The sequence below is a fragment of the Uloborus diversus genome, chromosome 2 (assembly GCF_026930045.1).
Source record: "Uloborus diversus isolate 005 chromosome 2, Udiv.v.3.1, whole genome shotgun sequence".
Taxonomy (NCBI): Eukaryota; Metazoa; Arthropoda; class Arachnida; order Araneae; family Uloboridae; genus Uloborus; species Uloborus diversus.
Genome location: NC_072732.1, coordinates 196,218,166 through 196,279,113, shown reverse-complemented (window position 1 = coordinate 196,279,113; position 60,948 = coordinate 196,218,166). Strand labels below are relative to the sequence as shown.

Genomic DNA, 60,948 nt, shown 5'->3' with positions numbered 1-60,948 from the left:
TCAATGCCCATTTATGTTCATACGGATAAACTATATCTGGAAAAAAAATATTGTTGGTTTTCGTTTACATGAATTGCGCCTGGAGTGTTTTCAATTCTGCCCATGTTGCGTTCCATATGCTTCACAAAACACCTTTTTTAACCCTAAAATTTTTAAATTAACATTTAAAATGTCTAATATTGATATAAAAATATTATTTTTGTTCTATTACTTCAAATACATGGTGTAAAATTATAAAATTGAAAAGTAAAATTCAAAAGTCCCTTGTTCCCTTAACGAGAAAACGAAAACAATTTAAAGGGATCGGTGTATTCGGTACGTTTTGACTGCTTCCGTAACTGTTGTTAAGCAGAAGCACGCTTTGTTGTTTTGGTTGCCTTCGTATATTTGAATTGAGTGTAAAAAATACAATCATGAAATTTGCATATAAAGTAAGTCAAATTTTCATCCTGCTAATCTGATTTTAATCTACTATTTTATCATATTCTTTGTATTCTAGCTGAAGTATTGCTTATACTACATCTTCTTTACTAAAAGCTGAAAGTCTGTATGTCTGGATCTCTGTCTGTTACGCGCATAGCGTCTAGATCTTTCTGCCGATTTTCATGAAATTTGGCACAAAATGAGCTTATAGTACAGAGGTGTGCATCTCGACGCAGTTTTTCGAAAATTCGATTTGTTCTTTTTATCTTCCAATTTTAAGAACATTTTACCGATTTAGCAAATTATCATAGCGTGGACGAACAAAGTACCATAACGCGGACGAGAAAACTACCATATGCGACCATGGGAGAGTAAATTTGCAGGAAATTCATTATCCATTATTTGTAAATGTACAGACGAACCTAATGATTTTTTAATTTTCTACTATGGGCAAATACATGCGAGTACTGCTAATTTGAAAAACAAAGCAATAAGTTCTCCTTTTTTTCTGCACCCCATGATTGGCGGATTCTTCCTCAAGGAAATGGTTTTTGCCTCTTTAACTGATATAAAGTATATAAATGGGAACGACATCAGCTTTTTTAAAGCAAAGATCTTTAAGCTCGAGAAATTTCAAAATGTCCTGTAACTTTTCCCGTCGCAGCCCACAAACATTTCGGACTTGTCTTGACAAAATTCATAATGTAATCCATCCCGACGGTTTCCGATTGGTACTCGTATTACAGAGAGTTCATAACTGATGAAATGCTGTAGCATTAACAAAGTGGAAAATAGGTGGACCAAGATCCATAATAGAAATATATGAAACGTTATAGGGTCTGCTGCAGTAATACGAAGTAGAAAGGTGTAAGCAAGGTTGCTGTGTGCGATAGACAGAAACGCTGAGGATTTCCGCCTAGAAGTATGAAGCTGTAAATGCTAAGTACCCAAGAGTTGACAAAATTTATTTCCATTAAAAACTGCTTCAACATGTAGTAGGTATGTCTTGTTCTTTGCAGTGGCTCTGAGAGCACTGCGAGCAATGGTTTATTATACAAAATGTTGTAAGTAACCTTCAAAACATAAATATACCTTTAACTACTCAAGTAATTTTATTGACCTAGTAATTTGTGCCCACACTCAAACAATCAGATGATTTTGGCATGCTCTTAAGTGAAGATGAACTAAAATAGGAATTGGAAAAAAGAAGATATGTCTGACCATAGATTAAACGACTAAGCGGGCTGAAAAGTTGATGAAAATAATATGAAAATTTTACCCAGGGCCTGGGAGAGAGAGGGGGGTATTGTAATAAACAAATCTGGGCAAATTTCCTATTTTTCTCCAGAAATATAAATATTTATGTAAAATTACACCCTAATATGTTATTGTGTAGTCTTTTTTTTGTGGGCTATACGAAAATTTTAATCAAATTGGGACTCATGTGACAAAGTTATTTATAAAACGGATAAAGTTATCTTTAAAATAGACAAAGTTATCTAAAAAACGAACAAAGTTATCTTTAAAACAAATGATTTTTTTAATGTGGTCCCTATCGGCTGCACAAAAACAGGTTTGGGTAGGTAAAAAAATGTTTTTTTTTCTTAACTATATCTGAATGTAGCTTGAATGAATAATGGATGAATATAATTATGGAAAGTTTCTTTCCTGAAGGTCTGCAGCATGGAGTATTTTCAAGATTTTATACTAAATGAAAATTTTTCCATAGGTGAAGCTCATAGAAGTGAGTCCGATACTCTTGTTTTATGGTGAAAAATAAATGAAAAAATTGTTTTTGATGGTATTTTAAATATTTTAAGGGCAATACCCCATACTAGCTACGAATGTTTACTTTCAAACTGTTCACCTCTCTAGTCCCTTGGAAAAATGTTAGTGGTTAAAATGTGCCCTTCCCCTTCAAATAAAAATAACGGCTATAAAATTGGTAAACTGAAAAGTTTGGGGAGGTGTTGGGTCTAAAGACAAGGATGGTCATATTATTGGATTTGGGGAGTCATTTTACATGAGAATTGTCAAAAGCATTTTATGGGATATTTTTTTTTTTTGCATTGTAATAAAAAAAATTTCAAAACTACTTATTGCTATTTATGTTTATTATTCATTTGTAATTCATGTTTGTATTCTATTTTCTTAATCATTTTAAAGTTTAATTCCTTATTTAAATAAGTTTCTAAAATACATATTTTTCTCTTTTTAGTTCTCCAACCTGTTAGGTACAGTTTATCATAAAGGAAATTTGCTCTTCAGTCCGGATGGAAACATACTGATCAGCCCTGTTGGAAATAGAATTACTTTATATGATTTAAGAAAGTATGCAATATCTTAGTTATTCTGTGTTTTTCACTGTTTCATCATTTTTTATTTATAGTCTTTAAGAAAAAAGATAACTTTTCTGTTGTAACATAAATTCTATTTATGACCTCAAGTTTATTTGTGCCTCTGCCTGTTAGCCATTAATGTGCTTCTCTGAGATGCCAGGCGCTCTCTCCGGGCGCTGACCAACCCCCGGCGATTGCTTAGCAATATTATTAGATTCCTGGAAATTTAAATTGTGGATTCAAAAGAATCGGATCAAAAAACTTGTAATGAGTTCTATTTTGAACAAAATGAAATGGCCCTCTCCCTCCCTTAAAAAATATAATAATTTAAGTAAAGAGCTCGTAATTAGAACACAATCCTGTTCCCACCTGAAGATGGAAGGGACTTGTTAGAAATATATATATATATATATATATATATATATATATATATATATATATAACCGAGATATTTTTTTTAAAAAAATGCTTTTAAGAGCACCCCTTTCCCAGATTCTAAACTAATTTGTAACAACTTACACAGCTATATGTGCTAAAGGGGCTGCAAAACATTTTGTATGCTTGAAAAGTTGCATTCAAATACATGATATCTAGTAATGTATTGTGCTCTTTAGCTCTGGGCTTATATTGAGTGTAGCGTAGGACTTTCACTAAATTACGAACCTGTGTATCTGCTACTGTAATTAACTATTGAAAAAGGAAAAAGCTCGATCTGATGTAGAAAAAAAAATCTCTTTCGAACAACGTAAAATGTTAAGGGGTGCAGGAAATCTTTCAGCCCTTTAATTGACAATTTATGTAAAATTTTAGGTTAAAAGAAATTAATAAGGTACAAAGAAAAAACTAATTTGCAATTTAAAATTAAAAAAGGCCAGGTGCAAACCCCCAGAGTTTGAAATAATTTTGTACCAACTTTCAAGGCTGTAGGTGCTGTGGGGTCTCTTGACCGCTGGCACCAGCCACAAACATCCATTCGCAATTTCTTTGACGTTACTTATTTTTTAATATATAGAAATAATTTACCACTGTTAAATACATATTGATCTTTTTTTCCCTCCTTCTCTCTCTCTCTCTCTCTCTATATATATATATATATATATAGAGAGAGAGAGAGAGAGAGATTATAAATCTTTACTCATTGCTGTTAAAGTTTTCAAACAGTGTAAAAGATTTTTTTTTCTAATTATAGAATATATTTTATTTGTAAAGCATGAGCAATGAAACTAAGAAAGGAATTCAAACACAAATTAATTACTGTAATGTTTAGTTAATTTTAAGCTTGTCTCTCAGTTATGTTAATTTATAAGAAGTTGAGGTTCAGTAACATTAGCGCATTTTTGTTATAATTTGTTACTAACGATATATTTTTTTAAATATTGCAGCCACAAATCAGAGACGCTACCTATTGAAAGCCGTTATAATTTTACTACTCTAGCCCTTTCTCCTAATGGAATGCTTTTAATTGCTGTTAACGAGCGTAAGTATTTTTTAATAAATGTTTGCTTATGTCTAATCAAAGCATTTATGAGTAATACTCTTCACTTATGATTTTGGTTTTACATATCAAATTGTTCGTGAATAATGTAATCTACAGTGTTTTTTTTTTTTTTTTTTTTATTATTATTATTAATGTTAAATGATTCTACTGCTACCTAGGCTTTGCCTGAGTAATGATCAATACTGTTAAAATGAATATTTTTTGGTCATTCTTGCACGTTGTTTTCAAATTACTTTGTTTTCGGTTATTTTACAAAAAGAATTGCCTAATGCTGATTTTATTCCATGCCTCTCTCTCTCTCTCTTTTTTTTTTTTTTGGTAAAATTTGTTTTTTTTTTTTTTTTTGTTCACTTTGATTCTCCATTTTAAGTTATCATAAGGGCTAAATTTTACTTTAAACTATTGTGTATATTACTAGTAATATATTATTACTAGTAACTTACTTTAATACTTAACTAGTAATATATTATCTATAGTCAACTAAATTAGATTTTAGAGTATACTCAGGGGTCTGTCCAGGATTTTTCACGGGGTCCGTTTTTTGTGAAAAATCAAATAATCTTGTGAAAAATGAATTAATTTTGTGAAAAACCAAATAATTTCGCAAAAAAAAAAAAAAAAAAAAAAAAAAAAAAAAAAAAAATTTTGTTAAAACGAAATTTTAGAATTTAGAGATGGCACAAACTGCATCAATTAAACTTAAAGTTGAGTGTTTTCCTCTTCTATGTCAAGAATATCATTCTGGAGTGTTTTTCTGATATTTGGCGGGGGGGGGGGGGATCGCTCTCAACTATCAATATTTATCTGCCATTCTACATTATGTTAAATTATACTAGAAATATTTCTGTACAGTATTTAAAATAATTGTGACAAAAAAATAAATAAATAAAATTCAGAATAGGGGGTTCAGCATTTAACTTTTTGACCCAAGACACTCTTAAAAAGCACAGAATTTCGTTTAAAGCTTATAAATTCCGTGATTTTAACAAAAATAAAAAGATATTTTAATTGTTTACCTCTTAACAAAGAGGAATAAACATCAAAAATTTGAAAAATTGGATTCCCATAGCGGATGCAAAGAGATCGCAATTCTCAAAGTGAAGGCATCAAAAGTATAAAAAACGACTTGTAAAAGAAATATTTTTGATAAAATTATTTTAAAATTGCATTTTAGAGTTCTATGATAAACATTTCATTAATATCTGTGGACACAGTTAAAGCAAAAAAAATAAATAAATAAATAAAATAAAATAAACCATCTATTCAGCATTTTAATTTTTGACTCATAACAAAAAATGGAAATTTGCTTTAAAAACTTGAACTGAGAGTTCTAACAGAAATAAAGAGACTTTTCATTTATTTGCATCCTAATAAAGCGAAGTTAGCTTGAAACAAGAACAAAATATGATTCTCATATCGGATGTTAAAAGATTGCATTTTTCAAAATGTAGACATCTAAAGAAAAAAAAAAACGGTAATTAAAAGAATTTATTTAAAGTTAATCATCCTTGTTAGCAATCAAAACCCATATAATTTTCTCCCAAAATAACAATTAAACATCGCACAGCACCGCACCCCGCTTCATAAAAACGCAAATATTGACAAGCTAGTAAAATGATGAGAATATTTTCTAATCAAGTCATTATAAAGGTTCAACGCTAGACTCTAAGTGGTGATAATTTTAAAGTTGGTAACCCTACCTATCTGAAGCGATCATATTTTTTCCCCACCCTTACTATCCCTTTGCAGTTCTAAGTTCATTTCGCAGATATATATTATTATTGTTTATTAAATCATGAGCGGGGGGGGGGGAGAAAAGTGCTTACCAATGCCTTTTCAGAAAAGTTTACAACAACATCGCTGCTAATTAGCTGTGATAAAACAAACAACCATTATATTTATTTGTCAGTAGCAATTATTTATCGCTTGCAGGAGCATCACAAGAGTACCGATTTTTTTTTTTTTTTTTCAAAATTAGTGTATTTTGTATAAACTGATCCCTCTAATTTGACTTCAAAAAACATTCCAAAAATTATCGGTTTATACACAGAAATATGCGTTATTTTGTTTTCAGATTTGCTCTTTCAATAAACAATTTGTGACAGATCTGATCTTGTTTATCAGAATTTTGTGAAGGGTCCGTTTTGTTTGATCGGGATTTTGTGAAAGGTCCGTTTTGTTTGATCGGGATTTTGTGAAAGGTCCGTTTTGGTTGATCGGATTTTTGTGAAGGGTACGTTAACAGACCCAAATATCCTCTGGCCAGACCCCTGATACTATACTTTTAGTGTTTCAGTAAGTTTATATCATATTTACTTTAAATATTGACAAACGTTTCATGTGAGGAAAGTTAAGATTTTATCATCAATAACAAGATCCAGCATTAGAAATCAGTTTAAAAAATAACTGGTCATGCAGGCCACTAAGGAGGAAAATATACTGATCTGCTAACAGTATGACTGGTCCCCTTAACACAAAATGTAGATGTAAAGATGAAATATACTTTTACATAAATTTATTAGCATTTTACTTAAACCTGCTTTGTTTTTCATAAAATCTGCGTAATGTAGCTAATTGGTTTTAATTCAAAATTAATAACACTAAGCTGAAAACTGATAGTAAATACAATAAAAAATTACTGTGGATGTAAAAATTAAAGTGTTAAGAGATGATGATCCACCACTCCCCATGGACTACTGAATTCTATTTCATAGTGGTCTGAAACAGGGTCACTGCTCTGGAATCAATTGCCCACCAAGAATTTCGGACATTAATATCAGATTGCAGTATAACTTTGATTTAACAATTTCTGCAATTTAATGATGCATTTTGCTGGTTCGGATCTGACTACGTTGAATATCTATACTGCTTGATTTAACGATATCTTTGAATTAAAGATAGCTTTTTCTTGTCCCTCGACAATCCTTAAATCAGGTTTATACTGTATTATGCTGTTATTATTATTTTTTCGTTATGTATATGTGGAATAAGCTATATTCTCTTCTGCAGTTGAAGAATGAAAAAGTTTTGAGTTGATGTTTTTCAACTGTGAAACATTTAATCATGCGTAGTTTTCTAAATGAAGCAAACTTTGGTTTCAGGTGGACAAGCATTGTTATGTAGTTTACCTCATAGAACTGTTATACATCAGTTTCACTTTAAAAGGCCAGTTGAAGATGTCCGTTTTAGTCCCAATGGAAAGTATGAGCAGCATTTATTTTTTCTTTGCTTTTAAATCACTTACTCTACTTAATGAAAGTAAATTTTGCCTTTCAATATCTATTTATTTTATACTATGAAAATCCAACTCTTTCATTATAAGGATTTAGTTTTTTTTTCTTTTTTAATGCTAATCTTTTCTGCAGTGACATTTTATGTGATCAAGGTTAATATTATAAAAATTGCTAAGACCCTTGTTATTATATCCAAGTATACTAAATACATTGTTTTTTTGTTATAAAAACTTTGCTTATTGTTATCAGTTGGTGATAGTTAGATTCCTTAAATCAGCCACAAAATCGAGAAAGAAAACTCTCTCTTTAGTTTTAAAAGTATTTTCTGAAATCTGGTGAGAATTTTTTTTTCTCCTCATTTGATCAAGGAATTATCTGAACGATGAATGATGAATGCATATTAGAAAAAGGAAATGTGTTCAGATTCCTAGAAAGCATGAGGACTCAAATGACTTGCTGTGTAAAAATAGCTAAGAACATGTAACGACTTTTTCTCTGTAAGACAATAATTTACCCACTGTGTTATTTTGATGTGTTTTCTTTGTTACTGTATATTTTTCCTGTAATACATTCATTTCAACAATACATGAGTTCAAATAGTCAGCAGAAATCAATATTCAACTATTAGGATTTTTCATAGTTATAGTTATCAAATCTCTTTTGTCCTAATGTGATCACACTAAGCAGTGTCAGCTGTAGTTTTTTAATTCTTTCTTTTAAAAATCCTAAATGATGGTTATTTATGCTATTTTTGTGTAGCTAACTGTAATGCTCCAATATTCTTACCAAATTTCGTAGTCACAATGTCTTTCTTAAAAAAAAAATAGTAATAATAATTGGCCTGGATCTGGAAGACCATCATTCATTTAATCATTGTTCTTTGAGGTAAATAATTGTTTCTCTAGTAATCTATGCTTGTAGTTTTATGAAAAGGAAGGTTTTATATTATTATTGTTTAGTTTTAACTTTCAGGCAATATTATCTTATATTTTTCTTCATTTTAGATTTGTTGCTGTTACGAAAGAAAATAATCTCTTTATTTATCAAGCTCCTGGCTGCAATGTTAAGCAGTTTAATCCATTTGTACTTGAGAAAGTATTTAATTTTTCATACGACAAAACACTATGCATTGATTGGACCTCTGATTCTAGGTAAAACCTTTTTTTTTTTTTACCTGTAATTTTTCAACTATGTTTGTTAATTAAAGCTTTGTCATTGCAAAAGGAGTTAAATGATGAAAACCAAATGTATTCAGGGCAAGGAAAAAATGATTCAATCATAACTGCCAAAAACATACTAAACTGGCTTTAAGTCAGGGTTAAGGCAGTGCATAAACAACCCGAATATCACACCCATAAACTAGTTTTGTCCTTGTTATGCACTTGTTGAACACTTTCCCTGTTCATTTGTATTTCATTCTATGTGTTCCTTCACTAAAGAGCTTGTTTTGAGGCATATCACACTATTAAATCCTTGATTTACTTCATTTGACTAATAATCAATAAATTAGCTCAGGAGTTAATTTATATTATGTTTAGTAATTGATGAATTAGATTTAAAAATGCTCTTTGTATAATTCATGGTTTTTTTTCAAATTCCCTAAAAATGTTGCTTTAAAGAAATCTTTTAGGATTTATACATTTTCCTACAAAAGTTCAGCTTCATAAATATTCATAATTTTGGTGCAGATAATTTGTACAGAAAATTTTCGAATGCTAAGTATTAAAATGAATTTTATAAAATAAAATATTCTAGTTTTTGCTTGGACCTCAAAAATGGTCAAAAAGTTTAAATTTTTTTTTTTTTTTTGCCTATTTTGAGACTAAGAATTATTTTAAACACAGAAGAAAAGGTTCATTGCTTTAGTTCAAACATTAAAAAAATTATGAGTGCTTTTAAGTCATGCTTGCTCTGTTCGTATTCAAAAGGAAAACTTTAAATTGCTTTTTCTCAGTGATCTTTTTTTTTTTTTTTTTGTGTGTGTGTGTGTGTGTTTTCATGTTATTAGAATCCCTAAGGATTCTTTTTCTATTAAAGACACAGCTTTAAAGTAATAATTTTTGCAGTCAGGATAATATATTTAATAAAACTGCATTGGATAAGCATTTTATTAATTACTCAAATGTTCAAAGCATGATATACCTTTAAAAAATTTTTTTTAAATTATGATTTTTTACATAATTAATCACAGAAAATTTTCTTATTCATATATAAAGTTAATGAATGCACAAATTTTTAGAGATTATATGATTATTGTGATCACTTAGCAAAAAGCTTTTTTCAAATAAGTGCAAAAACAAAAAAGCCTTAGAAATTTTTAAAAAATGAAATTTTTCTAAATTTTTTTGTATTTTTGAAAAATGCGGCAATATTTTAAATTTTTGAAAATAAATTATTAATTGTGAAATAAGTGTGCATGTTATAGTTTCAAAGCAAAACAAATTTACTTAAGTTGAAAAAAAGGTTGTGAAGGTACTGTGACCCCTTAAATTTTGCTTGGTATAAATTAGTTTCATTTGTTTTAGGGTAATAGCTGTTGGCGGTGCTGACATGACCACCAAGATATATGCTATAAACAAATTCAAAAATTTGTCCGTTTATACTCTTGGTAGCCATACTGATGCTGTAACTGGTTGCTTCTTTGAAGAAAACTCTTTAAATGTATCCTTTCTTTGTGGAAGATTTTTGTTTTTATAACTTTTACCAGGAATTTTTGAAGCTTTAACATAAATTAATTTTCTGTACATTGTAATCTTGTAAATTTCTTGTATTTTTTATTCTTATACTTTATTGGCTCTCTTTCCCAATACAATTGCTTGGAATAACAACTTCTTGTGTATAGTATGCAATATCTGAAAGATAATTTTCTTTGCAATCTGCAAATTAACTACGGTGGTCAATTAAAGTCCTAACACTTGTTTAATTTTTCAAATTTTCTTGGTAATCTGTCCATTACCTAGTACCTACTAGGTTTTTGTTGTAGTGAAAGATATTTATTATAGCAACAGAAACACTTCTATACTCTTCAGTTAACGTATTGCTATATATGTACTTTTTATGGTGTAAAGAAATCAGCTTTTACAATCAATATACAAATTAGATGATAAAATGAATCATTTAAAAAAACTGTAATACAAAGAATCAAATGACTTAAAATATGATTATGATTAAATTAATTTTCGTCAGGCATAGGATAAAATAATGCTTTATTTAAGTGTGGTTGGTAACACTTTGAGCTGCCTTTAATGTGCATATTACTTAGGTTAAAATTCATAAACCTTTTGATTCTGCACACTAATAGAGCAATAAAAAATAAGGATTGTATTTATTATTATATCATCGTATGCAGTAGATTAAACTTATTTCCGTTAACTTTGAAAGATTTATACTGTGAGTAAAAATGGACAAGTTTGTGTATGGGAGTGTAGTTTAGAGTTAGATGAATTAATTCCTGAAAAAGCTGACGGTGAAGATGTTTCAGAAGAAAAAAATGATGAAGAAGATGAAGTTGAATGTTTAGAAAAAGGTTTGATTTTTTAATTGTAAACACCATTGAATTATTTTCCCAAGTGTTGTCTCTCAAGTTTAGTTTAAGGTGTGGTTTGCAGTTACAAGAAAATTATACTCATATTCAGTCATACATGTATATTGTAAGTGTTATAGTTAAAAAAATAAATAAGTATACATCATATTAATTAATTGATATTTGGGAAGTACACATCATTGGAGGCTAATACTGTGTGCTCTATTTAAAAAAGGAAAGAAATTAATGTAATCTAGCTGTAGGGAAAGAAAAAATCATAATGTATACTTGTTTGTAATACAGTTGGATCTTTGTACAAAAATATGAGTAAGCAAAGAAACTACATGTGTAACAATATAATTAAAGCAACAAAAAAAGTTAAATAACTCAGCAAATAGCTATTTCAAAGCTAACAGAATGAAACTCTTTATCACTTCATAAAAGGAGAGGTTTGTCATAACCCAAACACAGGCCAAGTGGACCAGGGCCGTATACAGGGGGAAAGTTTGGTCCCTCCCCCCCCCCCCCCCCAAAAAAAAGTTTGGTTTGGCATTTTAATGTTCGTTTATATTTAAAATTTTCCAAAAAGTATTGTTCTAAAACTCTGTCTTTCATATGTACATTACTTGCATAAAGCATTTTCATAATAGGTAACCCGAAGACTTGAACATTAGCACAAATAGCGCAAAGCTTGCATGAAACTTTTTAAACCCTTCCCGAATTAATTTTCTGGTTACGGCCCTGAAGTGAAAACGGAATGAAAGGAAGTACGAATAAGACCAGAAGCAGTCCGAAACTGGATACATTATGGTTGGATGACATACTGTAGCTAGTTTTCAGTTGCTTATGATCTTATCTATAATCTTTTGTTCTGTTTCTTATCTTCACTTAGTGTGCTTGGATTATTGGAAATATATATTTTTTTTGTGCACTATTGAAAAGACTTGTTCTGTTTGCCTCAAAACAGCTGTTCTCTGAGTTTTAAACTTTTTTTTTCAAGTTGTGTCAATTAAACTGATATGCATTATCTTTGGGCTGAAACTTGAGTGTTAAAAGAACAATGCTAACAAAAATACAAAAATTTCAAATTATTGCCCGACAGATTTCAGTGTTTCAAAAAGTGGATATACTTTCACTCATATGTTCATGTCTTATACATTAAAAAAAAAAGACTTCTTTCATCACAAAACCAGTGTACGCAATGCAATAATTTAGGTGCTTTATTGATTTTTTATCAGTTTTTAATACATTGTATGGCAAATTTCTTATCCAGCTGCATTCTGATTGAATATGAGTGAAATGTTCTATCAAGCTGTATTTGAGATATAACTGTTGTATTGTAGTTACGGCAAATAACTGAAATGTAAAATTTGGTTATTTGTGTTAACTTTAGTTGAAATGTATTAGTTGAGCTTCATTCACAATGTTGTTTTAGTAAAAGTATTGTAAAGCAGCTTACTCAGAATTCGTGCTTCTTGGTCGTGTAAGTTGAGCAAATGTTAATAAGGGTTTATTACAATGCAATAACTAAAACTTTCTGCATGATACATACTTGCCAATTCTACTGTTTTTAATGGGAGACTCCTGTTTTTTGCCTCCATCTGCTGATTTCCAGTTTTTTTACGACTTTCTCCCGTTTTTGCAATATTTTCAGTCAATCATCAAAAAGTTTCACTTTCTTCTCAATAGATGGCGCCCTTTTCTAGTCTACCCATTTCAGGGAATAAGAATTTTTCCAATTAATAACTCATTTAGTAAAAATTTTTTGAAAGCTTTCCACATTGCATGTTCAATGAAGCACGTGCTTTGCCGAAAATGGCTGCAAATTTCGATTCTTTTGCATCTTGGAAGTATTTCAATGATTTTGTTGAAGTTATTTTAACATGTGCTACTTATTTTGCATTTTATTTTCATTATATATTGATTTTTTTTATTTTTATTTTTTTCGGATTTTAGTTATTAAAGTTTTGTAGCTACTCTTTTGGTAGAGACTTGGGAATGTACAAAACTTTAAGCAAATTCACTCCTTATTATGTGGTTTTTCCTTTGCAGTATGTTTTTCTTGCTGTTCCCAATTAACTTACATCTGCAAAAAATCCCCATTTCACTTTAAATTTGGTATTATGTTATTTAAAAGCATAATTTAATAATTCTGTTGTGAAGATATATCGCTGGTGAATCACCTATATGCCTCTAGCGGAATCTCCTGTTTTCTTTTCCTTCGAAGGTTGGCAACTATGATAATAAATCAATAGAATTTAGAACATTATAATATTAAAATAAGAAATAATATGATGCAGCAGCGCCACTTGAATATTGCAACTTTTCTAAGATGTACATTAATGAGTTTTTCATTGACTTATTTTAAGTCTCATGGAAGTCTTTAGAACTCAAGTTACTTGAATAATGAATAAATACTAATATAAATATATTATAAGATGAAGCGTGTGGGCCATCAGTTTCAGACTACTAATCTAAAACCATGAATCTACCATACGTTCTTCTTACAAGCCCCCATTGGATAACAGTCCTACACCAGATCCACGATATTGTACACCCTCAACAAATCCAACACCGTTAAAGGATTGTCTATTAAATCTTGTTTCGAGAGCCCCAAGCACACAAGAATGTGTTCTGGTGAAGCCTGCTTAGAAGAACAGTTGGAACACATCTCTAAGTTCTTGGATCTCTTGGAAAATTTCATAGATTTAAGGTAACCGCTTTGATGGTGGGCTAGAATAGTTTGACCATAGTTATCAAATCATGATATAAATTATATATCTGATATTTACCTCTGTTTTTACAATATGTAATTTTACTTATTCACTTTTAGCATTTATTTTGAAAGTTTTAAAATAAACTAAAACTTTTTATAAAATTCTAGTTTTTAATTTCTAGTTTTCTATGACTGATATAGTAATTAAAACTTCCATAACATGTTTTAAAAAATTATTCATTTTAAGATATTTTATAAAATTGAAATTTAAAATGAAGTAGAGAATCTAAATACACATTATGCAATTTATTTTATTTTATTAGAACAATAACCATTTTTTTTAATGTTAACCACATAAAAAGTGATGTCCTCAAAATTAATCTTAAAATGATTTTTTTAGATAAATTAGTTGTTGAGAAGAAGGTGGATGATGATAAATTTTTCTACAAAAGAATTGGAAGGTAAACTCTTTTACATCATGATATTTTTTTTTCCTATTTTTGTTCACATTTATTGTTAGTTACAGTTTACCAAATGAACTTCATAGGTACAAAAAGTGTACAATTTCATTTTATGTATATTGTTGTCTGCTATTATTACATTAACAGTCAAATACTATTCATTGCTTACCTCTGCAGTGCTGCCACTGGCGACTTAAAGCAACTATTTTTTAGCAAAGGAGACTATGGTGACTATATTAGCCAAAATATGGCCAAAAGCAACTATACTGTTGTCATCTTTGAGAAACAGCTACCAATTTAATAAAAAAATGACTAAAATGCATAAAAACTATTGTTTTGCTGTTTGTTATTTTCTATGGACAAAAAAAAAGTTGTTAAAGAATTTAAAAAATTGCTGAGAACTTTACCTGTAGTTTTCCAACAAAATAATAATAATAATAATAATAATAAGAAGAAGAATGGGAATGTTTTGCTTTGTCTGTTTCTTTAAATAAGATTAAAAATTAGTAAGATTAATTGTAATAAACATATTCATGGTCAAAAATGTGTGATGTTTATTATTTTGAATAAGAATTCTTGTTTTTGTAAACTTGATTTTTGTAAAGGGTTTGTTATGATAACGATTTTGTAACTTGGTAGTTTTTGCAATTGCAAATTTTCAACAATTAACTATTGATATGCTGCTTTTTGTTACGTATTGCTTTTATTCTGAATGATTTTCAACGAAGTTTTGTTTTTTAATTACTTATAGACTTATCAGATCTTATTTTCAAAAAAAGATTTTAATATGTCAAATTTAACCTCTGTAGCTCTTTTTATGCAGTCAGTCTTTTATTGTTGTCTTTTGTTAATTGGCAGATAATGTGCAAATGTACCAGAATATGCCAGTATTTATTTGTTTAATATTCACTTTAAAGGGTTGGTCTAAAGTCAGAAAAATGCATTTTCAGTTTATTTGTGCTTTTCAAAAGTTTTTTTGAGAACTTTTTTCGAGTATAAGTTTAGCCCCCTGCTTTAAGTGGCCTCAGTAACATTCCATATAGCCAAACTATGTATATTTGTTCAGGGGTCTGGCCAGAGGATATTTGGGTCCATTAACGGACCCTTCACAAAAATCCGATCAACCAAAACAGACCTTTCACAAAATCCCGATCAAACAAAACGGACCTTTCACAAAATCCTGATCAAACAAAACGGACCCTTCACAAAATTCTGATAAACAAGATCGGATCTTTCACAAATTGTTTATTGAAAGAGCAAAAACAAAATAACGCATATTTCTGTGTATAAACCGATAATTTTTGGAGCCTTTTTTGAAGTCAAATTAGAGGGATCAGCTTATAGTAAATCGGCTAATTTTGAGGAAAAAAAAATCGGCACTCTTGCGATGTTCCTGCAAGTGATAAGTAATTGCTACTGCCAATAAATATAATGGTTGTTTGTTTTATCACAGCTAATTAGCAGCTGTGTTGTTGTAAACTTTTCTGAAAAGGCATTGGTAAGCACTTTTCTCCCCCCCCCCCCCCGCTCATGATTTAATAAACAATAATAATATATATCTGCGAAATGAACTTAGAACTGCAAAGGGATAGATAGTAAGGGTGGGGAAAAAAATGATCTCTTCAGATAGGGTTACCAACTTCAAAATTATCACCACTTAGCAGCGTCTGGTGTTAAACCTTTACAATGACTTGATTAGAAAATATTCTTATCATTTTACCAGCTTGTCAATATTTGCGTTTTTGCGGTGCGATGTTTAATTGTTATTTTGGAAGAAAATTATATGGGTTTTGATTTTTCGATGTTAACAAGGATGATTAACTTTAAATAAACTCTTTTAATTACCGTTTTTTTTTCTTTAGATGTCTGCATTTTGAAAAATGCAATCTTTTAACATCCGATATGAGAATCATATTTTGTTCTTTTTTCAAGCTAACTTCGCTTTATTAGGATGCAAATAAATGAAAAGTCTCTTTATTTTTGTTGGAACTCTCATTTCAAGTTTTTAAAGCAAAATTCCATTTTCTGTTATGAGTCAAAAATTAAAATGCTGAATAGTTGTTGTTTTTTTTTTGGCGTCAACTGTGTCCACAGATATTAATGAAATGTTTATCATAGGACCCTAAAATGCAATTTAAAAATAATTTTATCAAAAATATTTCTTTTACGAGCCGTTTTTATACTTTTGATGCCTTCACTTTGAGAATTGCGATCTCTTTGCATCCGCTATGGGAATCCGATTTTTCGCATTTTTAATGTTTATTACGCTTTGTTAAGAGGTAAACAATTAAAATATCTTTTTATTTTTGTTAAAATCACGGAATTTATAAGTTTTAAACGAAATTCTGTGCTTTTTAAGAGTGTCTTGGGTCAAAAAGTTAAATGCTGAACCCTATTCTGAATTTTATTTTATTTATTTTTTTGTTACAGTTATTTTAAATACTGCACAGAAATATTTCTAGTATAATTTAACATAATGTAGAATGGTAGATAAATATTGATACTTGAGAGAGCGATGCCCCCCCCCCCCCGGCCAAATATCAGATAAACACTCCAGAATGATTTTTTCGACATAGAAGAGTAAAACACTCAACTTTAAATTTAATTGATGCAGTTTATGCCATCTCTAAATTCTAAAATTTCGTTTTAACAATTTTTTTTTTTTTTTGCGAAATTATTTGATTTTTCACAAAATTAATTTATTTTTCTCAAAATTATTTGATTTTTCACAAAAAACGGACCCTGTAAAAAATCCTGGACAGACCCCTGTTGTTGAAGTTGCATTGTATTGCAATGGTACAATACATACTGTTTGAAAAAAAAGGGGGGAGACTAGTTTATAAAGAGACTAGGAGACTATTTTGTGCATGTGGTGCCTATTTTGGAGGCTATCATGTTACAAGATGCTAAAGTGTTATTTTTAGTTGTAGAACTCATTGGCAGCCCTGACTATTCCATTTCCCCCCTACTTACTTTCTAACATTAAATAATTTTTAGGGCATAGATTCAATTGTCATCAATTGATTTAAATTTGACTAATTGATTAAATTTTTAATTTGACCTTAAAGTTGCCTTTTGATTCTTGTTTCTTATCGTGCAGGCAGTCAAAATTTTGTCGGATAGTCACTTTTCAAACTTTTTAGTACGTCTTATGCAATTTTTTATTTTATTAACTCTTGCTTTTATTTTCAGTTTTCTTAATACCTACAAGTTCTTAAAAAAAAAAGAAGAAGAAGAAGAAGGAAAAGAAAAATTAAAAATTTAATTTGAATTTTATCATCTTGAATTCAAATTATGTTTTTCGCAATCACGAGTTGACAAGACCCTATTGGTTAGAGTTTTTGTTTCTAGAAATGGCTCCGCCTCCAAGCCATGTCCCTCCTCCTGGGTGGTTACGTGTGTATAGTTGTGTGTGCGTGTAGGCTTACGTGTGTGCACGTAGGCGTGTGTAGGTGTGTAATGGCGTGCGCGCGTAGGAGAGTGTGTATGAGCTTGCGTGTGTAGGACATGGACGCCACCGCCCAGCAAAAGTGGATTCCGGGGGACAGTGCTCAGGACCAGCCGCGCCGCCGCCGGTGGATGGTGGTGCTGCAGCCCTGGTCCAAGCTGAAAAAGGAACCGGAACATCAAGGACTGTCAAATGAGAACAATAAGCAATCGTGATTGCTCAACAAAGTTTAATTGCTTTCTCCCTGTTTCTTTCATGTTGCATGTTTAAGGATCTCACGTGGCATTGAATTGAAAATTATTTAGCTAAGAAAGACAGTTCAAAATTTTGATTTTTTTTTGAAAAGGTTATTTTAATAATGATTATGAAATTTATTGTGATTAATATTGTAATTAAATTTGTTGAGTTCTATTTTGGCTGGTGAACGAAAGTAAACTCTATATTATTACTTAGAATAAATACTTCTGGTTTGCATTGGCACTTCCATAACTTAACTTTTTTACTACATTTTTTTCTTTTGTTTTTGTTTGGTATTGATTGCTTTGTTTTCGTTATAGGCATTTCTTGAAAGATGCACTCAGCAAAGAAGGATATGTTGCTTTAACGTCTTCTGCCTTTCATCGCAAGTCCCATATCCTTGTCGTTGGATTTTCGAATGGTTCTTTCCTCTTGTATGAAATGCCTGAATGCAACCAAATTCATTCCCTTTCGTAAGTATACAAAATATTCCTGTCAAAAAAAATTGCGCTTGGTATGAAATGTGTACGTTGATAGCTTGAAAGTTGATAAAAACACAGGCATTCAATGGCATTATGGGTTAATTCCTGTTATGACGCTTGACCCTCCAGCTCCGCAGACCTTACTAAGACTTATTTCTTGCAAATGCAAAAAAGGATGTCAAAAACCCTGTGGATGCAGGAAAGCCGGGTTAAAATGCTCCGTTTTGTGTACTAATCGTACAGGTGGTAATTGTGAGAATTCGCAAATGAGAATTCTCACATGATAGCGATGAAGAGGAAGAAACGGAGACGGTTTTCAAGCAAACGAATGATGGAATAGAAAACGAAGAAGCTCATGATGAATTTGATGATCCCATCGCAGATGATGTCGAAGAAATTGCATGACGTCTCACTCGATACTGAAGACGGTGAACCAGTAACTCTTGGTCGATCAAAAATATCTACGCGAAAATGCTATTAAATAACACTTTTCGGCGCTCGTACGCATAAATTATTTATTTTGCCAAAAAAAAAAACCTTTATCATATAAATTGTAGGAAATTTTTCTTGTTTAATTTTGTATGTAAATTAATATATATAATGCCTAAATTAATTTTGTATATGATTTTTTTGTCGTAAAATAAGTCAGAAAGGAGATATCGTCAAAATACCGCTTTTAGACGCCATTTTTTTAATAATTTTTTCGTAACAAGTATACTGATGACGCAGAATAAAATATTTTATTGAGTTCTACCGGTAGAAATTTCGGAAAGGGAGGGGAATCCACGTGGCGCCTGGTTGGAAGAGTCTACTTTGGTGTTTTAGTGCAGATAGGAAGAAATAACTGAAATGGAATCTGGTTTCCGTATTGCCTTTTTCCTCTCGCTCATTTCTACCACAAAAAGAATTTTAATTTGTGGATTGTGAGTTTTTATGCAGTTAGTAAATTAACTTGTAAATCGATTGAATTTGTGTTTGTACTATATGCTTATCAATTAAACTCTGCGTTTCCTCAATGTGTTATGATAACTAAACCTCAAAGTAGTGTGGAACGACTTATTCCGCAATAACGCGTGTTAAATAATACTTTGCGATGCTCGTACGCCGAAGCTATTTATTTTACGAAAAAATTGTTGTGACATAAATTGTAGGAAATTTTCTCTAGTTTAATTATTGTAAAATATGTTTTTATCGTAAAATAAGTCAGAACGGAGATATCATCAAAATACCGCTTTTAGACGCCATTTTTTTCAATATGGTGGCGCGAGCGGCAAAGATACGAGGTGGCAAAGTGGAAATTCGAAAAGAGCACATCAAAATCTATAAAATTACCAATTTTCAAAACTCCCGGAAAACTTTCCAGGTAAACCCTTTTTTTTCGACCAAATGACTGGACTATTTTTCTAAATTTATTTCATTTCCCCCTCAGTATAAATTCTGTATGTTCAAGGAGTAATTATCTGACAAAATCCATCAAATTTTGTGCATTAAATATTGTTTTTTCTTTAAAAAAAAAGCTTTTATGAAAATGCTTGACGAAATTTACTCATACAATACATGCATAGTTTTGCAAGAAATCTTTATGTGATTGAATGTTCAGAGAGATTGAAAATTTCGATTCTGTATAATCGCATTTTATACTTTAACCAGCGAACAAAAAGTTTAAATTTGCAAGCTAGTGTTTTTTTTTCACTGTCATGCATCTAAACAATCTGATGTGCGATTCATATTTAAACACAGAACGAACTATTTTTAATGAATGATAGGACCGGACATTTTACTAGAATGGTAAAGAAGGTAAAAAATTCTAAGTTTTTAAAAAACAAAAGATTTTTTCTTTCTAGCTTATCAGAACTATCTGTAAAGTTTGATTTTTTTCTTTGAACTGTGTTTAGGTCTGGGAAGAGAGGTGGTGAATTTAAAAGCACCCTTGAATTTGTCTTCGAAATCTATAGTGTCAATAGTCATAATTTTGATGCATTTATTAAATATAGTATAAGTATTGTTAAATGAAGGTTATATACTATATGAGAATTTCCCCAAAACTTTTATCCTATATAAAAAATATGTATCATTGGTTTAACTAACAAAAATTATTGTATGTTTCTTTAATTTTTCAAAAACGTGAGTGGTTTCCTTTTGTTTAAGAACCTTTTGTTTCATTTGCTTTTTCAGACTTTCAAACCAAGTTATAGCAAGCATTGCCTTCAACTGCACTGGAGACTGGATTGCTTTGGGGAGTTCTGGCATTGGGCAATTAGTTGTTTGGGAATGGCAGAGTGAATCTTTTGTTATGAAGCAGCAAGGTCATTTCAATAACATGCAGTGCTTATCATATTCACCTGATGGCATGTACATAGCTACTGGAGGAGAAGATGGGAAAGTAAATAAATATTTGTATTTATTTTTGCAGTGTTTAATGATGTTTTTTTTTCCATAATGATTGTTTTATCCGATCCCGTCCTAGTGATAATGCAATTGCTAATGTGGAAAAAAGAAATATTTTATAATGTTGAGTAAAACGACAACAACGTGTATAAAGTACAAAAAGAGTATTAAAATAGAGTTAAAAACTCAGCAAACGGTTGTTTTGGGGCTGTCAAATGCAAGCCCCTTCATCAGTGCATAAAAGAAGAACAAAAAACCCACACAATGTGGGCTGAATGACAAATGAACAATAAATTGAAGGAAGCAAAGTAAATAGACATGGAAACCGGAAACACTGCATCACAGAACAACGACACCTATAGTGTGGAAAAAGTCACAAACAGAAACAAGTTTTTAAAGATAAGATTTCCAAACACCAGGGAAAGGGGGAGCACTCGACAAATCATTAACTACTGAAGCAGAATTTTCCCAAATTTAATAGGATTCTCAAAAATCTAAATCATATAAGTCCAGGAACACCCATGAATAACCTTGGCAGAAGAAAAATCAAAAATATGATTGAAAGACCAACACAGTGTTGTGCAATCGAGGAACGTTTTGAATCTTGTTTCTTGACATAATTTTCATGTTCCTTAATACAGGTTTACAACTACTTTTTTACAATTTTGTAATGTTGTTGTTGTCTTGTCCATGCTGAGCAAAGAAAAGCACTAGATTACTCCGAAGTTTTCAAAGACAGCCTCGGCGACCTCCACAGCCTTTTCCGAAAAAATCATATCATTTGGGATATCCAGGCTGATCTTGAAGACCATGGCCTGAATTGCTGGGCAGCCAAAGATATGCTGAGGAGACAGTTGAAAGTCAGGGCAGTGTGGGCAGTGAATTGAGTAACTTCTTACTCTGTCACTTGATATTTTCATGCCCTTTACATGTTTTGTTCAAAGCCTGGCTATTATCGATGCTATTGTGCGATTACTGTTCGGGGCAGGAATAGAAGGTTTCAAATTATTGCTGAAAAGTCTACGGCTGGCCACAGCATTGGCATTAATTAATTTGAGGTTCCATGATTGGGGGTAGGATCTAGACTCCTTAGCAAGCTCATTGGTTTTCTCATTACCAAGGATATTTACATGGGCTGGTATCCATTGTAACGCTCAAGATTTCTTGGTTGCAATGACTTTGTTGATAGATTGGATGATTTCTTGACTTAAGTGGCACTTGCCCTTCTGAATGGCTTGCAGCGCCGATCTTGAATCAGAGAGGATAATTATGCCACTGGCACTGTAGATGCTTTTGGAGAGGAAAATCTCCAGTGCGCTTCTAATAGCAACCAGTTCACATGTAATAGTTTGTAATTTTTTCTTCTTTTGGCATACATTTTCTGTGATCACATAAAATTTCTGTTTAGAATGTTGAGCTGAGTGCCTTTTTCAAGTTTCTACCTTCTATGTGAAATTCTGAAACATGACTTCCCTTTTATGTATTCACCCAATGCCACATGTCTCTCAACATGCCTTTTTTCTGTACCTCTTATTGTTTGTTCCTTTTGTAAAAGTAAATGTTTTGAGCGCAATTCTTGATGAGATAAATTCTTCTAGGGACTCAAAACGCAAATATTGGTTTAATACCCCTGGGATATGAGTTTCAGAATTTTTTGGAAAGCTCTGCTTTGTTTTTGTTTTTAGCATTTACCTACTTCTTCAAAAATGATGTGTATTGGTCAATAAACACTTTTTTCATGCTTAAAATTTTCTTTTTAATTTCTGCAGAATTTAATAATATTCAACAGTTTGATCCTGTCATATTGAATCACTTTTATTGTTTCATACCTTTGAGTATTTTATATTTATATGCTTATCACACATAGATATACAAAAAGTGAAATACTATCCTGAATATAAATTCTACATAACGATTTGATTTAGGTTCGTTAAGCAAGCTCTTTTTATGCTGGTTGGTTATGTTATTTTTTTTTTCTTTTCTTGTTGTTGTTGTAAACTTGGATCTGATCATCTTAAAAGCTTATAAAATTTTTACCTGGGCAACGATTTAAAAAAGAAAAACCCTTGTGAGTTAAGTAAAACTTCTAATGTTGAAAATTTATAGGGTATCCGCATGCTGGGAAAGTCTTGGAGTTCGACCATGGACAAAATTTAATGATTTTCATCAAAACATGCTCTAGAATTCATGAAAACTGACACTTGGTCAGAGATTTTGAATTCTAAAACACACATAAGTACCAAATTTCACCAATTAGGGGTAAATTTTATGCATTTTAGTTGTTTTTTACTATATTATGCATAAGTTCCATTTTTTACATATTTCAAAACTTGATTACAGCTGCTTCTATAGAACTCTATGGTTTCTGTTTACTATATGATTCTGTAGCATAGACATTAAAAAGTTTGTGCTTACCATTATTTTGAACCCTTCATGATTGAAGACTTGCATACTGGTCAAGACACACCCACTCCAAAATTTTATCCATTTGCATTTGTGTCAAGCTAATATCACTTGTAAAAAATGTCAGTAATTTTCAAAAGTACAGTTGACTTTCTGTTTAAGGACGCTCTATTTAACAACTTTCTCTATTTAACGATGGCTTTTCACGGCCCCAAATGGTCCACTTTAGTTTTAAAAGCATTCTATTTAAGGACGATTTCTACTTATGGACAATTTTTTGTGGTCCCTTGAAACCTTGAGAAAGTCGTTAAAGAGAGAGCCTGCTGTATTTATCTTATATTTATGAAGTTTTTGGAAGATAAATTTCGTCTAAAATATTAGTTAAAGTCATTTAGGGTGGCAATAGAATATGAAAATTGAATCATGTTGAATTCATTGTTTTTTTTTTTAGAAAACAGTAGCTAAGCTCATCCCATTTTGTTTTAATTTATTTTATTTATTTATTTATTTTTTGAAAACATAGCATCTCATGAATCATGAAAGTAACGGATTTGACAACTCTAAATGTAGTAGACACTCTGCTTCTACTTTTGATAAATAACTATTTTGTTGCCTGGCAATATCAGGTAGATCTTTCATTCATGTCTATGAAATAGTTGATTTGGTTTTTATTATTTCCATTTATTATTGGTGCTGTTGCTTAAAATAAACATTAAGTCACGCGTTTTTTTTTTCTTCTTTTCTTCAGTGAATCTTGTTAATTTGACTTAGGATATAATATTTGTTTTTAGGTAAAAATTTGGGACACTTCATCTGGGTTTTGTTTTGTCACATTTACTGAGCATTCTAGTGCCATTTCAGGAGTTTGTTTTTCTCAAAATGGCAAAGTTGTGCTTTCCGCATCTGCCGATGGAACTGTGCGAGCATTTGATTTGAATAGGTATGTGTTTTCTATTGGTGCCTAAGAATGTTCCACAAATTACCTAAAAATATTTTTGATTGTATAATTATAAAAATGTTATAATCTTAAATAGTTTTTAACTCTTTATAGTTATTAAATTAAAAAAAAAATATTGTTCCAATGTATAGTACAATGGAATGCATGCCAATAACGTTTTCGATTATATTAATCATTATGAAATGTAAATGTCTACAATTGTGTGGAGACTTAGAGAACATTTTTATGACAGACAAAATTCTAAAATATAGTGCAGACACATTTTTGAGAGTGGCAAAGAAGGGTAGCTTTAGGAGTTGGGGAGGGGGGTGCAAAGAATAGAATCATTGTCACAATGTGAAAAAAAAAAGTTCCTTCTAAACCTGAAATATGAGTTCTCAATGCACATATATCAATATGTTTGAGATTATTGAAGTTATGTCTTAGGTGAAAATTGAAATTAGTTTTTGTTTAAAAGACATTTTGATAATTATTTTTATGCACAGTACAAATTCAGAAAACCCATCTGATTTGTATTGGATTGTGCAAGATGTTGGTCATAAATGTTGTTATTTTCAAGTTTTTAAAATTAAGTTTAATTTTTATGCTACAGTCATGTTTATATTACTTATTAAATGGTCTATGTTGCGAGTCTATTTTCTCATATCTTTGAAAATATTATTAGGATGCCAATGTTAGAGGCCACACTATTTCTGCAAATCTTTGACACAAAGGTTATTAAGTATCTATCATTAGTATATATGGGTCATTCTTCAAAAAGTAACTTTTCTGTCACAAGCCTTTTACAGAAGAACTTTAAAGAACAATTCATTTCACAATTCTTTTTAATTTCATCGCAAATATATCTATTTAAACCTGCCAACAATTTTTAATAATAATTTTTATTTTAGTATATTTTTGGTTCACAACATGTGAATTCTCACCTCCGTGGCATGTCACACACCTTGTGTGACACTGTTTATGTTGCTTAATAACTTGTTTAATTAAAAGTATATGTTTATTTATTTATTATAAGGTGTTAGAGGGGAGGGTAAGAAGTAAGAGTCATAAGGAACGTATGGTCACAAACACAATGCTGACGCGACCATAAGTTCCTTATGATTCTTTGCTTCTTATTTTCCCCTCTCACATCCCTTATGATTTTGTCTAAGAGCTTTTATTCACTCTGCAGGCATACATAAACTTGCGTATACATACATGTACTGGTGGATACACGTAAATGTACATATATACATCTATACAGGTATATAATCGTGTACACATACATATATACTCATGCTTTCATATATAAATACGTGAGTAGACGCGTACAAAGACGCACTGGATGTATCCACGAATTAACTCGTGTATACCCGTATATGTATGTATGTACACTTATATATGCATATAAACATATATACTCAGGTTTGCATGTATATACTCGAGATACAAGTGCATATGCGTATATGATGTTCATTTATACCTGTATATACTCGTATATACATGTGACACGTATATACTCGAGTAGACATGTATATACTCCTGTTGGTAATTACGTATACATGCTTATCTGGAAACACGTATACACTTGAGTAGGCATGTGCATGCATGTATACAGGTATCTACTCATATATGAACATTTTTACTCATGCTTATACGATACGTATCTACTTGTGTATACACACATGTACTTGTAACCATAAAAATAACCGAAATGTACAAATATTAGAGTTATCTATAATGGTTTTACATCTATTTTTAACTATGATCACTTTACCCCATGCTATAACCTCTTTCCCCCTTCCCATGGGTAAAGTGGTCATAATTACATAGGGAAAAAAGTGTTATAAAACTACTTAAATCAATATTTTTTTCCTAAAGTTCAATGTACAGTGTTCTTTAATAATGCAATGTAAAATAACAACAAAAAAAGTTGAAGTATTTAAAGAATTTATTGTATTCATTATCCACCTAAGTTGAAAACCTACGATATTATGACCACTTTACCCCACCAGACCCTATAATCTTTAATTTTGCAAATATTTCAGTCATATATCTTGAATTTACAACTACCTTGATCACTGTCCAGTGCCTACTTCATTTTTATTATTAGATATTCTTAACATTGCTAATATTACTTGATCTTTTAATATGATCTGTACGTGACAAATCTTATCTTTAAATACTTTTGTTACTCAATTGTTTTATTGTCCGATTATAGATACAGGAATTTCAGAACGTTTACTACACCAAGACCAACTCAATTTTCATGTATCACAGTCGATCGTAGTGGTGAAATTGTTTGTGCTGGATCTGAAGAAAGTTTTGAAGTCTATGTTTGGGCCTTACCCACAGGCCGCTTGTTATCAGTAAGTACGGAGGGCTAAAAAACCTCACCACACACATTTAAAAAAATAACTTAAAAGTTGTTTGCTTTAGTTAATTTTTTCTGTGCAAGTTAAGTAAATTATCTATTGCACTCCGATAAAAAACATGTTGGGACAAATAGTATTGTTTGGGTAGAAAAGGATATTTGGTTAAACTAATGAGAACTCAAGAAACTTTATAAATCCAAGTCAGTTTTATGAGTTACAAAGTAAGTTTTATAAAGGGCACAGCAATGGTAAATAGACATTTCAACATTTCTCATTAATTTTATATTTATGAATACAGGTTTTATTTGCTAGCTATTTATATTATGTTACAATACAAAATCAATACCGACATGGTTATTTTAAAAAGAGGAAAACTGTTGAATACTCAACCTATAGTGTGATTGCAAAAAGCATATTTCTGTTGATACAACAGTTGTAACAGTGCAACTGAGAAAAGATTAAAGTGTAAACATTAAAAAATTGTTTTGAACTTTTTCCTTATATTTATGTGGGATCATTTTCTAAATTTCGTAGTAAGTAATGAAATGACATTTTCTAATTTTGCAGTAGATAAATTTAATGTCTTGTTTTATAGACTATGTGTGTTAATTATCTTAATGTTCTAAATTATTTGATAGGTTTTAGCTGGACACGAAGCACCTGTCAGTGGCATTAGTTTTAGTCCGGTTGATCTAGTTGTTGCTAGTACCTCATGGGATAAAACTGTACGATTCTGGAATGTTTATGAGAGCAAAAGCACCAGGGAAACGATAAACCTGATATCTGATGGTACCTTTTCTTATCCTTATAAATATATTTTTATGTTTTTCAATTTCTAAACACATGTTTAGGTAAACATACCAGTAATTGCCAGTGCTTCAGTAGTGGTCCCTTCAAGGTTTGTATTTGAAAAAATAAGATTCCAGGAGACCCAGTGAATTTAAAAGTGCATCAAGGAAGCAGAAGGTATTACCTCCTACACCTTTTAAGTCGTTGGGAATCCTGGAATACTATTTTCTAATAAATATAAACCTTGAATTGGCCACTACTAAAGCACCAGCCACTACTGGTGTGTTTACCTTAACTGTTTCCACTATTTCATTGAGGTTCCACTGGTTCATTTGAGCCCTCACCCCCATAATTCTTTTTTCTTTCTTCTTTCAGGCTTAGCATTGACTTATAGACCAGATGGAGCAGAAATTGCTGTTGCCAGTTTAGATGGTCAAATATCATTTTTCAATTCATACACTTCAGAGCAAACGGGGTGTATTGAAGGACGGAATGATCTCCATGTTGGGCGTCGTGAAACAGACATGATCACTGCTAAAAAATTATTGAAATCACAGTGAGTTAAAAAAATGTTTTCATTGTAGTTTTTCATTTTGTTGTTTTAGTTCTTCTTGAGTCCAGTGTGGTACAATATTTGTACTCAAAACATTTTGCATTTGAAAGTCTGAAATTTTCTTTTTAATTTTTTAGAATATATCTGAAACTATTTTCTATAAAATATTTTCTGCCTGAAATTTTTTAGATGGGGCAATGTTTTTTTTCAAAAGCCTTTGCAATCCAATATCACACACTAATGAATATGGCTGCAGATCAATTGCTATCATTTCCCCTACTAAATAATGCATTTCATTAGCTTTTTGGATTAATATCTAATTTTGTTTTCTTCTATAGAAATAATTTTAGTCAAGTTTGCAGTTTATAAACTTTAGATGGTGATTCATCATTACAGATACTAATGGCAGTAGTTCTTTTGATCTTTTCATTGACTGTATCACCAATGCTGCAGAGTGAAGTTTTTTATATAATTCATCATTTTGGATATTGGATAACTCATCATGCTGTTGTCAAAATTGTAAAATAATAATTTTAAAATCATGGAGAAATCGTTAGTACTAAAAATAATAATCGTGATCATTAATCTTCTCTGGCCGATTAATCAGCCAATTTGCTTATCGGCGCATCCCTAATATCAGTGCCCACTTTTCACTCAAAAGGTTACAGTTTTAATTTTCTATGCTAAGCTAAAAATTTTGTTGCAGGGCCTTCACAACATTGTGTTACACTGCTGACGGTGAATGCATTCTAGCTGCTGGAAGATCAAAATTTGTTTGTATATATAGTATTCAAGAAAAAATTCTGCTAAAAAAGTTTGAAATCACCTCTAATCTTTCATTTGATGCTGTTCAAGTAAGTAATAAGAACCTCTCTAACCTTGATCATGTTATCAATTAATGAACCTCAATCATTTCACTTGTTTTTCTAAATTTCTTTCTTTTTTTTTTTGCTTCTGAATATATTTATTTGCTTATATAATGTGTATGTGTACATCATACCTGCCCACTTACTTATTTTGCGTTTTATGTGCTTAAGCTGACTTTTTAGCAGTAGTGCTCTGTTAACTTGGGCCAATACAGGGTGATTTTACTAAAATTTATTCATTCGTCTCAAAGGAAAACTGCTTGGAAAATCAGTATTCTTTAAAGCAATTTTGAAATATTGTCGCCTCAGAGCAACAGTAGGATATTCTACAGTTATTACTGGGATTAGATGCCTAACTGTTGCTCTGAGACGACAATATTTGCTTTTGAAGATCAGAAAAACTTTTGCAGAAGACAAATATCTCCAATGGAAAGAAATGTGCTATTTCAAGAACGCAGTGCATTATTGGATATAATATGGCAGTCCTTCAAATCAGATAATCATCACATGCACTCATTTTATTTTATTTTTTTATATTTAAGACAACTGGTTTTCTTAAGGTGTGTTTTTCTGCTTCTGAACTTTAGCAGTCTTGCATTTTTGCTAACATTTACCAATTAGTACAATGTTTATTTTAAATTCAGATAAGCTAGTTTTATAGAATCTCTATTTTGTTGCATGTTTAGCTACCAAAAGCAAAGAGATGCAACATTCCTTTTAAAAAGTCAAAAAGTATTTTTGATATTATAAAATTGTAAAGTTTTTGTCATTAACGTTATAAATATTAATGGTGACCTTCTAATATGTGGTGCAATATTTATTTAGTTAATATTAAGCTTATTTGTAGTTTTGAGATTTTATTCAAGTAGTCGAGTACATGTGGGTCAAAGTGAAATATATTATTTTGTTAACTCACTCAGTCATTTACTAAAACTTACATATTCATTTGTTAATTAATTCATTTACATTCCTTCATTTAGTAATTCTGTTATTTATTCATTCATTCACTTATTTTCTTATTCTTGCACTCTTTTACTCACTCTTTTATTTTTCTTCATACATTAATTAATTAATTTGTTTATTGTTCTATTTTCTTTTTATTTATTCATCAAAAATTTTATTTACAGATTCATTTGATCAAAAATACTTTTTATATTGAAATAGAAAGTATTTTGTCACAAAAATATTTCGTTTTTCACTTCGCCCCATGAAAAACAAAAGTGAAAATTTTCCACCTTTTCTTGAAGGCTCCAAATTACTGCCGAAAATAAAAATTAATGTTTCAATGAAAATGTTATTACAAAATGCAATGTTCTTTCTTTTTGTACTGTAATTTTCAAAACAAATGTCCTGTTTGCTCATTTTGAAAAAGCTCAGTCATCTTAGCCATTTTACTTTGCCCCACATTCCCCTACTATTGCTACTAAAACTAACTGACCCTCAAAAAGTGAACATTGTCCACTGATCTTAAATTTGCACAAATAACTGGGCAATATATGTACATGTACTTTGAAATGAAGCTAAATGCCTTTTCTTTTTTTTTTTTTTTTTGGTTTGTAAGTTTAATTTATTTTCAGTTTAAACTTATTTTCATTTCCAGTTTAAGATTCCAGGCTGTGAAATATTAAAATTTTTTAATAATGTGAATTTTGTACATGCACTAACAGAATGCAATGTAATTTCACTTAGGATTTTATCAACAGAAGGAAAATGACCCACTTTGGGAACAAAGTTTTAATTGAAGAAAGAATGGATGAAGAAACCATTGTCATTCCTGTTCCTGGTAGTAAAAAAATTGATAAAAGCTCTAGGATGGTGAAACCTGAAATACAAGTTTCATCTATTGAATTTTCTCCAACTGGTACTTATTTATGCTGTTGAAATATTAATTGTGTGCATTTGAAAAAATAATGCATTTGAAATCAATGTTTAATGAGTTGAGCACAGCACATGTTTTACTAGACAGTGCTTCTATTATTATTTTTTTATTTTTTACTCTGCATTGAATTTTGAATGTTAAAATTATTTTTCTTGAATTTTTCTTTGAATTCAAGATTTGCCCCAACTCGGGGGGGGGGGGTGAAAAAGTTGTATTTCAAAAGCACAGCAATGTAGAACATGTCCTTTGCCAAAAATTGCATGTTGTGCTTGATGCTTCAGCTCTTTTTCATCTAGTAAATTTTAACTTAGTACAAAGATTGAAGTTTGGTTGAACACGTGCTACCTTATATCAGCTTATTTTATATTTTAGTCCCTCCCCCCCTCTTTAACTTGCTTTTTTATATTGCTAAACTGTTATCAAATAACTAACCATTTTTTGGGAAAAAATCCCAAATTTTAAGTATATAAAATTTTTAAATTTTCTAATTTTCATTTGTTTTTCGATTAAATATTTAATAAGGCTGAATAGCTTTTTTTGTTTGTTTGTTTTATTTGAAATGGTTTGATCTCAGGGCCGTAACCATACTTTCATTTTGGGGTGGGTTTTACTAAACATATTTCTCGTGGGAAATTATTTATAAAATTTGATTTCATTTGTATATCCTATTAATTTTTGTTAAAAAATAGATTATTTAAGTGAGGGGGTGTTGCCTAAAGGGCATTAACCTGAGCAAATGACTTATCTATTAAACGAAGAAAACAAAATCTGATGACATACATAACTTTAATAACTTAATAAATCTGTTAAATATTTAATGTCTTTTTAATAACTCAAAAGATGAGCTGCATGTACTCATATGTGTGCATTCAAAGTGATACTTCTTAAATTCATATTTTTTTGACACTGCTGAAACATGTTCAATATAAAAAAATATCTAGTTTAGTACTTTTAAAATTTAAAGAGTCTTAAGGTTTTTCATTGTGCCAGGTATTGTAAATCTGAAAGAAGCGCTGTATTGTTTTGAAGGAAATGATATCCACGTAACTATAGTGAGAATAAATGCTTCATATTAAATGCACTGAGTTTATACAATTCTTCACACAATAACTTCACTTTTCAAATAAAATAAAAGATTAAAATAGAAATAGTATTCTTTCAGCAAACAAAGTAGATTAAAGGGCACTTTTTGAAGTTTTTCTGAGGAGGTGTGAACCCTAAAAACCGACCCCTTAAATGAGACCTTGTTTCATCTGCAACCTATGGATAATGTAAGGGGCTGTTTAGTTTAGTTTGTATGCTTACGATATAATTGTATTAAGACACACCTACAATTAAAAAAGGGAAAAAAATTAAGTGTTAGATTTTCTACTGCATGCAGTACATTTTCAGAAAACCAGATGAAATTGGGTTTACTATGCACTACAGAAGGGCCTAGTTGCACTCCTTTTCCATAACAGTATTTAGTCCAGTATTTTAAACCTTACCATTTAAATTGTCTTGCTAGTATCTGAAACCAAACCATGTGTTTTTATTTTATACATGTCAACCATTTTACTTTTCAGACTTATTTTAAGTTAGTTAATATTGCTCTTTTTACTTTTTCAGGTAGATCTTGGGCAGCAACTACTACAGAGGGACTGCTTGTGTATTCCCTTGATAGCACATTAGTTTTTGATCCATTTGATTTAGACATTGAAACTACTCCTCAAAATATCAAACACACATTTCAGAGTGGTAATTTGTCGCAAGCTCTCATGATGGCTCTGCGATTAAATGAAGTTAAAGTTACCCAAGAAATTGTTGAATCAATTAAAGTAGATGATGGTAAGTTCATTGAATGTTGAATCAATTAAAGTAGATGATGGTAAGTTCATTGAATGTTGAATCAATTAAAGTAGATGATGGTAAGTTCATTGAATGTTGAATCAATTAAAGTAGATGATGGTAAGTTCATTTAAAGTTACCATTTATACCATTTTATTTATAATTTTGGAATCATCATTAAAAAAAACCTTAATTGTCTTGATATTGTGTAGGCACGGGAACTAGTCTCTTTTTTTTATTTCTTGACTCTCTCTCTTTTATTCAAACATAAAACTCTCTTAAAATATCTTTTTCCAAATGGAAGTCGCTAAAATTTCCCTTTTTAGCACATTTTTTAAATGAACATATTACTGTGTGAAATTCTTCCCCTTCTCTCAACCCCTTTCCAATTCTATTTAAATCTGCCAAAGTTTGTTTAGAAAGTGAAACATTTCAACTAAACAGATAAATTCTAGTTATCACAAATGTGGCTGTAAAGACCAAGAAATTTAGTGATTTTTGTTCAAACAAATGAAATTGGCAAATAAAAGCATTGAAACATGCCAATATTAAAATAGGTATTTTGTAAAATGCCATGTTTAAAATTAAAAACTAATCTGCATCAGCAAAATTTTCAATTATTTTGAAGTACCCAAATAATTTTGTCATTTCTTATCTTGGAATGGATTTTATACATTCTTTATTTCAATTTTACTGTCTCTTTAGTTACACAGTTTTGGGGAAAAGGAATAAACCATTTTTTATTTGGTAATGAAATAAAAGATTTGTTTTGTGCTGTACTTAAGATTTAAATCCTTTTGCATCCTGCATTTTTTTTTTTTTTTAAATATGGAAACTTTTTTTTTTTTTTTTTTTGGTTCCTTAGTTTGATACATTTCTATTTGTTGTATTAATAAATTCAATTATTGATAGTTATCCATGACAAAATATTTTTTTTTTTTTATGTGAAACCTAAGAGCAATTGAGAAAAAAGGAACCTATATATTTATTTATTTTTTTAATTTTATTTGTTTCATCTTTTATTAGTAGCAGAAAAAGATTCAGCTTCGCCCTTTGTTCAAGTTTATTGTCTTCTCTTTTCATATTAAAAATGTTCCCATGAGTAAATTAATTTAGTCATGCATAGAAAAGCATCTATAAAACATGTGAGAATGTGTTTATATTTATTTATCTGTACATAAAAATATGTTTTTTTTTTAATTTTAAGAAACCATTTCATTGCTATGCATCAACTTCTATATTTATTTTTATTTTGTTCTATTGCCTAAAAGAAACAGGGCAAATAACCCTTTTTTCCACCATTTTGAATGCTCATTTCAGAATATAGAAAATTAATTACATTTTATAATTCAAGAAAAATAAAGGCCCTTTAAAAAGAACTTCAAAAAGGAAAAAAAAAATTCTTTAAACTGGTTATAAAGTTCCAAAATTTTGTTCTTTTTTTTTCTTTCTTTCTTTTAATGTGTAGATCCTATTCCCTGTAGAAAAAACAGGTTTGCCTGTATGTACCTTTTCACCCCCCCCCCCCCACGCCATTACTTTGTAATGTAGAAAGTAAATTAGTTTTGTATTACAACTGAATATGGTCCAACAATATTAAATAAAATAGAATATTTTGCAAATTATATTTTAAAAGTAACTTTTTGTGGTGTTGATTTTAGTACCAGGTATCTCTTAAAAAGAAATAGATTTAAATTAGATTGTTTTCAGGTTTAGAGTAATATTTATTTCATATTTTCTTTCCTTAGTTGAAACTCTTGTTGCCTACTTGCCACAGCTTTATGCAGAAAAACTCTTGAAGTTTGTTGTTGATCAGCTTGATGACACCACACATTTAGAATTCTATGTCACTTGGATTCAACAGTTGTTAACATCTCATGGCGTGACATTAAAAAATAGATCTCGTTCTAACATGAGTACTTTACGCACCATGCAGAAGAACTTAACTAGACGACTTGAAGAGTTAGAAAAAATGTAAGTATTAGCTGTATCTTTGTGTGCAAAAGGCCTTCCTTGTCTGTAGCACAGAGAAACGCAGACGTTTCAGCTCTCATTTTTTCCTCTTTTGAAATTATTTATTTGATTTTATTCCCTCCTGATGGCATGAATGTTGTCTTCTCAGCAACTTCAATTTGCATTTACACTTAACATGACCTTTTATTTTTTGCTTCAAAGCGGAATATTTACAAATTTGAGGTATGTGTATCTTTTTAAAAATAGTTTACAACAGACAAAAATAGAAATGAACTCTGAAAGAGAAGAATTTATTATTTTTATGTTCAAATTTGCTTCAGTTCATTTGGTGCTGCTTTCAAATAAGAATGTTAACTCTTGTCAGAATTTCATACATCTAAGTTTTGAAACTAACACTGCTTTTAGAACTGGGATTTGCAACTGTGCTTTTTCACTTATACCACAAATTAGTCTTAAGCAAAAATATCCTTTTTCTGATGCATTAGACCAAGGAAAACATCAAATATATGAAATGATTATGCATTATCTAATTTATTAGTATGAAAATGCTTAAGCAGCTCCACCCAGAGAGTTTAGGTTGAAGCATTAAATTACGGTCTCCTCACTTCACAGAACAAGAACTTTCAGTATGTGCGGGGACAATGGGACAGTATATCTGAAAACGGGACTATCTTGTTTAAACATGGGACGTTTAATTTAATAATTAATCATTTTTTTAATGTTTTGTTAACACTGCAGCATTTATGCAACATTATGTCGTTAAGATTTCATACCGTGTATGAGATTTCAATCCTTTTTCATCTTGTAACTATTCTACTATTTGACAGTAAAAAATTATCATTTCCTTTTTATATATTTATTTATTTAATTTGCGAGTTTGATTTTAGTCATTCATAAATTATTATTTGTTGCTTTTTAAATCTTAATGTTAAATTTTAAGTAAATAAACCCCAATTTTTTTTTTAAATTTTACATTTGTTTTTGAAATAAGTTGAAAGTTTCTCTTTCCATTATGATTTTTCTCTCTGCTAAAGTTAGATATTACTAAGCAGAGTTTTAAGGGAAAAAATAATGACCTATTGAAATTCTAACTCGAATGTTTAAAATAGGCATCTGTTTCTAAAATGTATACACAATAGAGTTCTGTTTACTAAGCCCTTTTAATTTGAGTCCATCATATATAAATTATGCTTTGCATTTGATGATATTAACATTTCCTTCCTTTTCTTCTCTTTTTTTAGCTGTAGTGGTTTCAAGTATATGTGCGAATATACTTTAGCTTTAGGTAAAGTACAGAAACGAAAAGCTGAACAGATAACAGATGGTGCAGAAGCTATTTCTATTGATAATGACAAACATCTTGTTCAAGGTACATCTTCTGAAGAATCAAGTGATGATGACTCTTCTTGATGCCACAAAACATTATATGAACTTTGTAAATAATTAAAATAAAGTGTAAATATATTGTTTATTTCTGTCTTTCTTATTACTCTCGCTGTTCATTTTTAGTGTTTTTGATATTATATATAAAAAATGTGCTGAACTTTATTAACGTTTAAAGAAACAATAAATATTTATTAGGTTAATGCTCCCCAAAATAGATTTTGGGGAGCCCTTTGTTCCTTAAAGTTTTTACTGTGAAAGGCGTGTTACAGAAAAGTTTTGAAGAATGACCGATAAATATTTTTTTTCAGTCAGATTTACAGAACAGAGAGAGAGAGGCTGTGGTGTGATTGTAAGGATTAGCATTTATTTAATTAAAATATCAGGGTGGAGGATTCTATTTATGTTGTTTTACATTCTACACCTGTTCTAATTAATAAGCAACTTAAATTACAGATGTGTCAGGATGGTTGTGTTCCAGGGAGTTTCACCCTGAAACACAGCTGGATTAAGAATGTTTCACTAAACATAACTGGCTTAAAGAATGTTTTACTTATTCTGGGTTTTCAGTCTCCATGTACAGTAATTTTTAAATTATCAATAATTAGTATTTTGGAAATTCTTTTTCTAGATACTTTTAATTTACTGCTTTTTTTTTGGGGGGGGGGGGGGGGGGAATGGCAAATATGAAATTTTAATCTAATCAACTAAACATTTACTGTTGTGTTTTTTATATTTCACAGCAATGGTCATTAGACAGATTTATGGATCTTTTAAAATTAAGTGCTCACATTTATAAAAATGTGCTTTTAGGGCACTTTTTCTTTTTAGCAGGTTTTCATTTAGGGACAGGTGTTTTTTTTTTTTTTTTAATGTGGTCTAAAGCATCTGGATTCATTCTTGCATATAGTGTTTTAGACACCACATCACACCCGATGGTCCCCTGTTTCTATCACAGTAGTGACTTACCCTAGAGTTTTAGACAGTAGAATCGAAACCAAAAATGAAATATTAACCCACCAGGGTGAAAAACATCACATCTCGTTTTGTGAATTCGAAAAAGGGGCTGAGAATAACAAACATTTATCAGACAAAGAAAAGAAGGCGACATTTGAAATGTAATCTCTTTTAAGTTAAGAACTGTTAAGAATTTCTAGCCTCCCCCTTCCCATTCACTTTAAGTTTTCCCAGTCAGGGATTGCCGATCGGACCAGTGCCCCCTTGACTTTAATGTTTTCCCAGAATTCATATGAACTAAACTTTCCTCATGACTACTGTACCTGGAATATTTGCTACTTATTTTCGAATTTGAGTCTCAACAGCAGAAGCTAAAGACCGAAAACCTTTCTTACTAATATCAACAGTTGTCTATTGGAGGATTATGGGACCCAGGAGAAATAAGAAAAACAAGAGGCTAGTTTTTTTAGGAATTATACCCCTCAGAAAATGACAATGAGGGAAGGGGGTACTGATGAATAGTGAGACTTTGTGAGTTTTATTTTCTTGATATGAAAAATAGTTCTATTGTTGTGGTTCTCAGAAATTTTTCTGTTTTAATTCCCTCCATTGAGGGCAAAATGAAAATTTTTGAACAGCAATCATTGAAAGATATTTTTTTTTCTCATAAGTTGTATGAACTTAATTGCTGATCAAATTATTGAAGCAGTAAAACATAATTAAAGTAAATGGTGCACTTCAGCAACATTGATGCTGAAGAATTTTAATCTGGAGACCTTTTGATTACTTCAACTGCACGTTTGTATAACTTCATCAAAATGCAGTATCTAAATGTTTTCTTCTTTCTATTGAAATACAAGCTCATAATAACAAATGGAATTAAGTTAGAAAAATAGCTAAACTATTTTTAAACCATGAAAATATTTTCCAGTTCCATTATTTTTTTTCCCGGATAGTATTATTTAAGAAAGCATTGAAAGATTAAATCTATCTTAATTATGCAGTGTTCTCAGTTAACAGTGATACATGAAGCATGAGTGATATATCATTTCCCAAAAAAACACATATAACTTGAAATAAACAGTCATCTTTGAGATACAAAGTTGTTACACAAGATTTTTCACTTTCCTAAGCACAGTTATTCAGTTGGAAAAGTTTCAAATAAAAATATTCAAATGGTTGATTGAATTCTCCGATGAAAAACTTAAAGGACTAAACTTAAGGGAACTTAACCTTAAAGGAATTTAAAGGGACAATTTTCCACACTAGTCCAAGTGCCTATGAGTGCCAGACCTACCTCATAGCATTACAGCCCAAAATTTTTCTGCGAAAGCACATCACAGCAGATAAGAAGGGGATATTTCGATAATTGGAAATCTGGCAATCTTTCTTCATTGGCGTCAATTTTTGGCTCCGGAGCCTGCGCGAGAGGTATTTTTCTTTGCAAATCAAAGCAAAGAGATCATGAACATCTATTCACATAAGGTTACTATAAATCAGCAGGGTTACCAAAATGAAATTATTTTTGCCAAAAATGAGACGTCCGCGCCAGATTCCCAACAATCGAAATATCCCCGATAAGAAAGATTCTCTGCTATTTAAACTGAGTCGTGCTGTCTTTGGAAGTGGTCGCAAAGGTGCGCCAAATTATTGCAAAAGCTAAACATAGTTTCATACCATGTCACGTGACCTAGTGGTTACTATCCAACCATCTCCTATTTGGATGGAGGACATTATACAGAAGTTCAGACATGTGGGGGGGAGGGGACTTTGAAACTAATCTATTCACGTTTTCAACTTCTAAGACACAAATCATAAAGATATAGGATACCTCAAAAAAAATGTCGGTTCAGCCAATTTGTTTAACAAAAATGAACGCCATTTTGGAGCTTTTTTTTCTTCTTTTAAAATTGATCCTGGATCCTTTAGGATTTGGGTCTTGGAAGCTGAAAATTTGAATGGGTTAGTTTCAAAGGCATGTCAGCATCTCTCTAAAACGTCCTCCAAATCGGCGATAGTCGGATGAGGACAGCAAGGTCACTTGACATAGCATAACTCAATGATGTTTCGTCATTTGACACATCTTTTGCAAACTGTTTCCTTCCAAAGCTTGTGCAACTCGGCTTAAATAATAGCAGACTTTTGTTGCCTGCTGCCATGTGCTTATGCAGAAAAATGTTAAGACTTTATACTATGAGGTAGGTCTGACCATGGCCCAACTAGATGGCGCTAGGGCTTAACGGGCCTTGACAATTTTTGACTTTTTGTGTTAAACTGATACATTCACTAATCATTGTCAACGTTTCAATGCAGCTCATGCATCCACCAATCAATGTCAATGTTTCAAAGTTTGTTTATTTTTGATTGGAAGTCGCCCATTTTGACCGCAAAAGGCGCCACTCGGTACTCCTGCATCCAGCAATCAATGGCAAAGTACTAGAAAAAGGTGTGCCCTGTAGCGCCCTCTTTATTGCCATGGGTTTCTGCGATTTTCCACGACCCGTAACTATTAAGTGGGGCCATGGTCTGGCATTCACAGGCTCTTGCTCTATAAGTCTTGCTCACTCAGATAGAGGCCGCCTGTCTTGTCTAGTGGTCAGAGAAGTCTGACTGCGACAGGAAGGTCCGGGTTCGAATCCCGGCTCGGGCATGGACGTACCTTCCCTCTCCTGTCCTTTCTTTGTGTGAATATGTTGTTATGATGTGAATGGTTGCCTAAACTATAAACGGGTCCTTATGGGATACCTGTAGAAGTCGGACTTCACACCAAATTACGGTACAGTTTGAAAAGTGAAGCAGCGCACCTCAAATTGCCAGCCTAGCTGGTACACGACAACAACAACTCAGATAGAGGAGACAGTTCCCGGGCGGGGAGGGAGGTGGGCTCCTAATTTCTCGGCCCTCTCCAGCCTGAAAGCGATCAGGTCGAATTACAGTGGCTTCCAAAAGTGTTCGTACACCTTGAAATTTTGTAGTAAAATCAAAATCATGCAAAACTGAATTTGAATATGATGTCCATTTTTTTTTCACATCATTCCTATGCCAGTCTAAATAAAAACCCAGTATTTTTTTTTTTTTTCAAAACATTGCCAGATTTGATTTTTGAAATTTGTCAAAAAACGAAGAGACAGAAAAAAGATGCCACAAAAGTCATCGTACACTAAAGTATTTTCTCATAAATTCATGATTTAAATTATCATATGTCGTTTTTTTATTATTTTTGCAGTGACGCTGTAAAGTCATTTGGCTTTAATTTTTTGTTTATTTTCCCTAATGTTCTGCTTATTATTTTAAAATGGCAGGTATACGTTAAAAACAACAAACGCGATTCGAAATTGGATTTTTTTTCCTCTCAAAATAGCCGTAAATTGGTTTGAAATGTCTCTAAATTAGTTAATTTATACCATTCTATAATGAAGTACTTGATAAAATGCTTTAAAGACAAGAATCGGAGCGAAAACAAGGTAAGAAAAGGTCAACTGGCGAAGTTAACAAAGTGTGATCGGAGGTTTACAGTTAAAAAAATTATGAAAAATATACATTTGAGTGCTGAAAAAGTTTCTGCAGAATTGAATGAAAAATTTTACGTTTAATTTTCATTTAAAATTGTTTGCCAAGTTCTCTGATTAGCTGACCTCTTTCCGCCGAAATTTTCTTGTTCGTGCGAAAAACAGAAAGCTTACGTTTTCCGTCGTAAAATCAATGATAAATAAGCTCAAAACGTTTTGGAGCAACGTCTTACTTATAGATGAAAATAAATTCAACATTTTGGGTTAAATTGCTGTAAAATTGTAAATAGAAAAAAAATGAGGAATTTACTCTTATGAACTTAGTTGGATCAGCCAATCAGGCCGGTGGAGGTGTTCTTGTGTGAGGGTGCATATCAGCATTAAGGACTTTTTGAAAATTTTTGATGAAATAATGAATCATGCTGTTCATTTAAATATTTTAAAAACCAATTTTGAACTATTAGCCCGAAATTTGGTAATAGGAAACAACTTTGTGTTTTATCAAGATAACGATAAGAAAGCACACGGTTTTCAACGTTTGCGTCTAGTGCCTCAAAAATTGCCCTAAAGTTTAGAAAATGCCCCTTCAATCTCCAGATTTGAACTCAATGTAACATATTTGGAGATATCTGGCGGCTAGATTTCGAAAATACGGTCTTGAAACGAAAATAGAGCTAGAAACAGTAATACTCGAAGTATGGTTAAACACTTACTCAGAAATTACGCAAAAAAAAAGGAAGAAAAAAGAATGAAATTTATTTCCAGATTTTTAAAAGGTGTTGTTAATAGTAAATAATATTCGACGAAATAATAACTTAATAAAAAGTTATATCTATGTATTATTCAATAATATACAGACATTTCTTAAAGCGTGCGAAGACTTTTGTGGGATAAAATTTTCGGCACATCAGGGACTGATTTACGACGGGGCATTCGGGACCCGGGCCCGGGGCACCAAAGGAAAGGGGGCACCAAATTTCTGTCATCTTTTTTTTTTTTTTTTTTGAGCAAAAAGACAGAAAAAAAACTCCAAAACAGTTTTATGATGGACAATGTGAAGAAGTCATATTAGATTCTAAGCAAAGTTCCAAGGTTTCCTGTCCTTATGTAATCTGTTATAATTTGATTATAAAACCAAAACTCAGAATGTCAGCCTATGATGGCATATTAAGGAAATTTTCTTGCTTGTTTGAATGCGACAAGCAAAATATTCGAGAAGGTGCAAAAGATCTTTAAAAATCTTACTCCTGTGATTTGGAGGAATCTTTTTCCTGATAAATTCATTCATATTAGTTGAATCATCGGAAAGGAAAGTTTAATCACCGAAAAGTAAAAAAAAATCCATAAACATGGTAAATGGATACTTTTGCCAACGTAGATATAGCCCTGAAATTGTATTTGACTTTGCCAATCTCCAATTATAGTGGAAAACGATCATTTTCGCTATTGAAGAGAACTAAGTGTCCTTTGCGTACTCTCATTTCTGATAGTAAGTTATCTTCATTATCTTTGTTATCAATAGAAGGAAGTTTGACCGCAAAACTTGGTTATAAGGACCAGAGCCGTGTCCAAGGGGAGGGTTTTAGGGGTTAAACCCCTCCCATTGAAAAACAACAGCAACAACAATGAATTATTAAATGATTTTTCAAAATGTATTTTAGGTTTTAATTAGTTTTAGAGTTAATGCAATGATACAGTGTTCACCCTCATCAATATTTCCCCATCTTTAAAAATTAACACTTTCCTTGTAGGATTCCCAAGCACCTTGATTGTTGAATGTTTGAAAAAAGAAATGGCTGAAGAATCCGGCAATGCTGAGCATGCAGGGGATACTTATTTAAAAGGAGTATTAGACAATGATGTAGCCAAAAAAAAAACAGAGTCACAGGGGAAATAGTTACTTTGCATATTACCTTTAGGATTTTTCATGGCCAAAATAGGAAAGTTTATTGAATTTCGGAAAAGAATGTATCCCCAAATCCTTTCCCTTGGATACGCCTTTGGTGTTGGGTGAATTTGTCGTTTCACGTATTAGAAGTATGTTTCTATGCGAAACAGCAATTGTTTGGTGTAAAATTAATATTTTCATTAAATTCCTGTTTAATATTATTTGATGAAAAAGAAAAGAAAGTAACTAGCATTTGGTGGCATAAAAGAACTATGTGTTCAGTTTTTTCCACTTTTGCAAGTTGTTGAAGAGTTAAAAAAAGTTAAAAAAAAAAAAAAAAAAAGATATTATTAACAAAAAAAAAAAAAAAGAAGGAGCTTAGTTATAGAACTAAAAAGTATTCAACATGTTTAGTTAGTTAATCTTTGACAATCTAAGTTATAAAGGGAAAAATTTTAAACCCCTCCCTTTTTGAAATCCTGGACACGGGCCTGATAAGGACATTATAGAAGAATTTACTACAAGAAAACAAAGAAACGCAGAAAGCACATTATGATTTACCTAAACCATCATAGTTTCTCCATCTGCGACTGTAAAAAATTTTCTTACATGAAAATCAGGAATTTATTTTAGAATTTTCTTTCTATCAAAATAATATCCAAAAATTATCTTCATAATTTTTTTTTGGGGGGGGGGGAGAACTATATTTGTCAGTGCCCCGGGGCACCCAAGTGTGTAAATCGGTCCCTGCCGGCATTTTATAGGTTTTTGATTTCAAAAAAAATTAAGTTTCAATATTTAAAAAAAATCATGTAGTTTTGTTGAAAATTGATCATAGATCTTAAAATTAAATACCTCTTCCGAAATATTAATTCTAACCAATGCCATAGGGTCCCATTTCATTGAAAGTCGTAGGTGTACGAACACTTTTGGGAGCCACTGTATAATGCCATTTAATGACTTATTTTATTTATTTGGTGACTTATTCTGCATTGTGTTTTTAATAGCCTTTGAAATTTAGTTGTTCTATTATATTAACTTTGTATTTAACTGTTGCTAAATTTAAAATTCATTAAATCGTTTCGATGTAGCTTTGACCAAACATGGCGGTGAATTATAGGTTTGTCATACGATTGTAAAACGTCGCCAACTAGGAAATCCTGCGCTTCCAATAACATTAAAATCCTCTCATTACATCGCCAATTTATCTCAGTTCCACTCCAGCCAAAAAATTACAGGCAACTGCTCTAACTAACTCGTAACTCAGTAAATATTTATATTTTGGGTAATTTTTGATTAATATTCATGAAAGAGCTAAAATTACCTTAGCGGAATATTTAATTTCAACCCAAATCAGCAGCTAGAGTGTTAATAAATCCTAGCAGATACTTGAAGCATCGCTTGATGAGATTAGGCCCGGCAAAAGGCGGCAAATACCATAATTCAATCTATTTTTTTCTTTTTTTTTTTTTTCTTAGAGATTCGGGTTCTGCCTATCACAGAACGTAATTAATAAGAGCTAAATTAAGACCATCAGTTCAATCCCAGCAAATTAATTGTTTAGATTCCATTCGAAAATTAATTCTTTTTAACTTGCGCGCAACACTCGTTGCCAAATCCGTCCAATTAAATTTAAAAGAAAGGAGGACAAGAGATAAATTCATTCCAGCGAATTCCTTTTTACAAAAGAAGGGAAATGATTTTATTTTTTTCCTATTGGGTTTAATATTCTTTCAAATTTGTTTCCACTCGATGCGTTTTCAATCAACGGGGAGATTATCTCGTCTAATTTGATAGGAACTATTAAAGAGTCTTTTGTAAAACGAATTAACGTAATGGCTGAATTATTTTTCTCTTTATTAGCATTTTTATTTCGCATGCGCGTCCACCATCTGCGAGTAGATCAATTTCTAATTTTAATTATCTTGATGCAATTTGCGCTTGAAAATCCATTAAAGATGCAACTTTTTTTTTTTCTTTTTGCAGCGCTCTGAAAGATTGTGATGAATCCTTATCTTTGGTTAAAAGGAACTTGTAGAACAGAAAAATAAGTTTTTCAATAAAAGTCAGCAGTTTTAAATGAATATCTGACGATTAAGTGCTATGCCAATCATATATGTTCTGGTATTCCAAAGTAATTAAAAGTGGTTTTTAATTCATTACATAATGAAAACGCTTTTTGTTTTCTAACCGTGCCATCACTTTTCAACTAGAGAGCAAGAGAGAGAGAGAGAATGTTTAAGGGGAAATTAAAACTGATATTAAGTATTGGATTCAGAAATCATGAGTACGTGCGCAACACTGAGCGTAAATAATCTTTTAAAGTTTTCCCAAGCATTCTTCCCCATGCAATGTTTTACAAACAATTTATGCTGTGAAAGTCATAAAAACTTTAAAACGTAAAACTATTAATTTAAGCACATAATTAAACATTCCTTTTTACCATAATTAGTGGAACAAATCAAGTTTATATTGAATGGCGCGTGGTGCTAGCGTATAAAGTAGAGCTGTTACAGGAGCCTTAAGTATAAAAGATATAAATATTTGTAACATTTCATTGAAATGTAATATTTTTTGAAGAAAATGTTTCTGTCTTGAACTAAATAGCAAATATCGAAAAAAAAACCTATCATTTCGAGACTTTTCCAAAATTAGTTTTTTTTGGCCTAGGACTTTTTAAGGCTTCTTTTTGCCATATTAATAGAACAAAGCTAGTTTACATGACTGGTGCGTAGAGGTGGCGCATAAACGATATATTTAGAAATGACGCGTCATTAAAATGTTATAATTAAGAAGAAAATATTTCAAACTTGAACTGAATTGCAAATTTCGAAAAGGGCTTATTATCTCCAGGCCTTTTTAAAATTGACTTTTTCGTTTTTTTTTAGCATGTACACATGTAGATCAAACTTTTTTTTTTTGGCGAGATAGACTGATATATCGTTTTTATCCCGGTAAAATCAGATGACTCTCTGCAACTAATTTGGAAAAGGGTTTATTTGACCGATATAAGACCTTTTGGAAAACTTTTATGAAAGCATTTTGCAGTGACTAATTTTTGCAAGGTAGTATCACAGATGGGCGCCAGAAAAGATTTTTAGTGAAAACATTTGAGTGGGATATTTTGAATGACAATATAATCCCAATGCAGAACAATGCACTGAAATATAGTATTTTGTTCTATTAAAAAACATGTGTTGTAAAATAATTCTGTTTTCATTCTAAAACCACTCAAATCTTCGGATGAATTTCGAGGAGGACTCATCATTTTCTCCCTCAAATTTTTCTTTAAGGATACTATATTCACCTCTTAAAAACTTGAAGTCCCAAGGCTGAAACTTTCGAGGTTTTGGTAGTTCGAGTTATGGGAAATTCCCAGTCTTCTCAAGAGTTTAAGAACCAATGAAAACTCTGAGATAAAATATGAAAATGCTATGGAATGCTGAGAAAAAAAAAAGGTTGCGTCAATTTGTCAAACGGTTCAAAATTTGATTGTGGTTCTTTGTGACTTGCCAAACTTGTAGTTTTGCAATTTAACCGTACACTACTTATATTTAGACTACAAAAACCAAACATTAAGCATTATTCAGTAAATCACCGCCCATTAGCTAGGGCTAAAGCAGAAATACGTGAAATACACCGCCAGCTCAGTCATTTCCAGCAGAGGACTGCAGTTTCGTGCTTATTAGCACTCATCAGCCCGGCATAAGAAAGTGACTGAGATACAGATAGGAATTTATATGGGCCAGAGCGGAGCTCTTTTACCCTGTATGAGGGAAAGTCATGAAGGAGTTGATTTGAAATGGAGTGAGGGGGGAGGGAATGGAGTAGAAAAAAAAAGGAATCTTTTCAGGGCCACATTATATACATATTTACAGGGATTACATAATTGAAATGACAGGAGAATTGAATAATCTGGAATATGATAAGAACTGAGTATATACAAGTATTTACATGGAATGTACAAGTGGAAAGAAAACTGATAGGCCTAGTCCTATCAGAGCCGAGAATGAAAAGAAGCTTAGGCAAAACCTAAGCAAACAAGAATCATCAACAGATGAACATAGCATCCGACGGCATATTTTTGCCGCCAGAATTAAATGTGAAGAAGATTTGATCGAAGATCAGTGGGTTATCGTGATAACCAAGTTTGGTAAAGAAGTTTGTGATGGTGTCAACAATATAGTTTTTGATGTAAGATATTCCCGAGTCCTTATGCAGGGTTTTATTGGAGACGAACCATGGAGCTCTAAAATTTCTCCTGAGAATTTTATTTTGGAGAACTTGAATTTTTTGGTGTTACTAGCAGCTGCATATTCCCAGCAGGGGATAATGTATATGAGAGCAGGGCAAATGATCGTGGTGTAAAGTAATAGTCTGCTTTTAGTGTTCAGTGAGTTATTTTTATTAAGGAGAGCGTATAAATAGCCCACTTTGACATTGGTCTTTTTGATAACTTGTTCAATGTGATAATTGAACCTGAGCCGTCTGTCTAGATAGACGCCCAAGTACTTGACATTCTTAGAGTATGGGATAGTGTCTTTTCCTACCATGGTTTTCTTGGGATAATTTTTGATGTTGTTAGGTGAGAAGCAAATTGCTTGTGTTTTGTCAGTGTTGATGGCTATACGCCATTTGTTTAGGTACTGAGTAATGATGTTGACATATTTTTGGAGACGATGCCTAGGGAAGCCTTTGCAGTAGTCGGTTGTCATGATGCTGGTATCGTCTGCGAAAAGGCAAGTGAGATGGTCCTCATTAGAGGGGAAGTCATGGATAAAAATATTGTAGAGGGTGGGTCCCAGGGCACTACCTTGTGGTAAACCAGCCCTGATAGTGTGTTTATCAGAGAAACTGTCGAGAATTTTCACTTGGAAGGTACGATTGTGGAGGTAATGATTCAGAATATGAATAATGTAATTTGGGAATTTTAGATTAATGAGTTTGAATAAGAGTCCTTCATGCCAGACTCTGTCAAAAGCCTTGCTAATGTCAAAGAAGACTCCCACCGCAAATTTGTTATTATTATTATTGTTTTGGATATAGTTGACCATACGGATAAGTTGGTGGGTGGTGGAGTGTTTTTCCTTAAACCCAAACTGGAAGTTGGGGATGATGTTGTTTGAGTTAATGAAATCTTTGATTTTTTAAAGAAGGACTTTCTCCACTAATTTGGAGATGGAGGAAAGTAGACTGATTGGACGGTAATTTTGTGGGTAAGAGTGTTCAGTGTTGGGCTTGGGGATAGGAATAACAATTGCATTCTTCCAATAGTTCGGGAAATATCCAAGTCCGAAGACCTTATTGATGATTTTGGTGAGATGCGTAATAGCATTAAGTGGGAGATGTTGGAGGAGGATATTTTTAATATTATCTTCACCACCAGCCTTCCTGGTGGGAAGGTCCTTAATAGTGATCATAATTTCAAGAGGGGTAATAATTGGAATGGTATCAGCAGGGGGAGGGGGATTCTCAAGGAATTCCTTGATAGTGTTACTAATCAGAGTATTGTTGTTCGCAGCATCATCTTGAGGGTTGGGGTAAAAAAAAAATTCCAAAGCGCTAGCAATTAAATTAGCTTTATCAGGGTTTGTATAGACAAGCTCGTTATCAGAGATATGAAGTGCGGGGATTGGAGATGGAAAACCTCTTAAGGAAGCCAAGAGTGCGAAACAAACAGGTAGCTAATATAGAATTAGCAGACCAGACGAATGACCGAAGCAATGGTTCGGTTCAACTCGAAGATTGAACGCGAGGCAAGGTATATTCAGTTCTGGTCTGCTAATTCTATATTAGCTACCAGTTTGTTTCGCACTCTTGGCTTCCTTAAGAGGTTTTCCATCTCCAGCTCAGTCACTTTCCTATGCCGGGCTGATGAGTGCTAATAAGCACGAAACTCCAGTCCTCGGCTGGAAATGACTGAGCTGGCGGTGTATTTCACGCATTAAGCATAAGTTTTTCAAACCTTTTCACACATTGTCGCTCCCCCCCCCCATCAGTTAAAAGTACGACGCAGCACAAAAAATTAGATTTTCTCTAAACATTTTGTTACGATTTTTGTTTCGGAAAAGGAGGGGGGGGGGGGAGACTTCTCCTTATGTACCAGTGCAACGAGTGAAACATTTTCGACCAGTATCCCAGTAAGCTGAATAAGAATTAACTGAATGCTGTTTTCTTACAAAATTTATAATGCAGAAAGAATTACAAGTGGAATTTTATAGTCAACAGAAAGAGCTGAAAGATATTAATGCTGCTAGAGACAGGTCTCGATTAACCTATGAAGCTAAAGGAACACGAATCCAGAGAGAGGAGGGGGGGGGGGTAGGGATGGCATGCGGTTCCTTTTAGTGTCTAAATACAGCCTAAAGCTGCATCTGTAGTTCGTATATTTCGAGAAATTCTTCCTCCAAACCTCCTATTTGGGGCTGAAAATTGCCGAATGCTGCAATTATTGTTCCCCATAATTGGCTCAGCAGAACTTACAGTTTATTCTCCCCCCATCTCCCTCCCGAGTAGGTGCATTTAGAAATTTCATGCATTTATTTGCTGCTTAGTTGTTGGAATATAGGTTTTGCTTCAAAGAACTAGATACATGTTTTAAATTACATTGCAACAAAAATGGATCAAATCCCATATTTAAAAATTACTTTTCCGATAGCGCAGTGACGAAAATGTGACCCGTATGCGTAATGTCAAGAAAAGGTCCCGGTCACGTAGATAGAAAAAAAAAATATAAATAAAAAATAAAGGCGCTCAAAGCGGATGTTCAAGAGTTTTTCACCATCGCCGAGGCGAAACAACGTAAAAATCGCACTGTTTTCGCATTACTTTAGCAGCCATACAAACTTTACCTCATCCTAACTCAAATTCTGGATTTCTACCGTTTTATTTATTTTACTGAATTGTTTACACATCTATCGGCAAGCAATAAAACGAATAGAAGTTTACTTTCTGAGTTCAAGTGAATAATTATTACTAATATAGTAAAACAAATTTAAATTAAAAGTTTTAAAATGTTGTTTCAGTTTATTTTGCAATACTTCTAAATGTACTGGATTTTTTAAATAATTATTACACATATAGTTGTAGAATGCCACTATATCTCTCTGATATATAGAATAAAATACTTAAATGTTACCAATAATATATGTGCTTTATATAGAATCGGTCTAGACACTGTTTTATTACAATCGCTTTTAAAAAATGCAATGCCTTTCATACAATTTATCTTTCTGTTTAACTTGTAGAGAAGTCTAAAACAAATGCAATAATAAAGAATCGGCAACCTTTCTGCATGGAGCAGCAATCACGAACATATTTCAGTTCTGACAGATGAAAGCGATTCTCCGTTTAAAACCTTTTTCATAACATTACTTTATTCCTTGAATAAAAAAAGATTTGGAGAATGTATAGGGTCATTATTCTTTGAAGAGTCTGCTACACAAAATGGTTCTGAACCTAGTTGATATAAGTATTAAAACACATCAATAGTGAACTAGAAAAAAGCTTGATAATTTGTGAAAGTTTTTTTTTCTTTACGTTTGTTCTGTTTTTACACGTCCCGTCATAATTTCCTTACATTAATAACGGTTAGTTTGAATGTATCATTGGAGAAAAAAAAAGTTCGTAATATTATTTAAAATGAAATGTAAAAGTGTAAAAAGAGAAAATATGTTAAAGCTATCTTACTTTTCGTTACGCATTTTGTCGTTATACATATTGTTACTTTGACTTAAATTGCACTACCGCTGATTAATTTAAATACAATTGTAATACATAGTTGAGTTTGATGTTGCGGGCTGCGTAAAGACTAAACGTGCAGAAGAAAGTTATATGCTGATTTATTTATCTGTGTATTATGTGTCCTATCATAAGTTTTAATTCCCAATGTTTTTTTTTTTTGTGTGTTTTTTTTTTTAATTTCATTAACCAGTTACAATTTGGCCATTAGTATGAAAATGTTTATTTAGTTCATTGTATCCCAACAATGCAAATTTTGCGTATTGTTACCAACTGAGGAAAAAGTTAGATAAATTGTCTTTGTTGCAACAATGACATACTCTACAACAGAGCGAATAATCCTCGAAAATTTCACTTTGAAGCCGATTTGATACCATAAAGGTTGGATTCTGCTTCCGCTCTCAGCAAATTTCAGTTTTCTGACGAGAATTTGCGAAATATTCCTGCGAAAAGTAAGTTAATGCTTATCTTCAGATTTCCTATGGCGATATATTTGCTTTAAAAAAAATAATAATAACATCAAAAATTGTATTTTTCGTGAAACAGTAATGGTTCCACCAAATGTGGCAATAATATTGGTTCTAAAGTATGAGGTGGTGGTGGCAGTACGCCTTCGTAACAGAAATGGCGGATTTCATATTAATCCAAAGAAAGAACCCCGTGTCTATAAGGTCTATGATTGTATTATTGTTACATGTAGTCTTCCAGATACACCACTTAAACGTAAATCACTTGTTCTTGCGACTTATTTACTTTCTGCTTTGGCAACAACAGAAAAAAATGTTTAAAGCAGTTGGTGATATCTTCAAGTGTATGACAACCATAAAATTGAAGTTATTGAATAACGTAAAATACGAAGCATTTGGTTTCTTACAGCGATACATAAATTAAAAAAAAAAAACAACAACATTAAATAAAATTAAAAATGTTCGATTTGACGTACATGTAACGGAAATGTACCGGGTTTCTAAACATACAAAATATTAGATTTGCTTTTGTGTACGAGAACATTTTCATGAGTAAGAGCAGCGAATCCAAAATGGTGTCCAAACTTTGAAGAAAGATTGAGGTTTAGGATGCTTTGTGTCTAACTATCATTGTTCAAACTTGGCTCTTTCCGCTTGAATTTTTTTTGTTTTTCTTTCAAATGAAAATCTGCTTCGTATGACAAATTTTTGACTTAGACCAGCTTAATCATCTGGTTGTTAGACCAGGTGGCTGTAATCAGTGAGGAAGGGTTGGGCAAGTTAGTTCCAGGCTACGAAAAATGTCCCAGTTAGAACGGTGACTATGAAGAGAAGTAGCTGGATGATGTACCTAAATATTCTACAAAAACTGTATTTCATTTTCACTGTGGTTTTCAATTCGTGAGCTATGGGATCTTGAAAATGAAAACAGTCCTGGTACGTTGAAAAGATAATGCTTACTTTTTAAAAGATGCTGATAAACCTAATTTTTTTAAGCATTTCTGCTCAGAAGGTAAGATGCGATCATTTGAATACAATGATTGCTTATTTTTACCTTGGAATACTAGTTTAAGGCTTCGATGCACCTGTATGAAGGAAAACATATTGGGGATGTTTTTTTTTTCCGTTAGAACAGTTTCAGACCACCTTCCCTGTCAAATAAACTACGCTGTTATTGTTTTACTATTGTATGTTTATAATCATTATTACTTGCAGTATCAGTATTTTAACGTTTATTATTGTTTTATTTCAGATACTTTGAATGAAAATGGATTTCTCACAACCATCTCACGATATGCCAAAATACTCTGGGTAATAAATTTCAAATAGCTTTTTTCATAATCAATGTATTATGTCTAATTTTCAGCAAGAACAAAAGTAATTTAAATTTTCCCAAATGACAATATGAAATTCAGTCTTTACTTACGCGAAAAACCAAAAGACAAAACACAACGGATGACTTAGTCAATTTTACTGGTAAAAAGTTATTTCTGCCATAACCTCACTACCAAACGGCACGACTTTGAGGGTCGCAGATCGTGACGAAATTCTGCATTTAGATCAGTTCGCACTAGATACCAACCAAGGTAAAATGTTTTGACAGCTCAGGCCCGAGTTCGACCGCAATGGGGATCCAAAGTTGCTAGTTAAGTCGAGAAAAGTAATGGTTTTTCTTTTGAAATTTATATTTGTGTACCTTTACCTTGCAATTGCAGTATGAATCAACTGAATACATTCAGAACACAGAATAAATCACCTCCCTCAATTTTAGAGTCCCTTGTAATTTTAGAGTCCTGGAACCCAGTCTGGTTCGAACGGTCAAAACTAGAGGGTCACAAACTTGGATAAATTTCCGGATTTAGGTCGATTCGTACTAAATATGATCCCAGTTAAAGTATTTTAAGTGGATAGGCTTTAGTTCGGCTGCAAGGATGATCTAAATTTTCTTGTTTGGCTCAAAAATTGCAATAGCGTTTTCTTTGGAATTGGAAGCTTTGGCACAATATTTGCTTTCCTAACATCTTTTGCGTCTACTGTTAGTACAATGTAAGGACGGGAGAATGTATTTTTTAATGTGAATGCATTCAGTTGGATAATACTGCAATGCATTAGCAAGAAAATGTTGAAAAAGTTTAATTTCAAAGGTGCTCATATAAAGCTAAACTAGCAACGATGGAACCCCACTGCATTCGATCTAACTAGTCGCCTATGCAGTTAATCCGCTGTACTTGGGTTCATATCTAACACGAATCGACCGAAATCCCGAATTTTATCCTGATCCGTGACCGTCAAGGTAGTGTCAGTTGGTGGTCAGGTTCCAGACTCAATAGAAATTAGTTAAAGAAAAAGATTACAAAACGTCAGAGTGTGCTAGGAGGATTCTAAGGGCTCTAAAAGCTTCGATGAATGTACTAGAGTGCACGTTGGTGGTAGGTCGGGGTTGAAACTGAGTCATCGCTGTTGGAAAATCACAGCTTCCTTAATTGGCTACTATTAACAACGCCTGTTTGGCAATCCAACCCTAGTCTTTGACACCATGATATGGCTAAGTAGCGTAGAAACTACTTATTTGGTAAAACCATGTCCTATTGTCTCTTTAATGGACTTTTAAAATATTTTTTTAATTAAAACTTTTGAGACACTACTTTTGAACAGATGTATTTACGATAGGTAGTATAATAAATAACTGTATATTTCAAAATCATTCCTAATTTTTGTATTTTAATGGACTATTTTGGAAAGGATGCAGTACAAACTTTACATGCGCTACATATGTGTAGAGTATCTGTGGCCTAAGATATCTCGATAAAAAAATGCACTTAAATAAAAAGATTTTAGAAATATTTGAAGTGAGCAAGTTAGTCTGACACGAAAATGAACGTCGAAGCACGTTTTAATTTTCAGAAATTCATTATAACATTCAAAAGTATTGGTAACTAAAACTAGTGGTAACAAGAACAGTGGTAACATGGCCAGTAAAAACATTATTTTTTACATCTTTTACTTGTAAAAAGCAAGAAAAAAAATTATTGTTCAGCTTTAGTTTGTTTTTCTCTTTTGAGAGGGACGGGGGTTACGTAAAAATTTAGCAGTAGTCCAGTCAATGAACATGTCTAACTAACAAAGCAAATGCAACATTTAATTGTTATAGAACACATGGAATTATATTTAAACCTTAGTTTTATGGAGGTTTCCTCCTAGTCTCTATTAGTTTCGTAGACCTCTTTGGTTTTATGCATCTACTGATTACACACTTCTCTCGATAACTCAAAGTCCCAACAGCCCGGCAAAAACATTTTAATTATTTGTAGATCGAGTTATGGGAAGTTAACGCGTCCTTCTCACGAGTTTAGGAACCCATAAAACCTTCAAAGTGACGCAATTTTTGAATTTTGAGGCTCGGAAATATTGCATAATGATTGCCCTTTTTTGTTTGTTTTCCCTGTTTTCAAGTTTCTTAATTTTTTATTTTAATGTCTGAAATTTCTATTTTTTTTTCAAATAATATTTTTTTTTCGTTATTACTATTTTTTATTTCTTTTAATTGTGTAAAGAAAGGTTACTGTTGCCTATTCACTCATGAAAAATATTTTCTCAAAAAAAAAAAAAAGTTAAAAAATTACATTTATTGAGGTGCGCTCACTCTCTGGTTGGTAACCAGGATATATATGTTTGAGTTGACACCAGGTGCTTGATAACAGAATTCTCACGTCTATCTAGAAAATAGTTTAACTCATTCGCTAATTTTTTTGTACAAGTATGCTTTTCAGCAAGTTAACGCATCTTCACATTGATGAATATAATTAATAGTATTTTATTCCTAGTTATTTAAATTAACGTTTCATGTTTTCTTAGGAATCTCTCTCCTCAAACTGATAAACTCTCCAACATTCCTGATCATCAGAAGATTGTCATTCCCAAAACCATTTTCGGCAAGAAAACTAATTTACCTAACCAAGTTACCAATAAACCAACTATTCCGGTAAACCTTTTGGACGAAGATTTTGACTTCGATTTACATTGGTTTAAAATTTATTCCGGAATCCACGACCAAAGATTATTTACATCGGGATTACAAAGATTAACTACATCGGGAAAAAAAGAAGGCAAAAATGTCAATCCTGGGAAAACTCTTCAGAAGGTAAATAGTTTTTAAACGTTTATAAAGTTAATCGATTGTATTCATGTCTACATTTTATCTCTCCATTCCGCTACTTGCTATCTATGCTTATAACTTTATTACTAAAAATAATCAAGCCATGTGCTTGGTATTCATGAAAAATAAAAATTTGTTACGCATATATGGTGGGTGAACCATGGAAGGCAATGCTCCTTTGAAGGCCAACTACAGAAAAGTCATAGTTACTGTCAAGTAATGACAAATTCCTTCCACTCACACCTAGTTCCTTTAAACTCAAAAACACAGACGCGGCGGGGAGTCTCTCTTTTGTTAGTACGGGCCCTCGCTTCGTAGACTTCTGTTATTGACGTCAAAATTACAATTCGCACACTCAGCAAAAGGTAATTTTTTGTGTAAAAAACCTATTATTATCTTATTTTTTTAAACTGTAAATTGTCACATAAGGATTTGCTATCGTACTAAAGAAAAAAATAATAATTTTGTTACGATTTTAGTTAAAATATCGGTAGTGTTCCAATGAATGCCGGTGGTTCCTTGTAAGGACAATCAAAAATTGACAGTTGAACTTGATAGGAACATTTACAAATCATGGAAATATGAACTCTTAGTTTTTAGTTATAAATACGTACCGGGAAATTTAAAAAAATATTTTATGTTTACAATATTATTTTTATAAGGGTTATTGCACTTTTTAACTCAGACTGAATATATATTTCTTTTAAAATTATTTTTAACAGATATATCTTTTAATATTTTTTTATGGAAAGGTTATTTCTGTTAACACGGTTATAAGAATAAGTCGGTATAAGTATAGATGATTAAATTTTTACGCATAATTTCAGGTTTCAAGAATGTAGGGATCAAAACCTAGAAAAAGAGGTAGTACATGAGATAAAGATAGTTTAAACGCGCCATGGACACAGTACAAAAAAATCAACTTCATACAAATGCATTTACTAAATCGTTTAAATGAAAGAGCTCTTTATGTAGTTTTAGTAAATGCAGATAGTCTGATTATTACAATTGTAGTTTTAAGTTGAAAGACTGATTTATAATAGTGGCCTTGTAAGGAACACTGTTCCTTGCAAGGAAATTTTTCAGAGCTTAACAAAAATTGAGTTTAAAAAGTAGTGATTATAAATAGAATTTAGAAAAAAGTAATTTTTACATGTTACACGATGAACAAAGTGTTAATAATTTGCTTCTTTCATTTATGCAGTAATTGAACTCATAAAAACTGTAAAAAAAAAAAAACACGAGCTCTTCTCGAAAGAATTTCCTAAACCGTCAGTCTGTAATACTGATGTGAAGATTTTTATTAAAATCTCCGTTAATTACTTGAAAAAAAAAAAAAAAAAAAAAGAAATAGAAGGCCTTTTGCTTTTCGTCCTTTTCTTTTGCATAAATGTTATTTAAGTTTATTTGATTCCTATAGTCGACCTCACTATGGTTAGCAGTCGGCAAACTACAAAAATCATTCCTTTTACGTACGTGCTTCTAGCAAAATTATAAGCGACCACCGTTACCTTCACTTCTTTCTGAAGAATCCTTGTTAGACTTTGCTTGATTTTAGCAACCCTGTCAATTGGTTTCGGAACGGATTCACTGAAAAAGATGCCAACAACTGTGGGGTGGACTATAAAACTATTTGTTGTTATGAATATTTTATTTATTAACTCAAAATATGTGTAACTAAAGCATTTTTCATTATTTGTAGGATAAGATTAAAATTCCAGGGAAGAGACGCTGCGTGGGACAATTGGATTAAAATGTAAGAAAAGACGAAGGCCTCAAATAAAAAGGCGGATATTTAATAACTTCGATCCTGTCTTCCTTTTACTGACTATGATTACTGATTTAGACAACTGATTGTGACTACTGACTTAGACAACTGACTATGACTACTGATTTAGACAACTGACTGTGACTACTGACTTAGACAACTGAATGTGACTACTGATTTAGACAACTGACTGTGACTACTGATTTCGACAACTGACTATGACTACTGATTTAGACAACTGACTGTGACTACTGACTTAGACAACTGAATGTGACTACTGATTTAGACAACTGACTGTGACTACTAATTTAGACAACTGACTGTGACTACTGACCGTGACTACCGACTTTGACTACTGAGTGTGACTTCTGACTTAGACTACTGACTATGACCATTGATTTAGACAACCGACTATAACTACTGACTTTGACTTTACTGACTAAGAATGACTGAATATGACTTTACAAACTAAGACTGAGACATTACCACAGAAGATGCAATGTGCCGATCTGTATTTGCCTGTGATGGCTGCTTTATAGTTTAACCAAACATTTCTCTTTCGTCCAACATGATAAAAAAAAAATATAAAACTCCGCTGCAAAAGATGTTGAAAAAAAAATAAAATCATCGATTAGATCAAAAAGTTTTACTTGAAAATATTATCCTTTCATTTATTTATTTTTTACTTTTTTGGATTAATAAACATAATTTTATTTGGCAATTGTGTTTTGTTTAGTTGTCATAAACTCAAACATTCCTAACGCTGTTAAATAAAGCTCAAGACTGGGACTTCTGAAAAGAATCCACTGCGTTTAAAAGTCACAAAAAATTGTAGCCACTTTTGCACTTTCAGAAACTTTTAAAAAATGTATTCGCAACGCAAAATATTAGATACTCTATTCGCTATAAGTAACATTAATTACTGTTTAAAAGATAATGATACACTACAAAAAACAATAAACGAAATGCCAACGGATATATGTTTCAATATAAGGATATAAACATGCAACAAAAGGAAGTATTTTAAAATGCTTTAAACGTAATATAAAGGCAGACACTTATAACTAAATGAAAGGAAATGGAGGATGAATACAGGTTTTGGTTCATTTATTAGTCAGAAAATTTCTGTCGACTGAAAAGATTGTTTTGAAGGGAACTTTGAATCGTAAAATGTCTTAAAAATTCAATTTATTTCAAAAAAAAAAAAAAGTTTCGATTCACCCTAATAAACGCGCTAACTCCCAGATGAAGGCACGTGCTCGCGGAGGTTTGTTCTGAGTGTTTTTGTCTAAAGAATGTGTAAAGTCGAAAGGATTGGATAAACAAAGCCGACTTCGCTGGACAGGAGTCATTTGTGAAACAAGAATTTCAACAAGCAGGTCAACAAGCAGAGAAACGCAACAAAACACGTAAACAATTCATAATTACACTACGATTCTAAAATCTAAGGTGGTAAATTGAACCATCCCATCATTATTGTCCAAATGACATGCCTCATTGTATACCAATTTAGCACTGTCTGTCTTTAAATGATAATACTACTTGTCAATCTGAAATGTATGGCCGCAAACTGTTCATAAAAAAGTCCTACGTTAGTAATCATATTAGACGTACCCGAAATATACTTACGGAAATAGTGAATAGCATAACATGCGGTGGTCAAGAGACTTAGATGTAGCTGAATGTGACAAACTAGATAGTATTTTCGTTAATGGTTTCGTTTATCCAATGTAGTTCTAAAAAATATGTAATATTACTTTTTTTTTAAAAAGAGCATGTGATGTGAATGGTTGCCTACCCTATAGTTGGGTCCTTAGGTATGTGTGTACTGCGGAAGTTGGACTTCACACCATATTACGGTACAGTTTTAAAAGTGAAGCTGTGCTCCTCCAAATTGTCAGTTTAGTTGGCACACGACAACAACAACAAAAGATAATCCACGTTTTTAAAAATTAATCTATAGAAATAGAAGTGACGTCACTTCGTTCAATATTACGTTGAATAGTTTACCAACAGTGAGACTATTTTCTTTCTCATAAAAACTAGGGGAAAAAACATTTGCAAAGTACTATTTCAATCCTGGAAAATGCTGCATTTACTTTGAACTCTATGACTAAAAAGCAATTTACGATTGCGGAATTTTTTTTTCAATTTAATCTCCCAGATTCGCAACAATGTGAAAATATGTGAAAATTATCTTAAATGATATCTATAATAATGTTGTTTTCGTAAAAGAAATATATATATATATATATATATATATATATATATATATATATATATATATATATATATATATATATATATATATATATATATATATATATATATATATATATATATATATATATATATATATATATATATATATATATATATATATATATATATATTATGCCCTTTGGAAGAGTCATCTTGATTACCTTTAGTCAGTTTGATTTCTTTTTCTTTCTTTTAGTCAATTTGATGTATTCCCCGTATTTTACGTTTTCCCATGTTTTAAATTTATTTTTAACTCAGTCCCTCGAGAAACGTAAAATTGGGGTTTCACTATAACATTATTATACGAGAAGGCAGTCGTTGATTGCCAAACCTTTATTCAACCAAAACAAAATCAAGTTAAATATTCCCCTTTCATCTTAGAAAAATGTACCAACTTCTACTGCTGTTGAAAAATGTTCGAACTTCTGCTGTTGTTAAAAACATTTTTTCATTATTTATTTATTTAATTTATTTTTTTCACTTTACGTGTCGAAAAATTGCGGACTTAATCCGAAATATTGTTTTATCAGCGCAAAATCCAATCAAAATCAGAATAATAGAAAAATTACAGTGCTGAAATCTCGAGTTCCTCGATTATCCTATTAAAAGTAAGACCGTTAGCATCGTTTTGATTGGATTGGAATTAATCTTGGAAAGTTTCGTTTCTATTTTGCTGTTGAATTTGAAGAAAAAAAGAGGAAAGAGAAATCATAGTAGTGAGGGCATTCTAACTAAGTAAGCAAAAGATTTAAAGATTAAGCGCGCCATGAGAATGAAGGAAATTAAGCTAAAAGAATTGAATAACGCACGATGAAGCAAAGTTTAGCTTTTCTAAAAAGGGGAAGAGTTTTTTTTTTTAATCCAATAGACATGAAATCTAATATATAGTAATTATCTCAATTGTAATCATAAATCATTTGATTAATTTTCAAATGATGAAATTTTTTTTTTAGCTCATATACTTAAAGCTACAAAGAATTAAGAAGTAAATGCAATATTTCAAAAAAAAAAAGAAGGAGCATACTGCCGTGTGCAGGTAAACGGCAGCATCCGCAGAAATGAGGTTTCGAGATATTTGAAGAAATGTGTGATGGATTCAATACTAACAATAGGAAAATGTTGGAATTAGACGTTTTTTACGCACCTTTTCTCCGCGGAAACCAAAAAAAGCGAATATGTACAATACAGATAGTGATGTAAAATACCCGGGTATTTATTTTTAGGGGTAAATACCCAGGATATATACCTGGGTAAATACCCAAAATGGGTATTTACCCGGGTATTAATTTCAAAAATTTATATTCAACTAAAATACTTTTCTGTATGTATTACCAACCATATACAAAACAATAAATTTTTGCCAAAAAATGTATTTTGATCACGTATTTAAAGTATTATTGTGTGAAAAAAACTTAGCAATCTAATATGATATTTAACATTAAATGTGTTGGATATGCCTACTCAATGTTGATAGTCAAATTTCAGATGTAAAAAGTCATTCTACAAAAAGTAAAAAGCTTAACTTGTTACAAAAAAAAGCAAACATTCCATTTAAGTTTTAGAATAGTTTATTCTAAATTCTGACAGTTTTTTTTTTTTAGTGATAAGATATCATCAAGCCTTTGATTAAAAAAATTATAATACATAAATTTTTATATTTTAATCTCTCATTTTACGATTTATGTTTTAAAAAGAAAATCCTCACCTTTTGATACTACCCAAAAATTTTCTGCAAAATGCGCAATTACTAGGGGTTTACCCTGCCTTCGGATGAATGCCCAAAAAAATATTTACCTTCCCACCCTACATCACTAATTGTGTGTATTAAAAATAGTTTGAATAAATCTTCATCATGAATTACCGGGGAGCAAAATGCAAATGAGCAAGGCAACAGAAAACAATATCTTGATTTTTTTTCTTGCCACGTTATCACATAAACAGCAATAAAATTAATAAATAACATCACAGTCTTAATAATTTCTTAGTTTATTCTTCCAAACATCCCTCATGCTTCTTTTTTTTTTTTTTTTTCATTTTGGATATGACTAACCTAGATTGATTTTGAAATTCTGAAGTTCATCATAAAATTGCTTAAATACTTCTCTAATTATGACATTGAAAAGAAAGATTCTTTGTTTCACAACATGTTTCTTTCATAATTTCATCAAGTCTTTAAATAAAAAATATTATAAACTGTGTAATACATATGTATGTGTCAGTTTTACCAATTATTTTATATTTAGATTTTTAAAAAAATTCCTTTCACTTTTTGCATTTTTTTGTAAAGTACCCAGTTTTTGAGCATTTACCCAGGCCTTGGGTAAATACCCAAAAAATATTTACCTACCCGCTGGGTATTTACCCGATCCACATCACTAAATACAGATAACGTACAATAGATGACAAAAATGCAAAAATATAAAAAAAAAGAAAAATTTGCAGTTACTGCGCTTTACCTGCACACAAC

General features: G+C 31.6%; 1 protein-coding gene across 1 annotated transcript; it reads left to right on the top strand.

Moving 5' to 3' along the window:
* Positions 1-360: 360 nt before the first annotated feature.
* On the top strand, positions 361-35,761 carry LOC129216748 (periodic tryptophan protein 2 homolog). Its single transcript, XM_054850965.1, has 19 exons — positions 361-431; positions 2,642-2,754; positions 4,145-4,239; positions 7,362-7,461; positions 8,498-8,644; positions 10,019-10,154; positions 10,875-11,019; positions 14,133-14,193; positions 18,199-18,351; positions 20,536-20,743; positions 23,943-24,091; positions 26,310-26,457; positions 27,102-27,252; positions 27,628-27,808; positions 28,512-28,659; positions 30,361-30,532; positions 32,159-32,377; positions 34,126-34,351; positions 35,593-35,761. The coding sequence occupies exons 1-19, from the start codon at positions 414-416 to the stop codon at positions 35,759-35,761; spliced, it is 2,739 nt and encodes a 912-aa protein (XP_054706940.1). The 5' UTR covers positions 361-413.
* The last annotated feature ends 25,187 nt before the right edge of the window (positions 35,762-60,948 follow it).

What these genes read in the sequence shown, in the direction of transcription:
- LOC129216748 (XM_054850965.1), top strand. An exon ending in AACCAAATTCATTCCCTTTC is followed by an intron (nt 18,352 to 20,535) that starts GTAAGTATACAA and finishes TTGCTTTTTCAG; the next exon opens with ACTTTCAAACCAAGTTATAG. An exon ending in TATTGAATTTTCTCCAACTG is followed by an intron (nt 30,533 to 32,158) that starts GTACTTATTTAT and finishes TTACTTTTTCAG; the next exon opens with GTAGATCTTGGGCAGCAACT.